Below are 72089 nucleotides of genomic sequence, written 5' to 3'. Positions count from 1 at the left end.
TGACAGATTGAATTGTTTCCATCTTTTGGCAATTGTGAATTATTCTGCTATGAATACCAGTGTGCAAATGTCTATTTCCCTGTTTTCAGATCATCTGGGTATATACTAAGCAGGGCCTGACTCAGCCACTTAGCTCTGGGACATTGGACTAGGCACTTAAGCTCTCAATTTTCTCATCAGCAAAATGGGGAGGAACCTCAAGGATCAGGACAGATGACATGAGTTACTGTATGTAAAAGATAAGCAGGCAAGCAAAAAAAAAATTTATTTTTGCTTTTCTGTTTAACCCAGATTACTTTTTGTTCTGCATGCATTTGCACTACCTTGCAGGAAGGACAGGGAAAAAGGGAAGAGCCCACATGTTGGATTACTTTTAGGAATTAAATTCACAACCGTGGTAAGCCAGATTCATAAGAAACCACCCATATTTTCTAGGTAAGTATAGCTTATATAATTAGTAACACTGCAGGCCAAGCTGGCCACAACTGCTGACCCAATGCAAAGGCTGCCATGTGGTCAAAGGCTCAGAAACTAGGGCAGGCAAAAGGTACTGGAGAAGCCTGAGGCCCTGCCTGTGCTTTTTACCTTGAACAGTTGGCAAAGGCAGTGCAGCATTGTGGAGATTCATATTCGTGCTTGTTGGATTTTTATCCAAAGCCAGAACTTGAGATAAGCCACATTAATATTTCAAAGATTAACTGTACCATTAGAGAAGGGTGGCCATTAATTAAGTCCTAGAGGCTGTCGGAATGAATTAGGGCTCCCATCAGAAGGGTGGGTGTGCTCTGCTCTTAAAGGAGATGGAGGGAGATTGGAATCAGATTCCAGGGAGCGCTTCACATCTTTATTGGACATGTCCTATATGCCCTGATTTAGAATAGATTTATTTTTTCTTAAAACGTTTTTTGTTTGAAAAGTCTATAAAAGCAATAAGATTTATTAATGGCTTAGGACGGTGATTCCTAAGCCAATACTTTAATTGCTTGGTATTTTGAAAAATCAAACACAAAAGAAATAGTATTTTGCTAAAAGACTCTCCTCTCCAAGTAGGTGATTTACATATAATATTTTATTTTTAGTGGGAAACCATAAGAATTCATTTAAAACTACGAAAAGGCTGTGGCCCCAGAGTAAAAGACACTGTGGCCAGAAGGGCCTCTGCAGGTGGCAATGCTGAATATCTCCAAGACCAAGTGGGGATGGTGCTTCATTAAAAATGCCCGATTCATCCCCAAAACCCTCAGAGGAGTCTGAGATTCTTCCAACTGAACTGGCATTTCCTTGTGTATATGCTATAGGTCAAGATTTGCAAACTTTTCCTGTAAAGGGCCAAGAGAGTTAATATTCTAAGCGTACAGGTCACATGGTCTGAGTCCCAACTCAACTCTGCTGTAACAGTGCAAAAGCAGCCACAGATGATTCTAGACAAGTAAGTGCAAATATCAAACTTTATATAAAATAACAGACGGTGGGTTGGATTTGGCCCATGTGCCATAGTGTGTGAACTATAGAGGGTGTAGCAGGAAGATTATAAACAAAAGACCTTTATTTAAACACCAATATTTTGATTGGGTTAAAAGCAATGACTTCAGTAACAACCAAGGTATCATAGCAATAAACTTTTAAAAACTACTCCTCTTTAGATAATAAAAGAATATACTTTTACTATTGACAAATAGGAAAACACACACACAAAAAGAAATGCAAAACACATATAACCGTTTTTCATAGACAAATTGGGCTGGCTACCTGGATACTCAACTCCCTTCTCCTTTGCCACTCTCTGTTATAGACTACAGCTTTCTGTAGTCAGAAAGGCTGTGCACTCATTTCCCCAGTTTGCTTATATAACCATGTAAACTCATAAATGGCCAATGATTTCATTGTAAGTCTACAATGGAGGGGTTGGGAGGATTGGGGAATATTGGGAGGCTTCCAGCATAGTTTCCCTTCATGATTAAAGGAAGGAGCAATTTCAGGAAATTTTTCTCCCTACTTGGAATATGGATGTGATGTCTGGAGCTATAGTAGTCAGTGGGCTAACTCTGGTGTTCTAGTTTGCTAGCTGATGGAATGCAACACACCAGGGATGGATTGGCTTTTAATAAAAGGGGATTTATTTTGTTAGTTCTTCAGAGGAAAGGCAGCCAACTTTCCATTGAAGTTCTTTCTTACGTGGGAAGGCATAGAATGGTCTCTGCTGGCCTTCTCTCTAGGCCTCTGGGTTCCAACAACTTTCCCCAGGGTGATTCCTTTCTGCACCTCCAAAGGCCTGGCTGAGCTGCAATTACTGAGATGAGGTATGCTGAGCTGCTCAGGCTGTGCTACGTTGTGCTTTCTCATTTAAGCACCAACCAATTAAGTCAAACGTCACTCATTGCAGCAGGCACGCCTCCTACCCGACTGCAGATGTAATTAGCAACAGATGAGGTTCATGTACCATTGGCTCATGTCCGCAGCAACAAAACTAGGTGCCTTCACCTGGCCAAGTTGACAACGGAATCTAACTACCACATCTGGCTAACAGGAAAGGGAGAAGGATTCTGTATGTATGTTAATGCCACTTACATGAGACACATGTCCTGGATTGCCTGTCACCTTGAAAGGTGTGTTACACAAAAAATAAAGCAAAAACAAAATCCTATTTGTTTAAGCCATTGCTAGCTGTTTTTTGTTGTTATTTTTGTTAAATGAAGCTAAATGCATCCTTAACTGATTTTCCATGAAATTATGAAAACTTTTGAATTAGGTCTAAACCTTTTTCCACCTGTGACGTCCAGATCCAATCTTAATATTCAATGCATGAGTAGGTCTTTCCTTTAAATACTCTAAAGTGTGTTTCTGTTTAATCTTATACTTTTAGTCCCAAATAAAGCTTCCTTCGCATTTGGAAAGATTCTGGTTGTAAATCTGCAAATGGGCTGAGTCCTTAGCATTTGTAATAACCTTGAGCATAGGTTGTTAAGAAAATTTATTACCTTTCCATACTGTTTCTATCACTATACAATTAGTTGCTCCTCCTATTAAATATATGGTTTCTAAATTTAAGTATCCTGACTTCTAGTAGCATACATTAGCTTTTCATAGTTTTGTTTTTCTTATAAATGGAACCATATCATTTATAACCTTGTGCCTAGTTTCTTTCACTAAATTTAAGGCTTGTGAGATTCATCCATATTGTGGTTATAGTAGTTGTAGATTGTAGCTTCATTGCTATAAAGCATTTCATTGTGTGAATATATCACACTTGATCTGCTTCTTCTAGATCTTGATTTTAAACATTTGTGTAAAATGGTAGGGAAGAAAATAGTATCTATTATGGGCCAAGTAACATGCTAGGTGCCTTCAAACATACCTTAGAATGGTTCCTACTTGTCACGCCAAGCCTGGAAGACTTTAATTATGTGTGATGATTGTAGGTGGTACATAGACAAATGCTTTTTTTTTTTTTTAATTTTCTGGTTTTATATGTTAATATGAGAGAAAATATTCCATAGTGGTTGAAAGAATGAAAGTCAGACTGCCTAGGTTTTCACCTTGAATTTGTCACTTACTAGCTGGGGGACCTTAACCTCTTTTGGCATCAGATATAAAATAATGATGTGATAATAATAGTTACCTCAAAAGTTCCTGTGGGTATAAATGAGTTAATGCATGTGAAATGCTTAAAATAATATTTATCACATAGGAATCTGTCCATCAGCATTAGCTACTATTTTTGTGGGAAATTTTCTTTTTTTTTCATTTATGATAGTTCTGAAATCCTTAACCATATGTTTATTACAGTAAAATAAAGTGAGTTGTCCATATTTTGAAACTGCAACTTCTATGTGAGACCAAAGGGAGAGATGTTTATTTGGTGCAAAATTAATATTTTGGGTAGCACATTACCAAACTTAACTTGTATGGTGAGTTCAACTGAACACCATAAGTACATGAATCTTGAATAGAGCATGAAATTTTGTTTTTTCCAGGTTAGTGTGATGTCCGAATACATCCCAGAGTAATTTGGGCAGTAGCCTTGATTCTTTTTTTTTTTTTTTTTTTTTTAGAGAGAGGGAGGAAGGGAAGGAAAGACAGAGAGAAGGAAGGAAGGATGGAAGGAAGGAAGGAAGAAAGGGAAACATCTTTAAACATTTTCTTGTTTTATTGTATTTTGTTTGTTTGTTTGTTTTTTTTTTTTTTTACATGGGCTGGGGCCGGGAATCGAACCGAGGTCCTCCGGCATGGCAGGCAAGCACTTTGCCCGCTGAGCCACCGCGGCCCGCCCTTTTTTTTTTTTTTTTTAACATATTTATTGTTAACAGCAGACAAACATACAAACATTCTTGACATGGTTACAATCAATGGCTCACAATATCATCACATAGTTGTGTATTATCACATAATATTTGCATCACTCCAGCAAAAGAAATAAAAAAGAAAAAACTCATACATGCCATTCCCCTTACCTCTCCCTCTCACTGACCACTAGTATGTCAACCTACTCAATTTATTTTAACCTTTGTTCTTCCATTATTTGTTTATTCCTTACCCATTTTTTTACTCATCTGTCCCTATTGTAAATAAAAGGAATCAGACACAATGTTTTCACAATCACACAGTCACACTGTAAAAGCTATATCATTGTATAGTCATCTTCAAGAAACATGGCTACTGGAAAACAACTCTACAGTTTCAGGTACTCCCCTTTAGCCACTCTAATACTCCATAAACTAAAAAAGGGGATATCTATATAATGCGTTAGAATAACCTCCAAGGTAACCTCTTGACTCTGTTTGAAATCTCTTAGCCACTGATACTTTATTTTATCTCATTTCTCTCTTCCCTGTTTTGGTGGAGAAGGTTTTCTCAGTCCCTTCATGCCAAGTCCCATCTCATCCTAGGATTTCTGTCCCATGTTGCCAGGGAGGTTCACACCCTGGGAGTCATGTCTGATGTAGAGGGGAGAGGGTAATGAGTTCACATGCCATGATGGCTGAGAGAGAGAGAGGCCATATCTGAGCAACAAAAGAGGTTCACTGAGGATGATTCTTAGGCCTAATTTTAAGTGGGCTTAGCCTATCCTTTGCAGGAATAAGTTTCATAGGGGCAAATCTCAAGATTGAGGGCTCGGCCTACTGATTTGGTTGTCCCCACTGCTTGTGAGAACATCAGGAATTCTCAAAATGGAGATGTTGAATTTTTCCTCCTCTCTCCCCATTCCCTGAAGGGGACTTTGCAAATACTTTTTGATTCACTGTTCAAATCACTCTGGGGTTTATTGGGGCATCATACTAACCTGGACAAACCTGCAAAATCTTATTCCCTATTCAAGGTTCTATGTACTTATGGTGTCCAATTAAACTGTCCATATACATTAATTTAGGAAATGCACTAGTCACAGTATAAATTTTGCACCAAATAAACAGTGCTTGCTTTAGTCTCACACATAAGTTGAAGTTTTATAATATGAATGACCATCTATTTTGAACACCCTGCAATATTAATATTCCTTTGTTTTTCCTCATGCAAAAACATTTTTTAATTTGTATATTTAGTCACTATCATTGTACACTCTAAGCATTCCTAGATTATACCATCTTAGTCTTTATCATCTATCTTTCCTTTTGGTTTCATATGTGTCCCCAGCCCTTTTCCCTTTATCTTTCTCACATTGAGCTTCATTCAGTGTAGTTACATTATTGTGCAACAATTAGGTAGTATTGTGCTATCCATTTCTGAATTTTTACAATCAGTCCTGTTGCATAATTTGTATCTCTTCAGCACCAATCCCAGTCTCTACCCTATTTCTATCTCCTAATAATCCGTGTCCTTATCTGAAGTTCTCCAAGTTCACTGATTAATATTTAGTTCATATCAGTGAGACCTTTGTCACTACAGTGTTTGCCCTTTTGTTTCTGGCTAAATATAACATAAGCTCAGTGTAACATCCTCAAGATCCATCCACATTGTTACATGCTTTATTCTGTTTTACAGCTGCATAACATTCGTTTGTATGTATATATTACAGCTTGTTTAGCCACTCATGTGTTGATGGACACTTGGGCTGTTTCCATCTCTTGGCAATTCTAAATAATGCTGCTATAAACATTGTTATGCAAATGTCTGTCTGTGTCCTTGCCCTATTGTCCTCTGAATGGATACCTAGCAATGCTATTGCCAGACCATATGGCAATTCTATACTTAGCTTCCTGAGGAACCGCCAAACTGCATTCCAGCATGGTTGTACCATTTTACATTCCCACCAACAGTGGATAAGTGTGCCTTTCTCCACATCCTCTCCAGTACTTGTCATTTTCTGTTTTTTTTTTTTTTTTATAATGGCCATTCTAGCGAGTGTCAGATGATATTTCATTGTGGTTTTGGTTTGCATTTCCCTAATAGCCAGTGAAGTTGAGCATCTTTTCATGTGTCTTTTAGCCATTTGCAGTTCCTCTTCTGAGAAGTGTCTGTTCATATCTTTTGCCCATCTTTTAATTGGGTTGTTTACCTTTTGTTGTTGAGTTGAAGAATCTCTTTATATATTCTGGATGCTAGACCCTTATCTGATATGTGGTTTCCCAATATCATCTCCCATGTGTACCAGTAGCCTTTTTTTGATTCTTGAAGACGATTCTATAATGATATAGCTTTTACAGTGTGACTGTGTGATCGTGAAAAAAAATTGTTTTGACTCCTCTAGGTCTCTTACTTTCTCATGTAAATTTTAGAATCAAATTGTCAATTTCTTTTATTTATTTATTTATTAAAAAAATTAACAACAAACAGACAAAAATATTGACATATCATTCCATTCTACATATACAATCAGCAATTCTCAATATCATCACGTAGTTGCATATTCATCATTTCTTAGAACATTTGCATCGATTTAGAAAAAGAAATATAAAGACAACAGAAAAAGAAATAAAATGATAACAGAAAAAAAAGATTATACATACCAGACCCCTTACCCCTCACTTTCATTTATCACTAGCATTTCAAACTAAATTTATTTTAACATTTGTACCCCCTATTATTTATTTTTATTCCATATGTTCTACTCTTCTGTTGATATGGTACATAAAAGGAGCATCAGACACAAGATTTTCACAACCACAGAGTCACATTGTGAAAGCTATATCATTGTTCAATCATCATCAAGAAACATGGCTATTGGAACACAGCTCTACATTTTTAGGCAGTTCCCTCCAGCCTCTCCACTACATCTTGAACAACAAGGCGATAGCTACTTAGTGCATAAGAATAACCTCCAGGTTAACCTCTCAACTCTGTTAGGAATCTCTCAGCCATTGACACTTAGTCTCATTTCACTCTTCCCCCTTTTGGTCGAGAAGGTTCTCTCAATCCCTTGATGTTAATTCTCAGCTCATTCTAGGGTTTTTCTCAGTCCCTTGATGCTGAGTCTCAGCTCATTCCAGGATCTCTGTCCCACATTGCCAGGAAGGTCCACACCCCTGGGAGTCATGTCCCACACAGAGAGGGGGAGGGTGGTGAGACTGCTCATCGTGTTGGCTGGAGAGAGAGGCCATATCTGAGCAACAAAAGAGGCTCTCTTGGGGGTGACTCTGAGGCCTAGATTTTAAGTAGACTTGACCTATCCTTTGTAGGGTTAAGTTTCATATGAACAAACCCCAAGACTGGAGGCTCAGCCTATAGTTTTGGTTGTCCACACTGCTTGTGAGAAAATCAAGAATTCAACTTGGGGAAGTTGAATTTCTCCCCATTCTTACCATTCCCCGAAGGGGGCTTTGCAACTACTTTTCCACTCACTGATCAAGGCACTCTGGAATTCATCGGGGCATCACTCTGGACAAACCAAAAAAATCTCATGTCTTACCTGAGATTCCAAGTACTTATGGCATTCAATCAAACTATCTACATAAGTTATATTAGGAAATGAAGGGATACAGACTGTGCAAATTGTCAATTTCTATCCCTCTAGAAGTCTGTTGGGATTTTGATTGAGAATAAATCTATACACTAGTATATAACTGACATTTTAACAATTATTGAGGCTTCTAATCAGATCATTGTATATGTCTCCACTTATTTAAGCTGTTTTTATGTTATCTCAGGAATATTTTGTAATTTTCAGAGTAAAATTTTGTCTATCTTCCCTTAAATATTTATGGTTTTCATGCTATTGTAAATGGAATTTTTAAGTATAATTTTCTTATTTTTTGATGTTACCATATAAAAATGATGATTGCATGTTGATCTTGTGTCTTGCAACTTTGCTCAATTCACTTGTTTTGTAGATTCTTGTTATGTATAAATTATCAGGTTGTCTGTGAATAAAGACAGTTTCATCTCTTTCTTTCCAAAAAAAGTAGCCATTCTAGTTAGTATGAAGCAGCATCAGATTGTGGTTTTGATTTGAATTTCCCTAATGACTAATGATGCTGAGCATCTTTTGATGTGGTTATTAGCCATTTGTATGTTTTCTTTGAACAAAATGCCTATTTAATTCCTTTCCCCAATTTTTAATTGAGTAAAGTTGTTTGTATTTTTGTTGTAGAGTTGTAAGAGTTTTTCTTCTAATATTAAGCTGTTATCATTTAAAAAATAAAGTGAGTTGATCTAATGAAAAACATGAGATAAATACCAGAAGAGATGGTATGGAGATATCTGCCACAGAGACTGGCAATAGTCACCAATACCTATGTTCACCTCTTCTTCCTGCACACGTAGCTGGATTATATTTCCCCATCTCCCTTGTTTGGTATGACAATATGACTGAGTGTTGGCCAATGGAATGTAAGTAGAAGTGATGTGCACCACCTCCAAGCCTCACCCACAAACACCCTCCTACTCGAGATCCCCCTCTCTTTCCCTATATAAATTGAATGGAGAGGCACCTGAGATCTTAGAGGAGGGCAGAGCACAGGATGGAAGGTGCTAGATGGATGAAAGACTGTGGAGCTGGAGCCCAGCATACATCCCTACCTCCGTTGACTCCTGACCCTCAATAGACATGAATGCATGGGAATTAGTTATATTGTATTAAGCCACTGGGATTTGGAGGTTATTTTAGTTTAATGTAGTTTATTTTAGTTAGTCTACCTTGACTAACTACATTAATTGTATAGGTGACCTGTGAGTGACTAAGGCTTAGGAAACACTATCTCATGGTATTAACTCCCTTCAAAAAGGAGAAAACTGACATTAAAAGAAGTGGGTGCTTTTCAGAAGAGATGGTAATAGAGCCAAGATCTCACTTTGAGCTTCATGGCCTGTACCACAGAAAGAAAACCTCATTGTTTCTTGAAGCAAAACCATTTCAGGTTCTTTCTGGGAAAGTAACTCAGGTTAAGTTGTGTCATTGAGACAGATTTCAGAAATCACTCTCCTCTCCAGAGCAAAAGCAGCTGAGATACCAGATTACTATTTGTTGCATTCTCTATTTGTTTTCAGAACCATTCCACACTCTCTAAAATAACCCCTTTCAAGAACAATCATGATACTGCCTATTTGGAATCTTTAAGTGTGGCTTTACTAAGCATTTAAAGCATAATATCTGAGAACAAAGACCAGTCATAGATGTTGATTTAGAATTCCAAAAAGGTGAAGTGTAAAGGAGGACTCTGGAAGGTAATTTCTGGTTGCATGCCTGCCATTGTTTCAGAATTTGAGTGATCCTAAATTTTTTATATGCAAAGAAACCCCCCCAAAAAAACAAAAACCTTTTAAGGCAAATCTTCACCTGAAAATGTGAAATTCTGAAGCACATGTCCATGATAATGTATGACTTAGTTTGAAAACTAAATAATTTTGAAGTCCATTTTTGAGTTTTAGATGAGATTTTATTTCCCATATGAAGCCAATGAAAATATTCATATATTTCCTGATCGCTTAGGACATAGGTCAGTAAACTATGATTCATGGGCCAAATTTGGCCCACCACCTTTTTTCCTTTAATAAATAAGGTTTTATTGGAAAATACCATGCCCATTTCTTTGTGTATTTCTATGGCTGCTTTTACACTACAACAGAAAAGCTGAGTAGCTAAGACAGAGTATATATAGCCTGAAAAACCTAAAATATTTACCTTTTATAGAAAAGTTTTTCCAGAACGTTCTTTTTTTCTTTTAAGATCAAATCCAGGATGCTATATTGCATTTAGTTGCCATGCCCTCTTATTCTCCTCTAGATTATAAAAAAATCTCAGTTTTTCTTTGTTCTTCATGACCTTGACGTTTATGAAGACTACCAGTCTTTTTTTTTAAGACTGTCAGTTTGAGTTTGTCTGGTATTTTCTCATAATCAGTTTGAAGTATTCATCTTGGCAAAAATACCACAGAAGTAATGTTGTGCCCTTTACCCTACATCTGCCAGGTATACATGTTGTCAATATGTTTTATTAGGAGATGCTAATCTTGATTCCTTATTTAAGGTGCTGTCTACCAGACTTCTCCATAAATACAGCAACATGTAAAGATGTGCAAATACTTTGATATAATTAGAACTTTACCTACTATAACTGTTCTAAATAACTATTTATATCAAATCAAGTTTATCTGTAGGTTTGAGTTGGACATTTTTTCTTTTTAAATTATTATTCATGATTCTAAATCCCCAGGTTAGATTTATTCACAGAAGTACTTGCAAGCTATTGCCATTTTTCCTTTGAACTTGATGTTAGAAAAGAAGATCTATTTTCTGTTTTTGCCATTCCATACTTCTTACCTCCAGTAAAAAGAAAAAGCAAAAGAAAGCGTTCCATTTGCAATCCACCCATATCTGAACATATTCTTTAGTGAAAGAGGTGTCATTTTTCTCCTTCTGTAAGAGCAACCCCCCACTTATGTGTTGGATCCCAGCCTTTCCTACCTCATTAGATTTAAAATGGTGTATCCTGAGTTCTGGGAAGAGGGTGGAACAGGATAGGTGGAGTCCACCCCTGCCCCAAGTAACAGCTAGAGAACTATCAGAACAACAACCGGGATAGCGATTCTAGGGTGTAAAAGACCCCTGGGAGGGTCTTCTACACCATATAGGGAGGTGCTGGTTAAAACAGCAGAGGAACTGAGACACAGATAGCTGGAGATCACCAAGCTAGTGCCAAAAGCCTAGCGCACCTCTTTCCAAATGGAGACCCAAAGCCCGCAGGAGTGGATGGACAGGGACTGGGAAGTAAGTCAAGCCATGTTCACTGAAAGCGCAAACAGCACACACACACTGCCCTCGCCCTGCCATCTGCCACACCCCCCACACCCCATGCACCTGAACCCAATCACCGGCTACATCACCACACTCCAAGCACTCCCACCTGGAAACCCCTCCCCACACACCCCATCCCACACCCCAGCCTCATGCATGTGCACATGTCTGTTTCAGCCCAACCCACCTCTCCTGTGCAAGTGCACAGTCTTGCTCTGCCCCTTCCTAGACCCGCAAACCTGCTACCCCTACCAGCAGGCGATTACTTGCAATCCGGGCTGCAGGCGGTCACCTTCATACCCTGGTCACACCTGCACCCAGGCCATATAGTTGCACAGCACCGCCCTGGGTTCCTGAGCGCTGTGCATGTGCACTTTGGCATCTGGCCCCTCTCCCCCGTAGACCCGTGCATGCACTGCACACACGCACACACACACACACACACACACACTCATGCCATGCCTCTTCAGCTTTGGGCAAGCACTGACCTGCACGTCCAGGCCACACTCGCTCTCACTTCACGAATTCCCTACCCTACTGCCCCTGAGCTCTGCGTAAGTGCATATCAGGGCCCTGCCACCCAGACCTGCACATGTGCACAGCCACATCCTCCCACCAGTCATCCACGTATCTGAGTGGTGACCCCTAACCCGACCCCTCACACGTGCACAACCTTATCCCACCCCCCAGCACAAGTGCCCTTCTCCCACATCTGGTAGGTGCTCTTGTGTGCATCTGTGCCACATAGTTCCCACACTGCACATGCATGCATCGCTGTCCACCCTTCACCCCACCGGTGCACCAGCAACAGGACCCCGCCTGCCCACCAACACCTACCTCAGACCCACCTCCAGCAACCTCTGTGACCTGTGTCCTACCTCTACCTCTACACACTCCTGCATCTGCATTCTGGGCCCCCTGGACCCCTCCTCATGCCATGCCCACCCTGTGCCCTGACTTCTGTGCCCTGTTCCTCACACCCTGACATCCACGACCTACACAATAAATGCACCCACCTACATCCCCCATGTACCAGCCCCAGCACATCTGCATGGCCCCCTGCTTCTGCCTTGGGCAGTACCCTACCTCTATGTCTATCCCCCAGGCCACACCGTGCTCCTGGGCTCCAAGCCTGCCTGAGCTGCACCTTATCCCCATGATCCCCACACCACAGGACCACAACCCAGTAACCTGCATCCCATGCTCACAGGCCCCCACAAAGTATTCCTGAACTATGTGTATACCTGTGCTGCAACCCATCACTGCACTGTTGTGCCCTTCCCCCTGCCCTGCATCCTGCTCCATAACTGTCCCACAAATACAAAGCTTAAGACTACTGAAGGGAATCAACTTTCAAAGTAACCCTATCAAGATGTTTACATACCACAAAGACAACAGATTACTAACCATATGAAGATGGAGACAGATGTAGCCCAGTCTAAAGACAAAACTAAAACACTGGAGGAGACACAGACTTTGGAAAACTAATCAAAGATGTACATTTAACTCTACTAAATAAAATTAGTGGGATGGCTAATGATATAAAGGAGATCAAGAAGACACTAGAAGAGCATAAAGAGGAATTTGAAAGAATAAATAGAAAAATAGCAGATATCATAGAGATTAAGACATTGTAGATCAAATAAAAAATATACTAGAGACACACAACAGCATATTTGAAGAGGCAAAAGAAAGAATAAGTGAACTAAAGGACAGGACAACTGATGTCAAACACACAAAAGAGCAAATGACAAAAAAGATGGAAAAATTTGAATTGGATCTCAGGGAAATGATGGACGAAACAAAGTATACAAATATAAGACTCATCAATGTTCCAAAAGGAGAAGACAAGAGTAAAGGGATAGGAAGATTAATGGAAGATATAATGGGGGAAAACTTTACATCCTTTAAAAAGGCATAAATATGCAAATCAAAGAAGCCTAATGAACTCCAAACAGAATAAATCCAAATAGGCCCTCCCCAAGACAAATACTAAACAGTCTGTCAAATGTTGAAGACAATCAAAATCCTGAATGTAGCAAGAGAAAATCAATCTACTATGTATAAGGGAAACTGCATAAGACTGAGTTCAGACCATTCAACTGGCACTATGGAGGCAAGAAGGCAGTGGTATGATATATTTAAGGTCTTGAAAGAGAAAGACTTCTAGCCAAAAATCCTTTACCCAGCGATTAAAATTTTCACAAACAAAAAATCCTGAAAGAATTTGTCAAAAGGAGAACAGTCCTATAAGAAATACTAAAGGGAGTTCTGCTAGCTAAAAAACAAACAAACAAAAAAGACAGGAGAGATGGTCTGGAGGAGGGCACAGAATTTTGAAGAGTACCAGTAAGGATAACTTAAAGGAGAAAAATAAAAAGTGGGAAAAGAAGATATAGATATGACAAATAAAATCCAAAGGATAAGATGGTGGATTCAAGAAATGCCTTTACAATAATAACCTTGAATGTTAATGGACTAAACTTACCAATTAAAAGATACAGATTGGCAGAATGGCTTAAGAAATGTAATCCATCTGTATGCTGCTTACAAGAGATTCTTCTTAGACACAAGGATACAAATAGATTGAAAGGGAAAGGATGGAAAAAGATATTCCACACAAGCTGTAACCAAAAGAAAGCAGGAGTAGCTACACTAATATCAGATAAAATAGATTTTAAATATAAAAACATCATAAAAGACATATTTCTTTGTCTTTTATATTAGTAAAAGGGACAATTAATCAAGACGAAATAACAATCTTAAATAGCTATACTCTCAATCAAGGCACTCCAAAGTACATGTGACAGACATTGGAAAAGCTGAAGGGAGCAATAGATGCCTTTTATAAAGGATGTAAAGTTTCCCTCCAATATATCCTCCACTAATCTTCCTATCCCTTTACTTTTATGTTCTCTTTTTGGAACATTGATGAGTCTTATATTTGTACACTTTGTTTTGTCCATCATTTCCCTGAGATCCAATTCAAATTTTTCCATCTTTTTTGTCATTTGCTATTTTGTGTGTTTGACATCAGTTGTCCTGTCTTCTAGTTCACTTATTCTTTCTTTTGCCTCTTCAAATCTGCTGTTGTGTGTCTCTAGTGTATTTTTTATTTGATCTACAATGTCTTAATCTCTGTGATATTGGCTATTTTTCTGTTTATCCTTTCAAATTCCTCTTTATGCTCTTCTAGCGTCTTCTTGATCTCCTTTATATCATTAACCACCCCACTGATTTTATTTAGTAGAGTTAAATGAACATCTTTGATTAGTTTTTCAAAGTCTGTGTCTCTTCTCTATAGATAGAACAACCAGAGGATCAACAAGGAAATTGAGAACTTAAACAATTTGATAAATGAATTACACCTAACAGACATATATAGGTCATTACACCCCAAAACACTAGGATATACATTCTTCTTTAGTGTTCGTGGAACATTCTCCAGGATAGATCATATGCTGGGGCACAACACAGCTCTTTATACATTTAGAAACATTGAAATTATTCAAAGCACTTTCTCTGATCACTATGGAATGAAGCTGGAAATCAATGACCACCAAAGAATGAGAACTTTGACAAATATATGGAGATTAAATAGCACACTCCTAAACAACCAATGGGTCAAAGAAGAAATTGCTAGAGAAATCAGTATCTCTCTGGAGATACAGGAAAATGAGACTACAACATATCAGAACTTATGGGATGTAGCAAAGGCTGTGCTGAGAGGGAAATTTATTGCCCTAAATGCTTATATTAAATAAGAAGAAAGCAGTGTCATGGTGGCTCTCATCTGCCATGCCAGAGACCCGGGTTTGATTCCCGGTGCCTGTCCATGCAAAAAATAAAAAAGTAAATTAAAAAATAAAAAAAGGAGAAAGAGCAAAAATCGAGGACTTAACAGCACACCTGGTGGAACTTGAGAGAGAACAGCAAACTAACCCCAAAGCAAATAGAAGAAGAGAAATAAAAAAGATTAGGGCAGAGTTAAATGAATGGGAGACAAAACCCAAAGTGGGTTCTTTGAGAAAATCAGTAAAATCGATGGGCCACTAGCAAGGATGACAAATTAGAAAAAAAGAGAGAGAGAGGATGAAAATAAACAAAATGAGAAGTGAGAGGAGGGTCATTACCACAGACCCTGAAGAAATAAAAAAAATCATAAGAGGATAATAAAAATGCCCACATATAGACAACTTAGATGACATAATGTATTCCTGGAAATACACGAACAAGCTACACTGACTCAAGAAGAGATAGAAGATCTGAACAAATCAACCACATATAAAGAGATTTAATCAGTCATCAAAAATCTTTCTACAAAGAAAAGCCCAGGGCCAAATGGCTTCACAGGGAAATTTATCAAACATTGCCAAAAGAAACATCAGCAATCCTGCTCAAACTTTTCCAAAAAATTGAGGAAAAAAGAACACTACTAACTCATTTTATGAAGCTAGCAGCAGTTTAATACCAAAACTGGTTAAAGATGCTACAAGAAAGGAAAATACAGACCAGTCTCCCAAATGAACATAGATGCAAAAATTCTCAACAAAATACTAACAAATTGAATACAACAACATGTTAAAAGAATTATACACCATGAACAAGTGGGGTTTATACTAGGAATGCAAGGATGGTTCAATCCAATGAAATCAATTAATGTAGTATAGTACATTAACAAATTGAAAGAGAAAATATGAAAAACCCATAGTGTAGTAATCAATGGTGAGAGATTGAAACCTTTTCCCAGAACATTGAGATGAGACAAGGATGCCCTCTGTCACTGCTATTATTCAATTTGTATTAGCTAGTGCAATCAGGCAGGAAAAAGAAATAAAAGGCATTCACATTTGAAAGGAAGAAGTAAAGCTTTCATTATTTGCAGATGACTTGACACTATACTTGGAAAATCCATGTATATCTACAACAAAGTTACTTGAGCCAATAAACAAATGCATCAAGGTGGCAGGTTATAAAATTAATATGCAAAAATCAGCAATGTTTCTGTACACAATGACCTAACTGAGGAGTCAATTAAGTAAAAAAATTCATACAAAATATAACCAAAAGAATCAAATATCTAGGAATGAACTTAACTACAGGTGTGCATAACTTGTACACAGAGCACTACATAACATTGCTAAAAGAAATCAAAGATCTAAATAGGTGGAAAGACATTCCCTGTTCATAGATAGGAAGGTTAAATGTGGTTAAGATGTCAATTCTCCCCAAGTTGGTCTACAGATTCAATGCAGTACCAACCAAAATCCCAATAACCTACTTTGAAGACTTAGAAAAAGTAGTTACTAAATTCATCTGTGCGGTTTGGCCCAACCGCTAAACTATCGGGGACCCTCTACTCCTCAGCTTCTCACTGCTTGCTAGACGACACTGCCGCACGCAGAAAAGGGGCTCGAGCCGGGGGTCTGGGTCCAAGGGGCGCGCGCAGGAGACCTCGCTGCGGGTCTAAAGGACTGGAGGCCGAGTCAATTAAGGCATGAAGTGAGGTAGCTTTATTGTTGGTAGACGCTTATGCCAGGGCCGCCAGAAGCTAAAGACCACGAGGCTTGACGAGCCCTGGATTATATACAGTTTGAGGAGAGGCGGAGTTAGGGCGTGGCCTCCAGGGGAAGGTAGCCAATCACACAGGGAGGACAGATGAGTGACTGTGACCATAGAGATGCTGTTCCTGAGTGTACCCATAGCAGAGGATGTTGGGTAGGTGGAGGACTAAGGAGAAGGCCAATAGGGTTAGAGAGACAAGGCTGCATCATCACTAGTCGCTGGTGAGGCTTGTAATTCAGAGGCTTAGAAGAACCGGACGTGCCAAAATGGTGAGGGAGGGAGAGAAAGAGACTAAGCCACCAGGCCAAGAATAAAATTATGCCACACATCTGGAAGGGAAAGAGACTCCAAATAGCTAAAAGCATACTAAAAAAGAAGAGCAAAGTGGGAGATTAAAACTTATTTTAATTTCCCAGATTTTAAAACTTATTTTAAAGCCACAATGGTCAAAACAGCAGGTTACTGACACAAAGATAGAAGTATTGACCAGTGGAATTTGAATACAACAGCAAATCTATGGTCAACTGATTTTTGACAAGGTTCCCAGAGCCACTGAACTGGGACAAAAAAATAGTCTTTTCAATAAATAGACATATGAGAACTGTTTATCGATAGCCAGAAGAATGAAGGAGTACCCTTACCTTACACCCTGTACAAAAATTAACTCAAAGTGGGTCAAACATCTAAATATAAGAAGCAGTACCACAAAATTCCTAGGGAAAAAATGTAGGGAAACAACTCTTACTAGTAATAGGAGGTAGCTTCCTAAACCTTACTCCAAAAGCACAAGCAACAAAAGAAAAAATAGATAAATAGGAACTCCTCAAAATCAAATGCTTTTGCCCCTCAAAAGACTTTGCCAAAAAGGTGAAGAGGCAGCCAAATAAATGGGAGAAAATATTTGGAAACCACACATTGGACAAAGATTTGATATCCTGTATACATAAAGAAATCATAGAACTCAACAACAAAAGAACAAACCATCCTATTATAAAATGGGCAAAAGACATGAATCGACATTCTTCTGAAGAGCAAATACAGATGGCTCAAAAGCACATGAAGCAATGCTCCTTCTTATTAGCTATAAGGGAAATGCACATCAAGACTACAATGAGATACCACCTCACACCTATAAGATTGGCTGCTATTCAACAATCAGGAAACTACAAATGTGCCAGAGGATGTGAAGAAATTGGGGACATTTACATGCTGCTGGTGGGAATGTAGAATGGTAAATCCACTATGGAAGAGAGTCTGGCCATTCCTCAGAAAACAAAATAGCGAGCTGCCCTATGACCCGGCAATACCTCTACTTGGTATATACCCAGGAAAGCTGAAAGCGATGACACAAACAGACATTTTCACACTGATACTCATCACAGCATTATTCACAATCACCAAAAATGGAAACAATCCAAGTGCCCATAACAGATGAGAGGATTAACAAAATGTGGTATATACATATGATGGAATATTATGCAGCAGTAAGATGAAATGACGGTCTGAAGCACATGGAAGATGGACGAGCCTTGAGGACATAATGCTGAGTGAAATAAGCCAGATACAAAAGGATAGATACCATATTATTCCATTTTTATGACCATGTAAAGGTAAAATCAGAAATTTATAATACAGAATATAAGGGGCTAGAGATATGCAGAAGCTTGAGATAAGTAAACAGTTGCTAATGCGGTTGAATTTAATTGTAAGGGAATAGATAGAAGAGAAGGTGGTTCACTAGTGTGTCTGTAAATAATATGACCATTGAAGATGAACATGATTGAAATGGGTTGTATAAACTCATGTGCCCCGCTGATTAACACTGCAAATATAAATTAGTTCTTGTAACCTACTGCAAAGGTATGAATCTTATACAAAAAGTGTGTAAGTTCAGGGTATAGGGGGAAAACTGCTATTACATGCTGTGCTAGTTTGAAAGGGTGTATGTACCCTAGAAAAGCCATGTTTTAATCCTAATCCCATTTTGTAAAATCAACCATTTCTTCCAATCCCTATTCAGTACTGTATGTTTGAAACTTTAATTAGATTATCTCCTGGAGATGTGACTCAATCAAGAGTGATTGTTAAATTGGATTAGGTGGAGACATGTCTCCACCCATTCTAGGTGGGTCTTGATTACTTTACTGGAATTCTATAACAGAGGAAACATTTTGGAGAAAGCAGGAGATTCTGAGAGAGCAGAGAAGAATGACAGAGCCATGAGAAAGCCACAACAGAGAACGCCACAGAACTACAAAGCAGAGAGCCCACTAGCCAACTTCATCTTTTGGAGATGAAGAAGGAAAACACCTCCCGGGGAGCTGGAGAAGAAGCTAGCAGAAGATTCCGTGCTTGCCATGTGCCCTTCCAGCCCAGAGAGAAACCCTGACTGTGTTCACCATGTGCCTTTCCACTTGCGACAGAAACCCTGAACTTCATCAGCCTTCTTGAATCAAGATATCTTTCCCTGGATGCCTTAGATCGGACATTTCCATAGACTTGCTTTAATTGGGGCATTTCCATGGCCTAAAAATCGTTAACTTAAAATTTATTAAATTCCCCTTCTTAAAAGCCATTCTATTTCTGGTATATTGCATTCTGGCAGCTAGCAAACTAGACCACATGCTATGGGCTATGTTTAACAGGAAAACATTAATAGTACCGCAACAATACCAGGGGTACATAATAGGGTGAGGGGTACGTGTTAGAGGGAGGTTTGGATTTTCTAATTGGCAAGGGTGTATTTATTGGTTATTTTTGTCTTGGGAACAATGAAATTATCTAAAATTGAGAGTGTTGAGGGACTGTTGACTTTGGGTTTTATATACAAGGCCCTGTAGATGGAGGTGGCTGAAAGATGCACTGACTGAGAAGTAGATTGATGAAAGATGGTGTAAACATATGAAGAACATTGTGCTGCTACAAAAGGAACCAAGTTGTGAGGCATGCAATGATGTGAATGAACCTATGGGATATTTGGTAAGACAAAATAAGCCAGAAACAAAAGAGAAAAATATTGTATGATCTTTCTGGAAAATTCTTATAAGAAAACTGTAAGTGCTTATAGAAGTCACATTTAGTCTGGAGCAGTAACTGTTATTTCTGGATTTTGAGAGGCTGTTTTATGTGTGCATAACCTGGTATTTAGAGTTAAGAATGAAGCCGATCAGGTTGGGATTAAGGTAATTCTGAATACAGGGGTAAAGACGACTTTGTCTCTATTTTACACCTTCATCTAGTCTTTGCTACCAAAGAATATTTTTTCCAGAACCTAAATTTTTTGTAGCACAAAATCTAACTCAGCCTGTCTGGATAGATCATTTAAACAATCCCATCACAGGGAGCCCAGAACAAGAATGAGAGCCTTTAATCCTGTATAGCTTAATATAATGCCTGGCTACATCCCAGAGTGTATTAAGCAGATAATCAAAAAGTCTTGGCAAAATCCCTTGAAGGATGGGAGGAAAATTTGGGAACTATTAGACTTTACCACTGGAGAAACTCCAGATACTGAGTCAAACATTAGGGACAACCAAATCAATAGGCCAAGCCCTTGATCTTGAGGTTTACTCTTTTTTTAGCTTATATAGGTAGCAAAAAATCTTAGCTTAGTATGCCCCAAAGTCACATGCAGAGAATCTCTTTTGTTACTCAGATATGGTCTGTCTCTCTCTAAGCCCAATTCTGCAAGTGAAACCATTGCCCTCCCCTTTACGTGACACATGACATCCAGGGGTGAAAGTATCCCTGGCAGTGTGGGAAATTACCCCCAGGGATGAGCCTGACCCTGTGGGATCAACAATGCCATTATGACCAAAAGGGGGAAAAGAAGTGTAACTAATAAAGTTATCAGTGGCTGAAAGAGTCCAAATAGAGTCAAGAGACTATACTGGAGGTCACTCTTTCGCAAGCCTCAGTTAGGCATTGCTACCTATCATAACTTGCCAAATACCAACCAAAACCATTCCTGCCAATCCTAAAGAATAGTTAGGGCATTATATAAGATTCTACAAGGGTTCCATGCACTAGGGTAACTTTATAGAAACCTACAACCTCCACATGTGTCGCTGGACGAGATAAGACCTGAAATGCAGAGGGGCCAGCCTCTCCAGAACATCAACCAGTTCCATCCTCCATCCCATATTATTGACAGCCTCTTCCAGCATGAAAAAGTTAGAATGGGCATAGCCTAGATACCCCTAAAGAGTGGGAGAAAGATCAAAGTTGATGGTGGTGTTATTCAGAGAAGGTAGTGTTTAACAAATGAGTATGATTGCTAAATCATTATATTGATATTTCTTTTAGTCTCCAGTACTTAGAGCATCTAGAAGTAAAAACTTAAAATTGTAGAATTGTAACCCATACTAAGTTCTGAAATCTGTTTTACAACTGATTGTTGTGATGTGTTTTGAAATTTATTGCTTTTTTTTTTGGCATGGGCAGGCTCCAGGAATTGAACCAGGAGAGAATTCTGCCACTGAGCCACTATTGCACTGCCCTACTTTTTTAAAATATATGTTAGTTATTACAAAAAGAAAAAAAGAGAGAAGGAGTATGACAGGGAAGATAGGACTTAACAAATGAGTATAACTGCTGAAACATTATATTGATATTTCTTTTGATCTCCAGTGTCTTGGAGCAGGTAGAAGAAAAAATGAAAAATCATGGAACTGTAACCCATACCAAATCTATTCTATAGACTTTAATTACTTGTTAAAATATACATGGAAATGTATTGCTCTTTTGCATATATGTTATATTTCATAATTTAAAAACTTTAAAAACAAAGCAAAAACAAACAAAAAATGGTGTCTCCTTAGGATGGAAAACTCTGCAGTTGATATACATTTGTAGTGAGACTGTTGATATGGGAAAATGTTCATAATGCATTCCCATGTGCTTATCATTTCTAGTGCATCTCTTTCCTTTGTGTAGAAAAATATTTCTATCTGGTATTATTTTCCTTTTGCCTAAGGGACTTTCTTTAACATTTCTTGTAGTACAGGTCTGCTATTGATGAATTCTTTCAGCTTTTGTAAATTTGCAAGAGTTTTTTTTTTTTTTTGCCTTTGTTTTTTAACAGCTTTATTGAGATCTATTCCACATCTTGCACACATCCATTATCCAATGAAAGTGTATAATTCAGTGGTTTATAATGTATTCATAGAGTTGTGTACCCATCACCACAACCTAAGTTTAGAACATTTTAATCACCCTGAAAAGAGAGAACATACCCATTAGAAATTCTCTCCTCCTCCCAATCCTCTCAGACATAGGAAACCACTGATCTACTTTCTGTCTCTGTAGATTTGTGTAGTCTGGGAATTTCATATAAATGCAATCATACAGTGACCATGTCTTTTATAGTCTTTTGTGACTAGCTTCTTTTTCTTAGCATAATGTTTTCAAGATTCATCCATGTTGTGGCATGTATCAGTACTTTATTCCATCTTATTGCCATATAATATTCTATTGAACTTGTACTTACCTTTATTTTATTTATTTATTTTTTTGTGCATAGTCCGAGAATGAAACCCCATCTCCCGCATGGAAGGTGAGCATTCTACCAGCGAATTTTTTACCTTTACTTTAGAAAGATATTTATAGTGGGGAAAGAATTCTAAGTTGCAACATTTTTTTCAAAATTTTACATATGTTGATGCACTTTCTTCTCACTTTCATTGTTTTTGAAGGTAAATTTGATGTCATCCTTTTCTTTGATTCTCTTTGTAAAGTGTCTTTTCCTGTTTTCTCTTTGCTACTGGCTTTGAGAAATTTGATTATGATATGTCTTGTTGTAGTTTTTTTTTTTCCATTTTTCCTGTGTTTAGGGTTCATTGAGCTTCTAGTATTTTTGTATTTATAGTTTTTATCATATTTTTGCTGATCATTTCTTCAAATGATTTTTCTGTCCTTTACCCCTCTCTCTCCTTCAAGAACTTTAAGTACTATATATTAGGGCACTTGAAGATTGTTGATGCTCTTTTCATTTTTTTTTTCTCTGAATGCATTTCAGTTTGGTTGGTTTTTATCACTATACTTCAAATTCACTAATATTTCTCTGCTCAGTGTATTTTTCATCTCAGACTTTGTAGTTTTCAACTGTAGAAGTTTGATTTGGGTTCTTTTTTTTAAATGCCTATCATACCCCTATTTAACTGTTTGAACATATGGAATGCAGTTACACACACTTCTCTAATGTCCCTTCTGCTAATTCTAACATCAATGTCAGTTCTAGTTTGCTTTTAATTGATATATTTTTCTCATTTTGTGTTGTATTTCTTTTCTTTGCATGCTTAGTCTTTGTTTTGATGCCAGATATCATGAATTTTACCTTGTTTGTTGCTCGATATTTTTGTATTCCTAGGAATATTCTTAAGCTTTGTTCTGGGAAATAGTCATTTGGAGAGATTTTAATCCTCTGATCTTACTTTTAAAATCTATTAGATATAAGGCAGTGCAATGGTGACTCAGTGGCAGAATTTTCGCTTGCCATGCCGGAGACCTAGGTTCGATTCCCAGTGCCTGCCCATACAAAATAAATAATAATAATAATAATAATAATAAAATCTATTAGGTGTGGTCAGGGTAAGATTTTGTCCAGGGATGATTATTCCTCAGTCTTCAGGCAATGGCCTTCTAAGTACTTTCCCCAATGCCCCATGAATTAACTTTTCCAGTTTGACTCGGGAGCAGACAATATCCCCTGCTCTGTGGGAGAACTATGTAATAGTCCCTCTAATGCTCTTGGATGGTTCTTTTCCTGGCTTCATATGATTTCCTCACATGTATACACCAGTATATTGCTCAGTACTTAAGGGGGACCCTCTGTAGATTGCCAGAGTTCTTTCTCTTTATAATACTTTCCTCTCTAGTACTCTCCTGTAACTCTAGCTTCTTTGGTCTCCATGGACTCTCAACTGTGTCTCTTCAGCTCACGAAATTCACTGGACTCTGTCTGGCTTACCCGTCCCTGCACCATCGCCTGGAAGTTATTTTAAGATAGTAAAGAAGGGAGGTCATATGGTTCACCTTGTTTGTTTTCTGTCTCTCAGAGGTCACTGTCCTTCATTGCCTGATGGTCAGGGTCTTGAAAAATCACTCTTTCATATATTTTGTCTGGTGATTTTTGGTTGTTTCAGACAGGAGGGTGCATCTAGTTCCTGTTACTCCATCTTGGGTCCAAGTGAAAATCCTCCAACATCCACTTTTAAAGCTAGAAAGAACCTCAGATCATTTGGGGACATTCTTTCTCTTTATGGATAAGAGCATGGAAGCTGAACAGGTTTCATGTGGTCTAGATTAGAAAGAACACTGAAATTGGTTGATATATTGTTTTCTAGCTTTGTTTCTGTTATTAACTAGTTGTGTGATTTTAAGTAATTTTCTCTAAAAATAAAGGATATACTCCTACTTCTCCTGTTCTCCTTCCTTTTCCTTCTCAGGCAATTGAAAACAGTTTTCCAAAGGCTGTTGCCTTTAATGTATCAGCAATTAGTTCCTTCTAGGTCATAGTTCACATCAAAATTAGAAACACAAGAGTAACTCTACTGAAGCTGCTTCACTAAAAAATGAGAGGTGACAGACAAAAGGAAACAGCCAAATTATCATTTAAGGTGACTCCTGAGTGCAGGGGCTGATGGTCTTCCACACCCCACTGAACTGCTAAGAGAGCAGGGAAGCATTCAAGATTTACTGAAAATTTCTATCCAGACTGCTAGCATTTTAACAGTAATCCAGGCCTCTCAAATTGTGGGAACTCCTGGTTATCAGAAATGTCAGTTAATGGTACTTCGCTGTATGTTTAGCCATGATAATCAATATTAGGTCTTCAGAGACCCCCTGTAAACACCACACACACCTCTGCCCAGTTACTTCCTGACACATTGCCTCATTTATTTTCTTCAGAACTTTTCTCACACTCCAAATTTACGTGTTTAACTCTTTCTTCATCTGTTTCTTCTTGTCCCCAGCTTGTCCCACTACAACCTTTCAGGATTGAGCGCTGCAAAGGGCCGGACCTTTTTCATGACTGTGTCTACTGTTTCACACAGGGCCTGACACACAGTGGGGCCTCAGAGGGGATTCGCTGCATTGATGAATGAAAGAATGAGCCGTTATATTAATTCAGTACAGCAGGATGAAGCAGGACATGAAAAATCTGAACTTGGTTTCAGGAACTTTAAAGTCCAGATCAGTCTGACATGAGCCATGTTCATTCATTTAACAAATATTTTCTGAGCACCGACTCTGCTGGAAGCTTTGCGCTATTTAACAGACCTTGGACAAGTCACTTAAACTACCTGGGCCTTGCTTTCTTCCTCTGTTGCATGGAGATTGAGAACTGCCTCACAGAATATAATATATATGAAAGCACTCTGTGAACTGCAGCACTGTACATAATTGAAAGATATTGTTGACTGATTTTATATGATTAAAAAAAATTCTAATCCTTCTGGAAGGAGTCTCATGATCTCAGTCTGGGAACACCTAGAAGGCTTCCTGTTTTCATTACATAAGTCTCTCTGCTGATGTAAACAACTCCAGCGATTTTTCTTTATCTTTCTTTTTTCCTTTGGTGGGAGCATCCTAAACCCTTGGGATTTTCTCATGGAATGATAAGATGCCTTCATCCTCTCTTTACACCTCTCCTTGAGACATAGGAGTGTAGGAGGCCTGTTTGGAAGATGGCCACTAGGGAGGAGGTTAGGAGAAAAGAGGAGTTGGTGTTTGCATGTTGTCTTGGTTACTACAGGCATCACCTCCCTTTTGGTTAAGGCCTGCCCTCCCTGAAAGCCTGGTTTTAATTTCCCCTTTGAAATGGGGTCTGGGCCTTGTTGCCAATTTAGATTTCACTGGTCAGCTGTTTGGCAGGTTCTCAGCCCTGAGGCCATTTCTTCTTGTTTAGGCTGCTCACTGGCCTTTTTGCAGCCACGTCTCCTTGGTCTAATGCTACTGATTTAGGTTAGGGTGGATGGCTTTATTACTGCTCTCCCCAGATCACCATGAAGAGAAGCACTGTGGCCCTGATCATGGGGTAGGGTGTTACCCCAGGAGACAAGAATATGATAAAACCTTACTCCAATGAATAAATACCCCATGATTTGATAAATGCATCCCATGACTGGCATGTCGCTAATATGCTTACATATGTCAATGGTGAAGTGGTGTGGGAAAGAGTGCAGGTATAGGTGTAGGAAGGTTCCAAAAGCTGGGGTTTATATTGTGGCAATGCTGTTTGTTTCATTGTATGATCTCTGTAAGTTTAACATCTGTAAAATGGAATTAACTACCCAGGTTCTGCCCATGAAGGTGTGGAGAGCTTGTGTATGGGGAAATATACTCAATGGGAGGTTTTGAGGCCAGGTTGAGATGGCAGGGAAGTAGCTAAAAACATGTGAATATAAAATCATCAAGCTAATGAGGAGAAATGAAGGTGTCAGCCAGGAAATAAACCTGTCCATCAAAACCTAGGGGAAAGTAAACCTTAAGGTTGAATTGATGGGCCTTAGGCAGAAAATAACTTGGGGCAAAATGAATAGCTGATATTGAAAAAGGGTAAAATAAAAGAATTAGGGACAAAATGTGGGATGGAAAGGGTGTTATATTAGTATCTGAATCCATGGATGCCAGACATCTACTGGGGCATTTCTTTGATGGGATTCCAGGAAAATCTTTCCTAAGTACCCGAGGGGTTGGAGGAATGAATTGCTCAGGCTGAGGAATCAGTTCAAACCATGGTATTTTGAAAACATTTGATATGTGACAGTGCTTTGTAAACTGTGAAGCAGTTTAAATGTTAGTGATTATTGCTCTTTTCTATATGATAATAACTAACATATGTATGGCTTCTCTTTGTTGGGCCCCTAGGAGAGTCTTTTCCATCCAGCTGACCTCAGTCCATTGTACTTCCATCCATCTGAGAGGTTCCTGCTGTTCAGAACTTCCAAAGAGAAGGGGCTAACCCCTCCAATCTTCTCTTCCTATGATTTCCTTTGTCCTGATGTAAAATGGAAAGGGGCTGGGGAGGAGTGTTCTTTCTCAAGCCAAAAAGCTGTCCAATTGAGCCTTTTCTCCATTTTAGAGCTACGTAATCAAAAGTACTTTTGGAGAATTCTTCCAAGAACAAAAATGATTTCCTAGAAAATCACTTGAAATCTTCCCTAACAGAAATAGAAGCAGATGGCAACGACATAGGAGGTTCCCTTATTAAAATGCAACTCACAAAGTACTGCACTCTGATACATATGCAAAGAGCCAAGCACTATCATCAGTGAAAATAAGGTAAAGTAATTCAGGCTCAGAGCTGTTGAGTAAGTTGTTCAAGGTCCCACAGCCAGCACAATGCAGAATAAGGTTTAGAAGCCAGACTGTGAGCTTCAGGCCCCATGCTGTTTCTTTGCCTCTTAAAGTGTCATATTACCTATGGGATATTATCTCTATATGCCCCCCAAACCTTGTCCTATTTCTGGAAGAAAGAGTATATCTTTAATGAACCAGGCTATTCAATGCTAAATAAAGCATTTTAAGTCTGGGCCATATTGTAAATAGTGTTTAACATTCTTGGACTTGAGTTCTGGCTACCTACTTCCTTTGATGGTAAAGTTAAATAGCAAGTTTGTAATAATAGAGTCTGCATGTCTCAACAAAGATAAAAGCTGAGTATTTTGCACGTGCACAGGAAGTTCTTTTAAAATAACCAAAAAATGGAGTTTGTTTTTCATTCTTAAAATAAGAAATGGACTTATCTTTAAAAGTGATTCTCCAGAGTTCTTCTTTACTGGGGGTGTTTTTCAGATGTTAATGTCACATTCAACCGACATGTATAAGACACAAACCCCATATTCAATAGTATATACAAACTATTTTCTTATACTCCTCCGCCACTTCACTTTTTTGTAATTTTTGTCACAAATTACATATCTATATATTATGAATCCCAAACCACTGACTTATCATTACATTTTATGCATTTTTTTAGATCCTGTAGGAAGTAAAAAGTGGAATTGCAAATCAAAATACTGAAATAACCAAAATATTGGTATTTATATTTACTCATGTCATCACCCTTACCAGAGATCTTTATTCCTCATGTGGCTTTGATCTCTTAACTATGTCTTTCCTCTCAACTTGCAAAATTCTTTCTAGCATCTCTTGGAGGCCCAATGTAGAGGTGATGAATTCCCTCAGCTTTTGTTTATATGGGAATGTCTTAATCTCTCCCTCTTTTTTTGAAAGACAGTTTTGCCAGATAATGAATTCTTAGTTGGTAATTTTTTACTATTAGCATTTAAAATATCATCCCACTGCCTTCTTGCCTCCATGGTTTTGGATGAGAAACTGTGCTTAATCTATTTGAGGGTCTCTTGCATGTAATATATTGCTTTTCTTTTGTGGGTTTCAGAATTCTCTCTTTATCTTTAGCATTCGACAGTTTGATTATAATATGCTGCAGTGAAACTCTATTTGGGTTTATGTACCCTAGTAAATTATGTTCTTAAAACTAATCCATTCTTATGGGTGTAAACCTATTGTAAGTAGGACCTTTTGATTAGGTTACTTCAGTTAAGGCTTGCCTACCATAAGTATTAATCCTCTTACTGGGGTCTTTTATAAAAGGGATGAATATATATATATATATATATACAGAGAGAGAGAGAGAGAGAAAGCCACAGAAGCAAGAAGCTAAAAGTAATGAAACATGGAAGAAAAGGGAGACTAGTAAATGCCGCCGTGTGTTTTGCGGTGTGACAAAGACAGTAGGATCACGGGAAGCTGGTCTTCAGGTAGAAGACCTAGATTTGGACATTTTCATGACTTCAAACCTGTAAGCTTGTAAGGTAATGAATTTCCATAGTTAAAGCCAACACATTAGATGGTAGCTGCTTTGAGCAGCTTAGCAAACTACAACAATTCTGTTCAGAGTTTATTGAGCATCTTGGAGGTAAATATTCATGTCTTTCATTAAATTTGGGAAAATTTCAGCCATTATTTCTTTGAATGCACTGTATGCCCTACAAGCCAACAATCCCTTGCCCCAGGTGACCATAACTTGACTGCTCTCCCTCAGCATTCTGTAGGACAGCTCTGTGAGCCACCTCCTACACACAAGACAAATTCCGGGATGGTGAGTCCATCAGGCCACCACCAGTCAGATTTCGCCAGACATACATGCATCCAGTATGTGCATGAGAGTCACTCTGTTTTCTCTGAACCTGGACCAGGAATCCCCACTGTGATGACTGGCTGGCTCTGTGTGGAGCTGATAAAGGGGTGGGAAAGGAGCTAGCCAGCACACCGTGTGATCCTTCTGCTTTTACTTAGCCTTTTTCTTGATTTGAGGCAACCTAACAATTTCTGCAACCCTTTAACCATTTCCTGGAACTTTAAAATGCTACCAGTTTTTGTTGGTTGTTTAAAGCTACTGTGGGATAATGGAGTCCTAAAGCGTCTCACTCCACCATCTTGATTGGGTTGGGTCCTAATATTGTTTTTACTCTACAAATTTGGTCTTCGTAATATTCCAGCAGTGCCTTGTTTAAAATTCAGTTTTGTGTAGGAAACCATATCTTTATCGTGATTAAAAAGTTACTAAAGCTGTGGGGAATATTTAAGTTTGATTGAAAATCAGTCTAACTGAGAAAACACAACCTCAAAGGATTGCTCCAAATCGTAGTTGAAAGTGTCTTAAATGAACTTTGCTAACCTAGCTTATGTTAAAAATTACTAAAGCATATTTCTTTAAAAGAAATAAGCAAATCACATTCCATGATTCAGAAACTGAAAGAAGAGGCTATGGTTAACTAGTCCTAGCCAACAGAGCTTCTGTTAGCTCCATGACCATGTGACCATAGCTCCTTGTTTAAGGACTTCATGCTCATCCACATTAATTACCAGATGTGACACTATCCATTTTCACCTTAGGGGCAGATGCATCAACTTGGAACCTTCTTTACTTTTCCCCACCATGCTCCTCCCAACCCTTAAATCATGGCTGTCAACAATTTTATAAAAGCTTCATCTTTGGGTGGCATCTTGGTTAGCAACCTCAGAACTGAAAAGACGGATGCTAAAGTGGTTGCTATTCACTTCACATTTGTCAGTGGAAGGCTCAGAAGCAAAACATTTAGAAAAGAAAAGAAGGTGCTTTGTAAGGGAGTGAGACTTTCAAAGGACAGCTCACCAAATAAAAAACACAAAAGGTATTGAGAAGGACAAAACCATAATATTGTCAAGGCTTCTGGTGTTCATGGTGAGAAAACAGCAGCAGTCTTTACACCATTACCATATGCTGAGAATTGCAAATCAGAATTTCAGCTATCAGAGCCCTAACAGTTTTTTCTAGGTGTTCATGCTTATGATGCTTACTTTCATTTATTTGGGGGACCAGTATCAGAGTGGCTCTATCATTTTTTATTAATTTTGGGGTGCAAAGTTTGAGTGCAGGTTTTTACCCCTTACTGGGGAATGCGATGTGCATGTTTATTCATGACAGTAATAGGGCAAATATGTCAGTTTTCTTTCCACATAAACTTCCTTAACCACAAAGTTTTTTTGCTCAAGATACAATTTTTTTTCCACTGTTCATAATGGGTTTTCTGTTCTTCTGATCATTGGCCACCGACATGAACAACAGTAGTTGTCATCCATTGAGTGCCGAGGAAATGCCATGGACCAATCTAGGCTTGTTATGTGATAGAAACTAATACTTACTGAGCATTATTCCATTACAAGCATTGTTCTAAGCACTTTAGATGTATAATCCCATTTGTTCTTACAACAACCCAAGAGGCAGGTGCCATTATAATCCCCACTTTCAGATGAGGAAACTGAGGCATGGGAGGGTAAGAAACTTGCTTAATGTAGGACAGCAAGTAGCAGAAATCAGGGGCTTGAACATAATTCCAAAGATGCCCTGGCTCTGTTATGCTCTGCTGCTCCTGCCACATTTGTGTATTAGTTCATTAAATCCTTGCAATAACTCTGCGAGGTGTTATTGCCTTACATGATGACCACCATGTTGTACCTGAGAGAGTTCAACTCACTTACTAAACTTATAAAAAAAGTGGCAGTGTGGGGATTTAATTCTGGAACTTTCTAGTACATGATTATGATGCCTGTAAGACACTGTGGTTCCTGGCTAGCCACTGTATGGTTTTGAACAGCTGACTGCTTGCCACCCTGATGTATGACTCACCTGGTCCCCCATTCTTTAGGGCTCAGACCCTTAACATGTACATCCATTATCTTTGAGCGTGTTGGGATAAAGGACGAAGAGATTCTCTTGCATTAAAAGTAATGTTTTTCTTCCAGTTATGAGTTATATATTTAAATTCAGTTAGGTCTTCACTGAGACTTCAGTATGCACAGTCTGGTTTTATAGGTGATATTTTGAGAGTTTAAGGCGAGGAAACAGAACTTGTCTAAGATGAAGCTTCTCCTTTCATTGAACTTATGATCTAATTGGGCAAATAACAATTGCAATAAGATACAGATGTAAATTGAGTGGTGCATTATTGACAAAGGATGTGTGAAATTTGGATATGAGCAGAAAGATATGTACAGAAAGACAGACGAGGAGGCCAGTGAGGAGATGGACTTTAGTGGAGAAAGAAGGGATCTGGCATTTGCTAAGCCCCTATATGCATTCCAGGAACTGTGTGAGGCACTCAGTATATATTATTTCAATGACTCTTTAAATTAGCTCTGCAAGATAGGTGGAATTATCCCCATTTTACAGATGAGGAAAGTGAAGCACCAAGAGGTTAAATAATTTGTCATTGGTCACAGTTTTTAAGTGGTAGAGTTGGGTTCAAACTCAGTCTTGCCCAGTATCCAAACTCATGCTCTTCTTATGTTCCTCCAATTTTAAAGGAGCTCCAACCTTCTAGCAATGGCACAAGGATCAACACAGGCAGCTTAACTCCTTTCTGAACTGAGAGCAAAGGACATTTCTTCCACCTTTTGATGAGGTACAAACGCTGGCCGCAGTGATTCAGCTATGTCCATTGGCAAAAGGAACTGTTGTTGTCCTGAAGGCTCCAGGATGTCAGGTAAAAGGTCTGGGCCCCAGAAGTTAAATATGCTGGATGGGGCAATGGCATGGTTTGGGCAAAAAATGGCAGGACCAGGAAGCAGAGACCTGAGCTACTAGGAGTTTGGATATAGGATGGTGTTTGAAGTTGGTGCTGCCTGGAAAATGCAGCTGACCCTTCAGCCAATCCCTCCAGTGGGCACAGACAATTTAATTCTACCAATTATGTTAGGGGAACAAAGATACTAACATGTATCATATGCAAATCTATTCCTCAATGGGCTTACAGTTTATCTTTTTTTAAAACATATTTTTATTATAAACAATGAACAAACATACAAACAATCTTGACATACAACATTCTTGACACCAAACATTCTTGACATGGTTACAATCAATGGCTCACAATATCATCACATAGTTGTGTATTCATTACCATGATCATTTTTTTTGAACATTTGCCTCCTCTCTTCAGCAAAAGAAAGAAACAAGAAAAACTCATACATGCCATACTACCACTCCCTTTCATTGACCATAGCATTTCAATCTGCTCAATTTATTTTAAGCTTTGTTCCCCTTATTATTTGTTTATTTCTTATCCATATTTTTTACACATCTTACAGTTTATCTTGCAAAGATCATGTCTTGTTTGCTAGAGCTGCTGTAACAAATATCACAGGCTAGTTCAATTAAACAACAGGAATTTATTTTGGAAGCTGTAAGAAGCATTCTCATGGTGACTTCCCAGCAATCCATAATTCAATCTCTGCCTCTGTCACATGACCTTCTTTCTATTCACTTCTCCTGTGTCCAAATTTCCTTTGCCTATAAAGACTCCAGTCATACTGGATTCAGGCTCATCCTGATTCAATTTGGCCTCATCCTAATAGTATCTTTAAAGATCCCATTTACAAATGAGTACAGGACTGGGGATGAGGACCTGAACATGTCCTTGTGGAGTCTATGATTCAATCCATAACACGTAAACAAACAGATAATTTCAATAAAACTTTATAAACGCTGTGATTGGTTAATTCCTTCTTTCAGCCAGCCTCCATGTGACATTTGGCAAACACAGACCTTTAGAAAGACCCATTGGTCAAAGCCTGCCTCACTGTGGACTCTGGCAGCTGTGAACCTCTGTAGGATCTATGATCCTGTGACCCTGCAGATTAACAAATAGTCTCGTCACTGTAATGGTCAGTTACACAAACTAATCACTTGAGTTTATTGTTCATACCTGAATGAAATCCACTTTCAAATAAAAGAAAGCATGCTGCATGTATCTTGGAGTGAAGACTCTCCTTTATGCACTTTATGTATTGAAATTCTTTCAATCTGCTGGGCCAAAATGTATATTTGTTATGTATTGTAGCAAAGTGCTGCAACAATAATTGATGGTTATAGTAGTCACTAATTTCAAATATAAAACAATGACTACCTTTCAAAGAGTTAAAAAATAAAGAGATAAGTAGCTAATAGAGATATTTTAAAGGAGTTGGTTAGCTAGATGATTTCAAGAAAAATCATTATTCCTGCCGAGCGAACAAATTTTTAAAAAGCTTAAATAATAATATAAGGAAATATAGTAGACATAATAGAGATTAGATTAAATTATAATGCTAACGCTCTTAGGATATTTGGTAGACTAGCATTTGTAACATGCTAAATAATTGTTACTTAACCTTTAAGAACTGTATTTAATTTTCAGGTATTTATTTCTTATTTAGGCCATGGGTCTTTCGAGAAAAAAGTCTGATTTGGACTGTTTTATCTTTTGTGACGATGAGTTAAAATCATAAAAATGCCAACTTAGCCATATCAGAAGGGAAAAAAAACTCCAAATTCATTTAATGCAACATCCATGATAAAGTATCTTCAATCTACATGTAAAGGATACTCAAAATATGAAGAAAATAAGAGAGTATAAGAGAAAAATATGGTACCAAAACTACATTTTATTCTAGTGACTCAAATAGTAATAAACAAACTTCTTACAAGGATCCGTTTTAGCTTTGAGCCAATGGAGGCTTTATTTTGGTCAGTTTCTCTCTCTTGGAGAAGGAGAACAATTCCCTAATATGGCAGCAATGGTACCAGCAGCCCCTATATTGGCACCATCAGCCAAAAATTATCTTGATCCTCTACTACCTCAGTTAAAGGTGTTCCAAATCTTCACCTTATAGTCATGGACAAAGCCAAGAAATTACTGGTCCAGCACTCTAACATCAAACTTTTAAAATTCAACTACTAAAAATTTAAATAATTAAATTATAATCTTAAGTCAATTTTTGATAAAATTTCAGATTTATTTTGTAACCCACTGTCTTAGTCTGCCAAGGCTACTAAAACAAATGCCATAGATTAGTTGGCTTAAACAACAGGAATTTATTGTCTTATAGTTTGGGAAGCTAAAAGTCTAAGGAATTCAGGAATCAGCAGGCTGTGCTTTCTCCAAAGTCTGTAGCATTCTGATGATGACTTGCTGGCAATTTGTAACTCAACCTCGGCCTCCATCACATAGCCATCTTTCTCCTTCTGTCCCTTATTCTTTCCGACTACTGTGTCCAAATTTCCTTTGCTTATAAATGCTCCAGCCATATTGGATTAAGGCCCACTCTAATAACGTTGTCAAAGGTCCTATTTACAAATGAATTCACTCCCACAGGACCCGGGGTTAAGACTTAAACTAGTATTTGTGGAGGACATGATTCAATCCATAACACCTGCTATATACCTCTCAATTCCTTCAAGGCTCATTTGTCTTTTTCTGTACCTCTGCAGGCACTAGCTCTGTGAGGTACTGACCAACTTCACGTGGGTGCCGTCCAACAGAACCTGCCCTCACATGCCCAAACATGAGCTTCTCACCTGCTTCCCTGGGCTTCCCTGCTGACATCAAGAAACCCCACTGGATGTCCATGCCTGAGCAACCCGAGTCTAATGGAGTAAATGACCCTTTCGGAGGCGGCACTGATGAACCGATGATGGGAGCTGGTGACTTCATTCTTCTTGCCACAAATAGTCCCGCGATGCAGTTTATAGGGTTCACAGGGGTGGTTTCACAGGACTGAAGAGCCTGTCACACTTGGCTCTTATCAGCTCAATAATGGATCCTCTGATTGGCGCTCCCTCTGTGGTGGTGTTGAAGCTAGGTCCACAAACTCTTTGATATTCCAGCCCAGAAGAGGTGGAGTCTGTTTCCCCTCCTTTTGCGAATGGGTTAGACTTAATGCCTCACTTCTAGAGAACTGAATGCAGCAGAAACAATGGGATGTCACTTCCAAAATTAGTTGTAAAAAGACTGCAGCTTCCTTTTTGCATTCTCTGAGATCACTCACTCTGGGTGACCTACCTTGACATTTGAGGTGTTCTATGAAGAGGCCCATGTGTCAAGGAACCAAAGTCTCCTGATAATAGCCACATGACTGAACTTGGAAGTCTAGGAACCCAGGTGATAACTTGTCTGCAACTTGATGAGACATCCTGGACCAGAAACCACTTAGCTAAGCCACCTTGGATTCCTGATCCTCAGAATTGTGTGAGATAATAAATGCTGTTTTAAATCACTGAGTGTTGGATAATTTGTTACACAGCAAATTGATAATTAAAGCACCCACCTTCCTTACCTTATTCCCCATGCTTTCACCCCATGCACTGTGGGTTATTCCTAATGATATTGTAATTCATATAAGCTCTCTTTTTCAGGCCTTGATTTTTGGAGAAATAGGCTAAGATCATCCCAAATTTCATTCCACGGTGGTCACAGTCTTGCCATGACTTTGATTTAGCATTGCTCTTTAACACTTAGCATTTGGTCGAATTGTGGATTCATTGTGTCTCTAAGTCATACCATGAAAGTGATATTTATCCAGCACCTATACTGGGCAGGGACTCTGCTGGGCCTGAGACATGATAGCAAAAGCATACCTGCTCCTTTCCTCATGGAGTGCTCAGTAATAGGGAACAGCCTTTAATTAAATATGACCCAGTCAGAGAGGATCCCTGAGGTTCCAGTCCTCTCCTAAGCCCACGGAGTACCTGGCAGGGTCTTCCCAAGCAGCTCAGGGGTGGTCTACCCTAGCAGCTCAGGGGCCTTTCCCTTTCAGCCTCTTTTGTGTAAAAGCTATTCATTGATAACATTCACGAGCTTAGATCCCTAAATGTGCAGTTCTAGGTGCCTTGTCCTCCTCTTCCTTCTTTCAGTAGGTGTGGCTGAGAGCTACTTTGTGGGAGGCCAAATGGCAGCAGTTATGGGCAGGGATACATGAGTCTGATGGCCAGGTTCAATCATAAGCCTACTTTACCAACTCAGTGACTTGGGCAAGGTAAGAGCCTTCTTGGGGTATTGATTTCTCCATCTATGAAATAAGAATAGTACCTACTGCAAAGGGTTTGTGATGAGCACTAACACGTAACATTTATGGTGCTCAGGATGGAGCCTGATACTTAATTGCCTAACAAATGTTAGCAATCATTATGTGCTAGGCAATGAGGAGGGAGCCAAACAAGACCCAAGCTCTAACTTCACAAAGTGAATGAACACAGAGGGCCCTTCAGTAAATAGGCTTAGCTATTTTTGAGCCCATGGAAATGGTCCCTAAGGCCTAGCACAAAGTGTGTAGGATTGGCTGAAATAAAGTGCAAACATGTCAGAGGAATAAATGAAGAGGGTCCAGGAACCCAGCTCCCTTAGGCTGAAAAGTTTTCTTTACACTTGGTTTATGGCTTTTTAGGGAGTTGGAAGGTAGTTAGTTAAAAAGATGCTTCCTGGCTTCAGGAAGGAATTCCAAAAGCCTGGATGCTGGGGGACCATAGAGTGGCCCCCAAGTCCTCTGGGTTCAGTTGGATCCTAGTTCTGCTTGAGGGTAAGCTTTTCCTCTTCGTTTTAACATTTTTTGCTGTGAAATATAAAATATATACAAAAAAGCAATAAATTTTACAGTACCTTTTAACAAGTAGTAATAGAGCAGATTTCAAAGTATGGTATGGGTTACAATTCCACATGTTCAGGTTTCTCCTTTAGCTCCTCCAAGACACTGGAGACTAAAAAGAATATCAATCTAATGATTCAGTAGTCATACTCATTTGTCAAATTCTAACTTCTTGGTTATAACTCTTCCTTCTCCTGAGATTTCTCCCAATATTTAGGGATATTTGGGATATGCCCATTCTAACTTTTTCATGTTGAAAAAGGGTGTTGACAGTATAAGACAAGGGGGTGGAACTGGTTGATGTTCTAGGAGACTGGCCACTCTGGCTTTGAGGCCTTATCTGTCCTAGGAACCATCTGAAGGTTTTAGGTTTCTGAAAAGTAAACAGTGTGTGAAACTTTTGTAGAATCTCAGATAGAGTCCTGGGTGTTCTTTAAGGTTAACAGGAATGATGTTGGTTGGAGTTTGGCAAACTGTGGCAATTAGCAATATCTAGCGTAAGCTTGCTTAAGAATAACTTCCAGAGTAGCCTCTCGATTCTGTTTGGACTCTCTAAGCCACTGATACCTTATTTTGTACATTTCTTTTCCCCCTTTCAGTCAAGAAGGAATTGCCAATCCTATGGTACCAGGGCCAGGCTCATCCCTGGGAATCATGTCCCTGAATACCATGTACCATATAAGGGTCAGGGTAATGATTTTACTTGCAGAGTTGGGCTGAGAGAGAGAGAGAGAGAGAGAGAGAGAGAGAGAGAGAGAGAGAGAGAGAGAGAGAGAGGCCACATCTGAGCAACAAAAGAGGTTTTCTGGAAGTAATTCATAGCCTTAATTATAGGTAGGCTTAACTTCCTACCTATACAGAAATAAGTTTCTTTACAGAAATAAGTTTCATAAGAGCAAGCCTCAAGATCAAGGGATTGGTCAATTAACTTGGAAGTCCCTAGTGTTTGAGAGAAGATCAGGGGTTTCTCAGGTGGAAAAGTTTAATAGTTCCATAATTTTTCTCCAGAACCTCAAGGGACTTTGGTAATACTTTTTGCCCAACATACTCTGGGCTGTATCCCAGCATTACATTAAGTTGTACTAAATTACAAGCCCTCTTCCCCATTCTAGGCTCTATGTGTTTGGGTTGTTGAAATGAACTATCCAGACAGGTTGTTAGATTGTATGCTACAGGAAATTTAGGCTTTGGGAAAAATAAGCTTTCTTCCATTGTAGGTGAAGTTCTAAAATTCAAACAAAATCATCCTTTACCCTGTGTTCTTATTCCCAGCCAGGTAAGTTTCCTTCTTTTCTTCTATTGAAGGTTGATCTCTTTTTTGGTTTTCTTAACAGTTGTTGTATGTAGCAATGATGACTTTCAGAGCTGCAGAACTCCAAATCTGAGCCTTACTGTCTCAGATAAGACTTTTGAAGAGACACTTGCTCAGCCCAGCCTGCAGAGGTTGGTCAGGTGGTCACCATCTTCTTCATGAGGTTTATCTCCTCATCTAGGTAATGGCTCTCCAGGGAGAAACAGAGATGATGGTCTATGTTGGCAGAACCCAGGGCATGCATATCCAAAAGGCCTGGTTCAGGCTTTTCTCTAGGGCCATGGTGGCTTCCATGGCATACAGGGTTTTACCTCCTTCATCTTGGGATGGCTTCTGGGCATCTTGGATCTTCAAGAGATGCTCGTTGCCCTCACACTTCTCTTTTGCCAGTTTGCAGAAGAAGTAGCTCATGCCCTTCAGGGCCACATGTTTATGACTGTCAGGGCCACACAGTTGTGGCTGAAAGGCCCAGAGGGGGTTAGGTAATAGGAGGCCCACAGATGCAGTTTAACCAGGTGGTTGAAGGAGGCCTCTGCTTTTATGAAATAATTTTGATGAATCTGGGAGCTCGTGGTTGTCAATAATGAGGAGCTAACCATAAAAAAGTGGTTCTGGTAGAAGAACCACTTCTTTCTGGAAGAAGAGCTTGTCTGAGAAGATGGTCTCAGAGGTTGCAACTGGAGAAGTTGGAGGTGATCCAAAACTGAAAGAGAGTGATAGTCCACAGGTGATAGTCCCTTTAAACACTGTTGAAGCAAGAGACAAATTTATGGAACTACTGGGCATGCTTTCAGGATCTAACTTTTGATGCTAGGTGTCACTCACCAGCTATGTGATCTCATGTTAATTCATAACCTTTCCAAGTCTCAGTTTCCCATTTGTAAGATGAGGATAGTAAAAGTAATTGTAATATTAATGGCAGTAATAATAAGTATCCATCACTTATTGAATGCCTACTACATGCTAGGACTTTTCTAAGCACATTATAGATATTATTTCATTGAGATTTCAAGGATGATCCTCTGGGATAGGTTCTAGTGTTGCCCTCATTTTAAAGATAACTAGCAGTATTTAACTTGGATGGTTTGGTTGGGAGAACTAAATAAGTTAAAATTAGCATACAGTAAGTACACATTAAATGACATCTATCATCATCATCATCATCACCATTTCCTCTGCTGTGAGCTAGGCTTATCCAGATTCTGCCATTTCTCCTGTGAAGAGTTTGAGCCCCCCAAAGGCTTTGGCAAAGGGACTACATGTTGCCCAATATTTTATAACCTTGGCTTACTTCTAGGTGTCTGCCTCAGCTCTGGGCACACAGCAGGAGCAGCAGCGGCACTTCAGGGCTGCCCTTCGGGTAGAGTGTATGTGGGCCCCTGGAGCGGTTTCTCACATGTTGCCTGCTTTCTGCCCCTCATATTGACCCACAAACCCCAAGGGCTCTTCTGAATGACAAAGGCAACAATTGAGTTTATTTTTCCTCCCAAGCTTAGCAAATGGCTTTTCAGTATGTCCGTCCCTGATGGCTGGGATGTCTAAAGTCATGTGATATCAACCAAGAAAATTGAAGCTGGCTGGTTTTATGATGAGCATTTGTTTTCCCTTGAGAGCCAAGCCCAACCACCTCACAGGAATGTGTGCCTTCCTGAGAGATGCTTGGCTCCAGCAATTTGAATCTCAATTTCTTCTAATTCAACAGTATAGCCCTTCCTTGGAAATAATGTTGAGTAAACAGCAAATGTAATGGGCTGGTAAGAACACTGACTTCTCATAAGTGTTTTGGTTTTCACTAGTATCTTCTGAATGGGTCCCAGATGGACCCCCCAGTGGCGCTGTCCCACAAAATCAGCAGAGCAGGCTTCACAATCTCAGATTGAGTTGCACTTTGAACATCCATCTCCCCAGGTTTCTGGGTGAAATAATTTTCAACCTAAAGTCTTACCAGTTAACCAGCCATGCACTGTCATACTTGATGGATAGGATGGTAGGAGAAAATCTTCCACCTCATTAAGGCCACAGGTTAACTGGGGGTGATTGATTTTCCATAGCTCTGAGAAAGCCTACAAATCCTTTGTATAAACACTAGTTTGACAGTGAAAACAGTTTCCCCCTCTTCTGTTGAAGGTGGCAGACAGAGTAAATGTTGACAAATGGACAGGTTTACTTTCCTAAGAGGCCCAAGGCAGGTGAATGGGGCAGGGGAGGAATGCTTTGGTGGGGACACTGTCAATAAAGAGAAAGCCATTTTCTTTGGATAATGTGTTTGGTGTGGTCTTCTGGTGCAACTGTGATTTTATGAGACTGAGGTAGCAAGTTGGAACTATGTAAGAAAGGGGAACTCAATCTTGGCTGGACAGCAAAATCATCTGGGCCTTGACCCCTTGGGAATTCTGATACAGAGGCCTGAGAGGGAGTGCTGGCATCTATCCATATATTTACAGTGCTTCCCAGTGGCTTTGATGTTAGTTAAGGTGGTGAGCCTCTCTTCATAGAAAAACATTTGAGCATAGCATGACCCCTGACCCCAAGCTATTTCCCAAATGTGCTCACTGGCCATGAGAGCTTGGGTACACTGTAAATGACTTGATGCAAAGACATTACTCTATGCTAAAGCTTTAAAATGTGCAACATTTTCATTATGGAAAGAAAGCCTCATTAGGTACAAAGACGGAGGCTCAATTTGACCATGTCAGTTTCTTGCTTCTAACCCATTAACAGATCCTGATAACCCTCACAATAAAATCCGACTCCTTCCCATGACCTACCAGGCCCTACTGATCTCATCTGATTCACTCTCCTTTGCTCACTGCATTTTAGATATGCTGCCTTGCTGCTCACACTTCAGAATTGAGCTCCTTTCTCTTTAAGCCCTTACCCTCCCACACGCTATTCCCTCTGTCTTAATTCTCTTTATCGTGCTCTTCAGATTCGCCTTCTCTGACCCCCTCTATTCTTCAAGATGCACTTTGTTATTTTCTTTTCCCCCACACAGTTTGTTTTCTTATTTATTTATATGGTGGGTTTCTTGCTTATGTTTGTCTTCCCCATCAGACTCTATGTTTCATGTGACCAGGGACATAGTCTCTTTCCTCCACTACTGTAACCACAGAGTGTGGTAGGATTCCTGACACACAGTATCTGCTCAATATGAGTGTACTCAGTGAGTGCATGAACCCACCTTGAGCTGAATGAACTCACCATCTGCGTCAAAGGGACTCTAGAGGCCACAGCCTGAAGTTCCAATAGTTGAAGTCGCTTTTCTAAGAAAGATAGATTTAGGGTCAGAGAAGCGAGGCAGCCATCCTTGCTTCTTTAGTAAATGGCCCTCAAAGTCTCCTGTCTTTCTTTTTCTTTTGTCATGCTCGCCTATTTCGTTCGGGGGTCTCATCCTCCTCTCCTTGCTTTCTTCTTGAGGAAAAATCAGAGGCCATTGGCAAAAACACTTTTAATACTCTTTCTCCTTTTCTTCTTTCCACTGAACACATCATTACTCATGCCCTTTCTTTCTCTACCCCATAGTCTTTTAGAGGGTAAGGGTCCCATGCTCAGGGTGGACACTAGGTCTGGGCAAAGAGCTAGAGGAGACGTTGGGTGTTGGAAACTTGGTAACAAAAAGGCAACCTCCAGGACTTCCATTGCCCTTTAGCAGTCTCAGCCTATTGGATCAGCCTTCATAGGAAGCTTGAGACCCATTCCGGGCAGGGGCCACCAGGGGCCATCTCTCACCAAATTACTCCTTAGCACACCTCACCACCAAGTCACAGAATAATGATAAAACAAAATTCACCTTCAACGTTATTTGATTTTAGCATCTCTTCTCAATCCAAACACACACACACAAACACACACACGTACACACAACTGGCAGGGATGGGAAACCAACTGGGGTGATTTTCATCTGTACTTTGATTAAAGGATTTAAAACATATTATATATATTAACATTTTAAATAAGTAGTTTATAGTTGCTGAGTTAGGTTAGCACAGTAGCATGGGATGGCAGGAAAGGCCAAAAGTAAGGGGTTTGGAATCAAACCTGATTTGCATTTTGCTTCTACTGTACAATAAAACTTTTAAGTCATTTAACTTTTGAAACTTAGTGGTGTAGTCTGAACAGTGATAAGTCTAATTTTGTGAGGATTAAATGATGTTCTTAAACTGAAATTTTCTGGTACATAACAAATATACAGGAATATCATTATATATCATTTATTGAGTGCTTAGTATATGCCAGAAAATTTATTAAATGTTGTGTCTCTGTGAACTCATATAATCCTCACAACAGCCCTCTAGATGTTATCCCCACTTTGCAGATGTAGAAACTGAGGTGCAGAGAAGTGCTTGTCAGCAAGTGGGGATCCAGGGTTTGTATATAGAGGCTTTAACTTAACTGCCATTCTATACTGCCTCTCTGTCAGTAAAGATCTTTCTCCTTATTCATCAGTTAGCTAGGAAAGAGATAAAAGTATCCTCAGTTTTTAATTCTCCAGCATGAAACCAGTAGGTGAAAGCAGAGGTGCAGTAACTGGACTGTAAAAATAAGTCCTTATGTTGGTCAAACACATCATGTTGTTCAAAACATTGGCCATGAGAATAAAGTATCTTTGAATTACAATGACTGTCATTTGTTGTTTAAGTTATCATTCCCACTTCCCTAATACAAAAGTTCTCTCTGATTTGACCTGTGATGAAAGCTTCTATAGGAGTGGGGCAGCCCAATCCAATTTTGTTTCCTTGTTTCCTTTTCACATGTGATCTCTGCTGGTGTCCTGGAGCCCTCGTCACTCAGGGGCTGCACCAGAAAAGACACTTTTTTTTTCACTTATCTTTTGCCTACAAGAGACCACCATGTCACATCGACCATCTTTTAGATATGTACTTGCTCATGCATTATCTCCATGCTTCCCAAACTTCACTCATTCATCAACTGTACAAATTTTACCACATTCCTGTACAATTTAGATGGTTCTTTGCATAATATTCTTCTTTAATAAATTCACTTATTTTCTTAAGTACATTGATTTTAAAAAGAAGCTCTATATTGCCTCCAACATTATGCATTTGTTGTAATTGTTGTGCATTTTTGTAAAAACATTTAAAGAAGACATACAGTGTTCATCTGTGCGTTATCTAAAATCATCTCTTATACCACCAAAGGTAACTACACCATAGTTTGAGGAATCGAATTATTTCATGTTTCTCCTATAAATTACTCTAAAGTAATTATGATCCCCATTTCCAGATACAAATTCTTAAATTGAATAATTTTCCTAAGCATATACTTCAGAAACAGTTGGAACTAAGACTGAAACTCAGATCTCTTGGCTCCAAGTCCAACAAACTAGAAGTTGAAAACCATTGGAAGATTGTGAAATGAATTGCATTTGTTACTATCAACATAAGAAAATTGAATAGAATATAATAAAGCATAGAATATATCTGCTTAGTAAAGTTAAGTATAGTTCATTTCACATGTGTATGTACTGTATCATCATGTAAAATAAAGGTTATGGTCAAAGAAGGTTGAAAGTCAATGTTCTGCCTTGCCATGATATATGAAAGCTGAATTACCTTGTTGGTACTCCTGGCTGGCAAGGACCACTGCATTGCACAACTCTGAAAGGCAACATTAAGATTATCATCAGATCTGGTCCACTTTTGTTTCCTTATCTCCTTTTCACATGTGATTTTGTGTTTGTGTTTTCTTGATCTTGTATTTCTGTAAGTAAAGCTTTATTGGAACACTACTATGTTCATATATATATATATATGTATTATTCATGGCTGCTTGGATTGCCAGATTTAGCAGGTAAAGATACAGGGTATCTTGTATATCTTACAATCCTAGCTACAAAAGCAGTGTTGAATAATTGTGACAGAGGCTATATGGCCTGCAAATCTAAAAATATTTATTATCTGGCCCTTTGCAGAAAAAGTTTGTCAATCCTTGCTCTCCATGAATGACATGCTTTTGAATGGTGCAGTGCTAAGCCTTGGCAGTTCTACACGGCAGCTCTGTAGCTGGCCAGTGGCTTTTTGGAAGCTGCTCTTCCTTCAGAGCTGCTATTCTTTCATTGCAATTTTTTTTTTTTTTTGCAAGGGCAGGCATCAGGAATCGAATACGGAAGCAAGAACTCTGCCTGCTGAGTCGCCATGGCCTGCCTTCCATTGCATTTTAATGTTTGCTTCTCTCCAAGGCTGTGAACCAAGACTGTGTGAACAGAGAGAGCTGAGCATTCCCTCCTAGGAGCTGTCCTGCTAATCACTCCCAGAATTGCCCTTTATCCCTGCTCTTGGCTGCCCCCATCACCACTGCTACTCTTCCCAAGTGTCTGTCCTCCCAGGACATATGAATGGAAGTCTTTTCTGCAATAAACCTTGAGCAACATCCTTAAACAGAGAAATGGGGTTTGGGAATAATGTGAAAAACTGTGAAATTCTCCCAGTGCAAGTGGCCCAGCCCAGTTTTTGACAGTGAGTCATGGCCTCCGCCAAGATGTACTCATTACGGTCTCTGCTGACCTCCTTGGAAGAGAGAAAGCTGTTGCCTGCAAAACAAAGGCAGCTTCTCAGTCATCTATGCTGCCTCCTCCTCCTCCACAGCCTTGCCTCACGCCCTGGTGGTCTTATTCTACACATCCCGTACATCTACCTGTCCATTTTCTTTCTGAGTCACTGCCTTATCTCCCTTATCGGGGACCTCAGTCCCAGCCTGAGGCCTGACCATGTACAATGACTAGAATGACAGAGTGATAAGTCAGCACCATGCTGATTGGTTCATGCCTGGAATGATGCATTTGCTTCTGGAGCCACATGTCAAGGTTAATACCAACAGCTGTAATGGTTCAGGAAAAAGGCCACAGTGTGGCCAAGTGCATGGACACTGTTTTTTTGTTTGTTCATTTGTTTTGTTTTGGAGGAAGCAGATAGGAAATTTATTAGATACATGTAAGAGGACTTACGGGCACTCTCACAAGAAGGGAAAGGTGAAAGGCAAGAGGCAATAAGCAATGTGGGTTCATTTTTTTTTTTTTTTTGGTCATGGGCAGTTACGGGGAATCGAACCCGGATCTCTGGCATGGCAGGTGAGAACTCTGCCTGCTGAGCCACCACTGCACTGCCTGGTCATTTGTTTTTATAGAGTAGCTGTTCTTACTCCTTCTCTCCTTTCCTTATTTGGGGCTTTCTTTTCCTCCTCCTTTTTTCCGGGGTGGTGTCTCATGGTGGTATATTTGGGTGGGTCAGTTCAGCTCCATCCTTCTCTGTAGATGACTCAATGAGGTGGGGGGCATTTGGCTCCAGGTGGGATGGCTGCTGCTGGGTGTTTCCCGCAAGTGGGTAGCTCCAGGCAGGTTGTCTGTCCAGGACATGAGCCTTCTTGATCTTGATTAACCATCCTCGCTTAAGGGCTCCTTCATGTTTTTCTTTTGTTTGTATTTTTTTTTCCCCCTCCCCTCTCTCCCTGCCTCAAATTCCCCCTTGGAGAGTTCTCACTCACCCCTTTCTCTTAAGGGTTGCTGAGAAATGAGGGTCTGTTTTCTGTAACAGGTTTCTTCTTGTCAGGGGTTGTGAGCCCTGCTTTGGGTGTAGAACTTCCTGGTTATCTCATTTAAGATGAGAGTGGAGGAGTCCAGAACGGTGGTTAGTACTGCTGAAAAGTCCTCACATCAGTATTGGTTTGGCGTGAATGGCTTCTAGTCTGGAAGAAATAAACTTGGTGAGAAGTTTAAAAACGCAAGGGCTGATTAATAGCAAGAGGAAGATAGAAGGGAATGGGCCTGGGAGAGGTATTAGCCAAGTGAGACTGGGGAAGAGGGAAGGGAAGGACCATTTTTCAGGTTTAAGGGTGAATTTTAGCTGGGTGGCTTGTTTCTGCTTCGCTGGGAAATAAAAGGGTACATGTGCCAAGTTAAGAGGTGCGGGAATGAGGTTTAGATCAGGCTGTGGCTTAGACTGCGGTGTTGGCCTGATTTCCTCAAGAGATGTCAGCATTATTTTTTGATGCCCAAGGCAACAGGATTTACAGCTCTTTTTGTAAGCAAGAGCATAGTATTTAAGAAATTTAGTATTTTTTGGTGTGTTTAATTGAGAAAGCCTCACTTTTTTTTTTTACATTGCTGCATGAGCATGCAGAACTAGGAAGGTATGGCTTTTTCTTTTTCTTAGTTCTAGAGCTTAGGTGAGGGCTCTTAGTTTTGCTTCCTGAGCTAAAGTCCCTGTTGGCAGGGCTTTTGAATTCACTATAGTTTGGCTGACTATCGCATACTTTGCTTTCTTTGTTTTTTTGGTTATTGAAGCTAGTTTTAGAAATAAAAATATTTGCAAATTGCAGCAGAAGTTTTGCCTAATTTTATTTTTACCACATTTACTAGAATTATATTAACAGGTACAGCATGATTTTTATACTTGCTTTGTTGCTTCTTTAAAGTCCTTTTTGTTGAAGATGAAGTTTAGACATAAAGCTTATCAACTGTACTTTTTAGAGACCCTTTAGAGAAAAGTAGTGTAACTGACAAGCACATTTGGTTGTTCTCATGATTTGCAACTTTTGACATTATACAGACCAGTATTCGGATAAAACATTGTTAAGTTTTTAGGAATTTTAAACAATTTCTAAGTATGTGAATAATATATGAGTAACATTTTATTTATATAAATTTAGCTAACAGAGGAAAAGAAAAAATTTTTAATTATTGTAATGCTTCATAAAACACTCTTTTGTACTATAACAAGCTGTTTTAGCACCTTATTTGTATAAGGTGAGAGGACAAATTATTTCTAACAGTTTTCCTTTAAGAGGGAGATTTGTTTTCTGAAATAAAGGATGATAAGGTTAACATAAACATTAACAAGGAGATTATTCTGATATGATCTAAAATCTTTATCTCTTAGACAGAGTACATAGAAGGTTAAGAAAAAATTTTTGTTAGCATTGAAAATGATAGACATAATTTACTCTTCTGATTTTTTTTTACAACTTATTGTAATCAGCAATGATTAAAATCTTACTTTCTTAAACTCTCCACAACTTTCATATCCATTCACGGCTTGTAGTCAATAATGTCTATAACAAATAAAATTTACTTTTATAATAGAAATATGTTAGTTTACACTTTGCAAGACTGTGCTTTGAGGCAGTTGGAAGTCAGCAAGGTCTGGTGATAAGGCTTTTTAAAGATATGGGGATTATTTTGAAACCCTTGGGGCAGCATTAAGTGAGTAGCATGCGAATTTAATCCTTAAATTTTGCTATTTAAAAGCAAACAGGTATTGAGAATTAGGGTGAAGAGGGATACAAAAGAAAGCGTTTTTAAAATCTAGGACTGAGAATCACGACACAGGAGTAGGAGTTGCTTTTCAAGAAATTTTTGTAATTGGCTGGAGGCTTTTTACTTTCCGGTTTAAAGTAATATTGGTCTTGATGGGGAAAGATGACTCCAGACTTGACCCGACCGTGGACTGGGGCTACTTAGCAGGCTCAACCCTGGATGCCTTCATCCCATACAGACAGGTCTCTTTACCTAAGGATTTCCTTGGGGATGCCAAGAGGACTTGATTTAGTAGAGGCCTGGGGCCATTGAGGAGTAAACACTTGTGAGGTGTAATAGTTTTACAGTGACCCCCAGGGAGTGAAGAAGATCCCTCACTTAGAAGGGGTTGGGTATTGTTTTGTTTGCTAAAGCTGCCAGAATGCAACACAACAGAGATGGGTGGGCTTTTTAATTTTTTTTCTTTCTGTTTTTTTTTTTTTCCTAGTTTTTTTGGATCAACTTTAAATAAGGGGATTTATTTAGTTAAAAATTCATAGTTCTTCAGTGGAAGGGCATCTGGCATTCATCTGAAGTTCTCTGTCACCTGGGAAGACACAGGGCAAAGTCTGTGGGCTTTCTCTCCTGGTTTCTGGGTTCAGACAACTTTTCCCAGGGTGATGCCCCTGGGCATATCCAAAGGTCTGAGATGAGATTTGAGTGCTGAGATGAGGCATACTGAGCTGCTGAGCATTTCTCTTTTAAACCTCCAGCTAATTAAATTAAACCTCACTCATTATGGAAGGCACATCCCTTAGCCAACCGAACATGTAATAAGCCATGGATGAATTTCACATAATGATGATTTAAGTTCACAGAAATAGAACAATGGGGCATCATCACCTGGTCAAGTTGACACCTGAATCTAACTAGCACAGGCATTCCAGGACAATGAGAAATAGAAGGGACACTAGAGTGTCTTTGAGTTTGCAAAGCAGATGGATAGGGAAGGTTTTTAGTTTTGACTTTACTGCCAACTCCCATAATTAGGCAAGTTTGAGTGGCTTTAGTGTTAATTAAGAAATTAATAACCTTAACTGTCACATCGAGTGTCAACCCAGGGCTTCTCAAAGTTGGTCAAATGTGATGTCAGCTATTCGTGGCCTTGGGCACCCTCAGTCTTGTTCTTGAGCAGGGCTCGAGGGGCTGTCCTGCCCCTACCCCCACCTTGGTCAAAAGACAGTGCAGTCCCTGGGTCTGAAGCCCATGTTGGTGGCATGTTGGGCAAGGGTCCAGTGGGTCCTGAGGTTGAGGGTCATCTCGCAGTTTCTGGCACTCTCTCTGCCAGTGGCCCTTTGACTTACAGCTGAAGCGAGGTCCTTGAGGCCAGGTGGCATGATTCGGGTGACCTCGAGAGAACAGGGTGCTTTGAACAGTGACTGAAGTAAGCTGAGCCTGCTCTCTGGTCTTTTGCTTATCTTACTTTGCCTTTTCCTCCTCCTCAGCCTTGTTTTGACTGTTAAAGACAGAAAAGGCAGCTTCTAATAAGTCATTAGTGGGACTTTGCAGCCCATGGAGAGCTTTTGCAACTTTTTTTGGATGTCAGGGGCAGATTGACTGATGAAATGGATGCCCAGCAAGATTAGATCTTCTCGGGAATCTGGGTTTACATTACTAACTTTTTGAAGGCTTCCACAAGTTTCTACTGGAACAGAAGTGGGTTTTCCTCTTTTTCCTGAGTGATTTCCCTTAGCGTATTACAATTAGCCAGCTTGGTGGTACATCTTCTCATGTTTTTTAGTAAACAACTATTTTTATTTTAATGGAAATTGAGACATGGGCATAACACAAGTGACAAATCTTTCTATTTTTTCAGATCCTTGTCTTGATAGAGAGCTACAGATATCTGGGCCTAGGGAATTTCTGACTACTTTCCCTGTGTTTTATAGACTCGGGGATGATGGCATTGTAATTGAGAGTCTCATTGGAGGCCTATGCTTACCGTCTTTTAGCTTGTATTGACTGCTGGTCTTTATATTCGGCTGCAATGGGTTTTAATAGAGACTAAATGAGGATTCTGTGAAGAGGGGCTATTTAAAAGAGGATTATTTAAAATATTTGCTTCCTTACATGAAGAATATTTATGAGGAAGAAGTTTTAGATAGTCTTCTTGGGCATAACATAATTTGTAAGAACCCTTCATGGGTTTGTCATTAAATAAGGCCATACAAGCTGTAGGGAGGAATTTCTTGCCACTTTCCCTCCCTTTCACAAAAGAGAACTGACTATCCCATTGATGGGCCAATGCTGGCCATCCTCCAGGCGATACTGTGGCCAGACAGTATTGGAGTAAAAAATAAGGACCACCCATTTCTAAGTAACAGACATAAGAAAAAAAGGTAGATTTCAGTATTGGTCCTGGATCAATGACCTGCTGTTCCCAGCACTGATCCCTTGGTGCCATGGGATCAGGTTCCTGTTCTCTAGCCTTCCACAGGGTCCTCAAAGATGCAGGAGATGAATTTACCATCCTGTACCATCCCTATGCACTTGTGTTCCTAGATGGGACATTGTCTTTTTAAAGAATGTTTGAATGAATCAGGGGCTATTGGATATTAATGCTGAATGGAATCTCAAGCCCATATCATATTTAGGTCCTCTATTTTATACTTGATACTAGAAGAGGTGAAGGAAGGCTGCCCAAATCATAGTGAAAAACGGACCATATGATGCACAGAGAAATTGGACATGATGGTAAGTAGTTTTTCCATGGGATGAAAATTAAAAACATTTATTTTTCTTTTCTAGCATCATCATTGCTGTCTTTGACATAATTATTGTCTTCAACAAAATTGTAGCCCTTGTAACTAATATCTACTAAGTGCTCAGTATGTACTAGGCACTGTGGTAAACATTTTACATATACTACCTTATTTAAACATCACAACAACCCTATGAGGTAGATTTTATTATCCTCATTTTATAGAGTGGAAACCATGGTACAAAGAACTTGAGTCACATAGTGTGCTGGTTTGAAGCTATCATGTACCCCAGAAAAGCCATGTCCTTTAACCTTCATTCAGTATTGCTGGGTGGGATCATTTTTATTGTTTCCATGGGGATGTGACCCATCCATTCAAGATGAAGTTGCTTACTGGAGCTCTTTAAGAGGGAACTATTTTGGAAGAAGCTCAGAACCAACACACCCCACATAGCCAGAGACCTTTGGAGCAGAAGGAAAATATCCCTGGGGATGCATTATGAAATGAGGAGAGAAAGCTAGCAGATGTCACTATGTACCCTTCCAGCTGAGAGAGAAACTCTGAACTTCATCAGCCCTTTCTTTGGAGTTAAGGTATCTTTCCCTCAATGCCTTAATTTGGACATTTCCATGGCCTTAGAACTTAAGCTTGCAACTTAATAAATTCCCTTTTTAAAAGCTGTTCTGGGGCAAGCCAGGGTGGTTCAGCAGGCAGAGTTCTCGCCTGCCATGCCGGAGACCCAGGTTCAATCCCTGGCGCCTACCCATGAGAAAAAAAAACACAAAAAAACTTAAAAATTTTTCTTTTTCTAGGTATATTGCATTCCGGCAGCATTTGCAAATTAGAGCACATAGCTAGTAATATCAGACCAGCCCAGAAAAACAGATCTGTCTGATTTTTATAACTGTTTTATCCATTGCTGGTTCATTTGCACCTGGAACTGTGCTTGGCATATAATAAGTTCTCAGAAAACATTTGTAAAGTGAATCAAGGAATGGGACCAAAGTTGGTACTCTTACTCATGTTGCTGATGGGTCTCAAACTCAAGTTTGGCTCATTATTACAATTACTTCAAGAGCTTTTCGGAATGCATATGCTACAATTACCCTCTCTGGTTATTCTGAGGTGAGACCCAGGAATCTGATCTTTAACAAGCTTCTCACCAGATTCTGATGAAGCTAGCTCAGCCCCAGGGTGCAGACCAGAATTTGGCATGCTCTGCTGCCACGCTGTACTGCCTCATGAAAATTTTGCAATTTTTTTTAAATACTTCTGCAGAACAAATAAAACCACAATTTATGTTTCATAATTCATGCAGCTGATCTCATGTTCTTTGACAGTTCTTTCACATTTCAGAATGAAACAAATTACTTTTGTTTCTGGGATATTACGACCTAATGTTGGATCCTGGGAGGCAATTAGCCTTCCCCAGAAGTTGCACAGATATTTCTTCTTCTCAATCTAATTCTCTCGACTCAGGTAATCTTTCACCTTGTCTATTCTTGAGAAAGTAAGACAGAGAGTAGTTCAGATTCCTTTAACTATAAGTGGACTCTTGAATAAGGGGGATTATAATTGCAGATAATATCTCAGGTAAACCTTAGACTAGGGCAATCTTATGTCCTGGTTTACCAGGAGAATTTCCTTTAAAACTTTTGTACTGGTGTAATTATTAATAGTGCCCCTATTTATTTTTAAACACGAATCTAGTTTGGATGATAAATTACATGGCCATTCCTCCTAAGACTAGAGAGATAAAAGCCATAAGAAGTCAGGTTCTGTTTAGTACAAGGAAGCAGTCTCCAAAAAACATTTAAAAAATTGCAATTAGGCTGTCAATGTAGGAAATAATTTTCCTGTTAATGGAGGTGTCCAAGCAGAAGGCATATGACTATTTGTTGGAGATGCTGGAAAGGAAATCAAACTTCAAGTGATTGACCTTGGTGGTCCCTTCTGAATAAGTTTCCAAAATTCCCAGGGACAGCAGATTCTGTGGTGCCCAAGCTGTGGAAGGGGCATGTGCTACACCCACTTGGAATGAAGCTGGAACCAGCAGAGGTTGCCTTTCCCTCTCTTGGGTGGAAGGCCATCCCATGGCCAGCAAACATAAGATGTTTTTCCCACTACTTACAGTTGGAGAAGGCTCAAGGTATTTAGGATTTGGCTCTCAATTTCACTCCTGAAATCCAGTGGTCTCTCTGAGAAGACTGCCCAAATCCTCAGGATGTGACTGCTTTAAGATGTGCTTCCTATCCTTAGGGCCAGAGCCACATCTGCAGTTTGTGAAAAGTGCACAAAGTTTAGGACAACCCTCTGCTCCCCACCCCTTCTGCTCCCAGGATATTGGACAGATGTCCATTTGCCCTTTGGTGGAGTCTGATCCCTGCATACACTGAGAATCTCAAGAGCTGTGCTAAGTGTTAGGGAGTTTCCCAACATTCTTCAGGAGAATTATCATTTGCAGACTTTCCTTACTCACTTACATACTTGGAAACTAAGGCACTGGCATCTGTGCATTTCCTAGGAACTGAAGTATCACAAGCCCCCCAAGTGGATTCAAAAGGTCAAAAGCAAAAAATTCAAAGTCCCATCATCTGGCCTCACAATTTAAGCTGGGACACTTTTCTTGTTGCAAAATTGAAGTTTCTGGTTCCCTTGGCTATACCTAGTTAAGAAAGAATGTGGAACAGATATTGTCAGAGTCTAGGTTTGGTTTTTGAATGTAAATCTAAATGATGATCTGATCATGTCTGTCAATCACATATACTATCTGGAGTTTTACTGTTCTCATTATTCAAAAGAGTAAAATTAGAATGGTCAAAGTGATACTAATTCCTAAGATTCAGAATTTTAGCATTGACCAAAGTCTTGGACATAATTGAGACTAATATCCCTCCTACTATAAGAAGGTCTTTTACTATCTCCATAACAAATTATAGAGCTATATTATTTATTTTCTTAAACTGTAATGAAATTTTAAAAATTGCATTATATTCTAGTTATAAAAGTATTATACACTCATTGCAGAAAAAAATATCAGGTAGGAAATTTCCATCCTGACCTGCCTTTTCTCCTCCTTTCCCTTACTTCGTCCTGCACAGCTTGAGAGTTGCTCAGAGACAGTGGCCTAGATCCCTCTGTCCCACTGGGAATGCAAATGATAACGTAGTGAGGTAGAACTCCACATATATCCAGGCACAGGGACCCAAGTCCACAAAGAGCCAGGGCAGAGCACAAGCCACTGAAGGAGCACTGCATACAAAAGGGACCCAAGGGGAGAAAAAAGAGACAGAGACCACGACAGAATGGTGATGGTCAGGTGGTACACTCACTCAATCCAGTTACTGTCAAGTGGACCACCTAAATGCAAAATGGACTTTTCTGGAGTGATGCACCTTTCTGTATTGACCCTGCCTGGCTCCCTGGGGCCGGAACCATAATGGGGAAGGAACCAGAGACAGAAAAGTCTCACAGAGTTAAAAATGGGGAGGTTTAAACTGAATTGCTGTAAGGCAGGACTGGTCCTAAAACTGAAGTGTTAGGAGAAAGGGGCACTGAGTGATGGGAAGAATTTCAACAAATCACAGGAGCTTGGGAGAAAATTCAGCACAAAAACAAACAGAACAGATCAATATTACTGGAGAAAAACAGAGGAAAAGAAGCTTGCTCCTGGAGGTGAAACACTTACACAAAAAGTGAAATCTTAAAAATTGTACTGCATATCCAGGGCATGAATCAGATAAAAAAGAGCTGAGAAAATCTGATCAGTTAAACTAGGACACTTCTAAAGGTCCAGAATACGGACCATGCATGAAAGAACAGCCTTTACACAAAGCAAACAATAAAACTGTAGATAAGAGGGAGAAAATGAACTTGAGAGTAACCTCATCAAGATAATCAGATGCACAGACATCAGCAAAAAAATACAAGTCATTCTAAGAAGGAGGAAGCTATGGCTCAGCCAAGGGAACAGATTGAAATGCCAAAGGAGATACAGAATTGGAGCAACTAATCAAAGAAGTTCAAACAAATCTCCTAAACCAATTCAAGTAGCTGAAGGAAAATATGAATGAAGAGCTAAAGGATATTAAGAAGACAATATGTGAGCATAAAGAAGAATTTGAAAGTGTAAAAAGAAAAATAACAGAAATTATGATGATGAAAGGCATAATGGTAGAGATCAAAAACTACACTAAAGGCTTACAGCAGCAGATTTAAACAGGCAGAGGAAAGAATTAGCAAACTAGAGGACAGGATAACCAAAATCATGCAAAAAAGAACAGAAAGAAAAGAACAGAAAAAATTAAAGAGTGTCTCAAGGATTTAAATGACAGTTTGGAGCACAAAAACCTCCCAACAAAGAAAAGTTCAGGACCAGACAGTTTCAAAAGTGAATTCTACCAATCATTCCAAGAAGAATTAGTACTAATCCTGCTCAAATTTTTCCAAAACAAAAAGTTGAAGAGGAGGGAAAGCTACCTAACTCATCATATGAGGTCACCATCACCCTAATATCAAAGCCAGATGTTAGATACCACAAGAAAAGAAAATTACAGACCAATTTTTCTTGTGAATATAAAAGCAGAAATCTTCAACAAAATACTTTACATAGACTCCAGCAGCATAATAAAAGAATTATAAACCATAATCAAGTAGGTTTTATCCCAGGAATGCAAAGGTGGTTTAAGATAAGAAAATCAATTAATGTAATACACCACATTAACAAAATGAAGAGAAAATACCATACGATCATCTTGATCGAAGCAGAAATGGAGTTTGACAAAGCCAGCATCTTTTCTTGATACAAACTCTAAGAAAGACAGAAATAAAAGGAGATTTCCTCAGCAGGACAAAGGGCATATATGAAGAACCCACAGCTGACATTGGTGCTCAATGGTGAAAGACTGAAAATTTTCCCTCTAAGATTTGGAACAAGACAAGAATGGCCACTGTCACCAATGTGATTCAAAATTGTACCAGAAATTCTAGCCAGAGCAGTTTTGGAAGAAAAAGAAATAAAAGGCATCAAAATTGGAAAGGAAGAAGTAAGACTTTCAAGATTTTAGGACAAATGACCCTATATATAGAAAGTCCTGAAAAATATACAACAAAGCTTTTAGAGCTTGTTAACAAACTCAGCAAGTAGCAGGGCACAAGATCAACATACAGAAGATGATGGCATAGAATGTAGTTAGCCCTCTAGAGCAGTTAGTATATGGGCAGGAACTGTTGGAACAACTGTTTGGGGGACTGGACATACATTGTATACAAGTCTGGAATGGCTGACATCACAACACAGAGCTGTGAGTAAACTTCCTAAACTGTAGAGGTTGGCACCCCTCCCCCACCAGCATGGCAGGCTGCTGAAGACACTTTCCTGTGGGAAAAAGAAGCAGTTCTCTACCAGGAGAAAGGGAAGGTAGCTCAACCAAGCTCCAATTGCAGTTTTAATTAACAAATTTGGACTGCTGAATACAAGCTCCAACATAGATAAACCCAGAGAAAGCAGGAAAGACCTCTCTGCCTGAGTTAGCTGGAAGTCTAACTGTTGATTCTTTGGAGATTATCATTAATTTTTTTCACTATTTTCCAATATTTCACAACAATGTGTTTACACATAGAGTTCTTTTTGTCAATCATGTTTGGTATTTTGGAGCCTTCTTGAATCTTTTTATTGGTATTTCACTAATTTTGAAAAATTCTTAGCCATAAATTCTTTGCACATTTCTTCCATCTTATTCACTCCCTTCTTCCATTTCTGGATTCCAATTAAACACGTTTGACCTTATCAGTATTCCCTCTGTTTCATATTCTCTTCTAGGTATTTTCAGTTTTTTTACCTATATGATTCAATCTGTATTGCGACTTTTGCCACTGCTCTCCCTGTCATACCTGTCTTACCTATGTTAATTGTGATATATATGTACCTTCTGAGAAGTATAAGTATACAAGTCCCTCTGTTTAACTTTACCCAATTGTTTCCTAAGAGTTTCAGCCTTTGATTGGATGTTAAAAACATTAAAAAGGAAGGTCTAATTTGGAGACAGGAGAAGGAGATGAGCATGAGGACAACAACCAGATATCTGTTTAATTAATCTATGGAAAGAAGAGGGAATCTTGTCCATTTTCTGATTAGGATGACTATGGATAGCAAGTAGATTTTAGCTTACATGTCAATTAGCTAATTGGGTGTGCTAGTCAGAGCACTGCTGACAAGGATTGAGACCATAGCTGAGCTCAGTGGGGAAGGATGTTAGGATAGAGCTTGGGAAGGAGAGGTGGTGACATTCATACCATACATTGGCCTTCTCTGATTCAGACCCTTACATTTCTTAACCAGAATCCAAAAGTGTGGGATGGACCAAGAGTCCTCCTGCACACATTCTAGTTGACATAGTATATGTGTTATTACTAATTTTGTTGTTGTTTTACTCTGCTTAATGGAAAATCTGCCCATTATGGTCGTATTACAATTTTCTTTCTTTCTTTTTTCTTTAACTTCACATACGTTTTAGTGAGGCTATATCAAAGCCTTGCTAGCTACATCAAGTATTATCTCAGAAACCCTGAAGTTACTGATGGGTAAAAGCATTGACCTGGAAACCAAGCCCATGGTTCTAGTTTTGGCAGTGTCACTTAATGGCTGTATGATTTTCCTAGTAGCTGGTCTGTGATCTTCCAGTGTTCTTTCCTTCTTATGGCAACATTGGGAGTGACAGATATTGACAAATCACACAGATTGGGGGGTGCTTAAAGTAATAAAACCTGGCATGGGATTAATATCTAGAATGCGTAAAAATGTCTCAGAAATCAAGGGGAAAAAAAAGAAATTCCAAATTTAAAAAGGGGCAAAGGATATAAGAATGAAACAGAAGAGGAAATCTAAAAAGTGATAAATAATATAAAGAGATGCTCAGATTTACTAGACATTAGAAAATGCAAAATTAACACAACAGTGATACCCATTTTACACTGATCAGATGGGCAAAATGACTGACTAGATGATAATGCCAAGTGTGGGAGCCATTACTGAAAGTAGGAAAGATGGAAAGAGAGAGAGAAAAGGAAAGAGGGTTCTGATCAGAGTGAATACCTTGGGGAAAATTTTTGTGTAGGAGGGATCTTGAAGAATGTGAGGGTTTAAATGATGGGTAAAATCCAGAGAGAAAAGGGAAACATGGTACAGTACAATGTTGGTGTAATAAATAGAGGAAATACTACTGTGGGCCTTGAAGGCCGTACTGAGGAAGTTGCTGTTTTTCTAAGTGCTATGGCAAAATTCTGAAAGGTTTTAATGAAGATGGCGAGCTTTTCTTTTTTTAGATTCACCTTTGAAAAGTGAAATAATCAGATTATAATTTTCTGTTAGTTGCCCCCCAAACCATTCTATCTGACCTAAAAGCCATGCCTGATTAGTGCTAGACTTCTCCAAAATGGCCTCACAGTTGTTTCATTGCATTAGCTCTTGCTCACATCTCAATTCACCTCAGCCTGGCTTTTGTTTTCAGCATTCACCCAAAATGTTTTCTCTAAGGTCTCCATTGTGCTCCACATTGCTCAATCCAATTGTTCCCATTTTACTTGAACCCCTAATAATATTCAACATTTCTCTGTATGCCCTTGGGAAAGTTATTTAACCTTTCTAGGCCTTGATTCACTAATCTTTAAAATAAGGTAATAATACATACCTCCTAGAATTGTAGTGAGGATTAAATAGAATCACATATATAAAGTGGATAGCAGAGTGCCTGACCTGAATCAAATGCTCATCAACTTTTAGCTGTTTATTAGTGCAAATCACTCTCTCCTTATTTAAACACTTCATTTTGGGGTGCAGGTATTAGAAATTGGAATACACAGTGGTTTAAGTGATAAAAGAAGTTTATCAGTTCATCTAAGTGAAGATCGCGTAGTTAATATGATGGGCTTGAGACAAGATTTGATCCATGGGTCAGCTAAGGTACCAAGCTCTAGTTCCTTTCATTTCTACCCACCTTCTTCTGTGGTGCCTGCTCTGTCCCATGGCTGGCCCCCCTTGTAAACCAAAGGAGCTAGTCGCTGTTTGAAGACCACAGCCATCCAACAGGAAGAGAGCTGGCTCTGTTAGTATTTCTTTTAAAAGAGCAAGATAGCTTCTGCCCTAGAAGCCACCAGAAACTTATTGACTTGAACTAAAATATATGCTCTGAGCCAATGATTCTGGTCAGAGAGATGATGGGATGTGGTGATTGTGTCAGTCAAGCAGGGCCCACCCCTGGGCTGGGGTGCAGCTAGCTGGGTGAAATGAATACTAAAGTAAAACTTGGAGTGATGTTATCAAAAGGAAGGGAAAGCGGATCTTTGTTGGCCAAAAGCAGCAAATATCCAGTATTCTTGGTTTACAGAGGGTTACACTCCCTTGATTTTCCTCCTAAGTCCTTTTATTCATTTATCTATTCATACTGACTCTGCTGTATGTTAAATTTTTGTTTCTCTATCTTTTTCTTCCCACTAGAGGGTGAGTTTTTTGAAAGTAGAATTCATGTCTTATTCACCTTTCTGTCCCCAGCCCCTAGTACAGAATTTGGCATTCAATAAGTGTGCATCAAATGTGTAAATACCACATAATTGAATGGGAATCACTTTCTTCTTGCTTAATGGAAAAGTCTATTCCCATAGCAGCAGGAATGGAATCCCAGCTAGAACTTAAAGTCAGTCTGTCTCTATAAATTCCAATCCCAGTGCCCAGGATTTCCACCCAACAGATGCTTTCTGCATTGTGAAACACTCCGGCATGTGGACTGCCTGATTTCACGTGGCTGCTCCATCCTTCATCACTCCATTTCCTCAGAAGGTGCAAGAGTCTGCAGGGCCCCATGCCAGTTGCACATGTTTTCCGTTTCATGTTTCAGCCAATAAATGAGAGGACTTTCTCACAGGCCACTTAACGTGTATTACAGACATTTCCTTGGATGAATGGTCTCTTCTCATTCCTTGGGGAACCCAAAACTTGGATGATATGCAGACCCGACAAGGAATGAGAGCTGGCTGGGCTTACAACACCCAGTGGCTGAAAAGGGAACATCTATTATTTAACCGTGTGATTAAAGGTGAGCAGCCTGCCATCATATACATCAGTGTCTCAGCACAGGTGAATCTGTTTTGGAACAGGTAAGGCTGTACCTCTGGAGGAGCTAACAATGTGGATGGCCGCACCCATGGACTGATGCTTTTATCACTTGGGACTGGAGCATTAGGATCATTTCTTTTCTTCCTACTCCTTTCATTTAATTTTTAAATTTTAGCTCTTTCTGAAAATCAACAAGGAGCAATTTTAGCAGGCACAGAACAGAGAAATGTTCCTGAGTCCTGTTTCATCTTCCAGACTCGTCATTACCAGCCAAAGTAATATGAAATTAAAACTGAGGCTTGGCTGTCTGTTGCAACAAGCAGAAATCTAAGACTGTAATACATAAAACACAACATCTTACAAAAATAAAAATGTGTGCAAAGCCACAGAGTTCAGAAATAGCGTTTGGTTGGTTGTTCTGCTAAACTACCATTTTTAATTCCGGCCAGGCCCAACCCTAGAGAAAACCAACTGCATTCCTGCCACCATCTCTCCAAATGAAAAAAAAAAAGAGGGCAGTGAAATAAAAAAAGTGGGACTGATGTTCTGAAATGGATAATATAAAGAATAATACTGGGGGAGAGGAATGCTTTATTTAGAAAGAAAGAACTAAAGAGGGAGAATCCTGTCAAAAAAAACCCAAAGCAATGACACCAGGATGGTTTATCTCAGAAACACTTGCTTCCAGACCTCAAAAGTAGCCACATTTTGCCCAGAAGTTCATTTCATTCTAAAATAAGACTTGTAAAGAGAAATTAGAAGTAACTGTGAGGTGGTGGTTTTCTAAACTCTCTTTTTTTTCCAACTGACAAATCTCAAACTCTTTGCTGTAAGCAAAAAAAAAAAAAAGGTTCAAATGTTTTGAGATGTTTGTAAAAGCCTCCAATTCCCCAATGTTTATAAAAATGGGTTGAGAATATCAAGAAATATTTTGTTTGTCTAGTGAAATTTGAACTTTTCTCTTTTGCTTAAAACTCTGTAACCAAAGGTCAGAGATATTACAGCATCAGTGAAGTAAGTTCATGTTGGAGCTCCCATCCCATTGGATAAAAGCTATTTTGGAGAGAAAGGTAGGGTTTCAAGTGCTTAAAAATGTCAGATGGGTCTGGGCTTCAGAAATGGTACCCTGGGTATTGAAAATACTGGTCAATTAGAACATATATCAAAGATTTGAGGAAATAAGAAATGTAAATTGTTTAGTAGCGCACATGGCAAGTAATAGGAATTCAATAAATATTTGCTATTGTTATTATTATTATTATTTAACTTCTTTATTGCATAGTATAACATATATACAAATCAAAGAAAGCAAAAGCAATAGTTTTCAAAGCACTCTTCAACAAGTAGTTACAGGACAGATTCCATAGTTTGTCATGGGTTACCATACAATCCTCTCAGATTTTTCCTTCTAGCTGTTCCAGAAAATAGTAGGCTAGAAGGTTTAAATATTTTTTAGCATCACAATTGATTATTTTTTTTCTTTTTTGTGAAAAATAGAGCATATACAAAAAAGCAATACATTTCAAAGCACAGCAACACAATTACTTGTAGAACATATTTCAGAGTTTGGCATGGGTTACAATTTCAGAACTTTAGATTTTTACTTCTAGCTGTTCTAAGATACTGGAGGCTAAAAGAGATATCAATCTAATAATTCAGCATTCATATTCATTTGTTAAATTGTATCTTCTCTGTGTAACTCCACCAACAACTTGGATCTTTCTATCCCTCTTTTTAGGGGAGTCTGGGCTATGGTCATTTTAACTTTTTCATGTTGGAAGGGTCTGTCACTAATATGAGGTAGGGAAATTGAACTAGCCAATGCCTGGAGAAGCTGGCCCCTCAGCATTTCAGGACTTATCTGGTCCAGGGACCCATCTGGGGGTTGTAGGTTTCTGGAAAGTTACCCTCATGCATGGAACTCTTGTGGAATCTTATATAATGCCCTAGGCTTTAGGATTGGCTGGAATGGTCCTGGTTGGGGGCTGGCAGGTTATGATAGGTACCAATGTCTAATTGAAGCTTGTGTAAGAGCAACCTCCAGAGTAGTCTCTCGACTCTATTTGAACTTTCTCTGCCATTGATACTTTACGAGTTACACTTCTTTCCCTCCTTTTGGTCAGTATAGAATTGTTGATCCCATGGTGCCAGGGCCGGACTCATCCCTGGGAATCATCTCCCGCATTGCCAGGGAGAATTTCACCCCTGGATGTCATGTTCCACATAGCAAGGAGGGCAATGATTTAACTTTCAGATCTGGGTTTAGAGAGAGTGAGGCCACATGTGAGAAACAAAAGAGGTTCTCCAGAAATGACTCTTAGGCATGCCTATAGGTAGTCTAAGTTCCTCCACTACCTACGTAAGCTTCACAAAGTTCCTCCACTACCTACATAAGCTTCACAAAAGCAAGCCCCAAGGTCAAGAGCATGGCCTATTGATTTGGGTGTCCCTAAACTTTGACACAGCATCAGGGTACACCCTGATGGTAAAGTTTAACAGTTCCATAGTTTTTCTCCCATCCCTCAAGGGACATTGCCAATACTTTTTTGTTACCTGCTTAGTATACTCTAGGATGTATCCAGGCATCACATTAATCTATACAGGATTAAAGGCCCTCTATCTTATTCTGGGCTCCCTGTGTTTCAATTGTTCAAATGAGCTGTACAGATAGGTTAAGTTAGATTATGCACTACAGAAAATTTCAGTTCCAGACCAAATAAACCTTGCTTCCTTTGGTGTCAAAGAGTTTGAGTGGTTTAAAAATATAGACAATGTCTTCCTTACCCCTGTGTTCTGAATTACTTTAACCCTGACCTGATTGGCTTCATCCTTATCTCTAAATATCAGGTTATATATATATGTATATATATATATAATAGCCTCTCGAAATCCAGAAATAATAATTACCACTATGGACTAGATGTTTCTGCTATAAAAGCTGACATTCCAGGCCCCTGTTTTCTTATAAGCAATTTCTAAAGGAGACTATACCATGATTGTTCTTTCGTTTCTGACTTATTTTGACTCACCAAATGTCCCACGCATTCATTCACATTGTTGCATGCCTCACGACTTCATTCCTTTTTGTAGCAACATAATATTCATTCATGTGTATACACGATCATTCATTCGCCAATCCAATACGTCTCAGTCAGTGCATCCTTCAGCCACCTGCATTCATCAGGCATCCTGGATAATGCCCAAAGTCCACAGTCCATCAACACTCAATTTTAGATAATTTCACTGTACCCAAGAGAAAGAAAACCAATAAACACACCCTCACCAAATAGGAAATATAAATCTCCTCTTCATTATTGTTCCTCCTCCCATTATTTACCTCTACTGTTGCTGTGGTAGTGCTGATGGTTTTCTTTTAAGCATAGCCCATAGCATGCAATTACAGTTTTCCTCTTGTACCCTGGACTTAAACACTCTTTGTACATGAATCATACCTTCGAAGTAGTTCTTACAAGAACTATTTTATATTTCTACTGTGAATCAAGTCTATATAACCCCTTTCAATTTTGTTCATCTTCAATATAGTAATATAACTTCTATATGCACTGGAGAGTCACCTTCACTTCTGTATCTTCCCTTACATTGGAGTTCAACCTCCTTAGCTAACAGCTCACCCATCTCCAGCTTTTATGTACCTCTAAATCCTCTATATTCTGTATTATAAACCTCTGATTTTACCTCTACCATGGTCATGAAAGTGGAATCATATAGTATCTATCCTTTTATCTATTTCACTCAGCATTATGTCCTCAATGCTCATCCATCTTGTCATATGCTTCAGGATGGCATTTTGTCTTACTACTGCATAATATTCCATCATAGGTACATAACACATTTTGTTAATCCACTCGTCTGTTGATGGGCATTTGGTTTGTTTCCATCTTTTGGCGATTGTGAATAATGCTGCTATGAACATTGGTGTGTTAATGTCTGTTTGTGTCATTGCTTTCAGCTCTTCTGGGTATATACCAAGTAGTGCTATTGCTGGTCATAGGGAAACTCAATATATAGTTTCCTAAGGAACCACCATACTGGCTTCCATAGTGGCTGCACCATTATTCATTCCCACCAGCAGTAAATAAGTCTCCCAATTTCTCCACATCCTCTCCAACATTTATCATTTCCTGTTTGTTTAATAGCAGCCATTCTTATAGGTGTGAGGTGGTATCTCATTGTAGTCTTGATCTGTATTTCCCTTATAACCAATGAAAACGAACATCTTTTCATGTGTTTTTTAGCCATCTGTATTTGCTCTTCAGAAAAATGCTTATTCATATCTCTACCCCTTGGTTTATTGGGTTGTTTGTTCTTTTGTTGTTGAGTTGTATAATTTCATTGTATATACAGGATATCAAACCTTTGTTCGATATATGATTTCCAAATATTTTCTCCCATTGAGTTGGCTGCCGCCTCACCTTTTTGACAAAGTCTTTTGTGGTGCAGAAGCATTTGATTTTGAGGAGTTCCCATTTATCTTTTGTGTGTGTGTGTGCTTGTGCTTGTGCTTTGGGTGTAAAGTTTAGGAAGCTACCTCCTATTACTAAGTCTTTCAGACGTTTCCCTACATTTTCTTCTAGAAGTTTTATGGTGCTAGTTCTTATATTTAGGTGTTTGATCCACTTTGAGTTAATTTTTTTGTAGGGTATAAGGTAGGGGTTCTCTCATTCTTTTGGCTACTAATATCCAGTTCTCCCATGCCCATTTATTGAAAAGACTGTTTTATCCCAGTTCAGAGGATTTGGGGACTTTGTAAAAAATCAGTTGACCATAGATTTGGTGGTCTGTTTCTACACTCTTGATTTTATTCTATTGGTCAAAACATCTGTCTTTTTGCCAGTACCATGCTGTTTTGGCCACTGTGGCTTTATAATAGGTTTTAAAGTCAGGGAGTATTAATCTTCCTACTTTGTTCTTCTTTTTTAGAATGCTTTTAGCTATTCAGGGTCTCTTTCCCTTCAGGATGAATTTGGTAACTAACTTTTCCACATTTGTTGGTATTTTACTTGGTACTGCATTGAATCTAGATCAATTTGGGGAGAATTGACATTTTAACTATATTTAACCTTCCTATCCATGAGCAGGAATGTCTTTCCACCTATTTAGATCTTCTTTGATTTCATTTAGCAATGTTATGTTGTTTTCTGTGTACAAGTCCTTTGCATCCTACTTCAGTTAAGCATGTGATTCTTTCAGTTGCTATGTTGAACGGAATTTTTTCCTTAGCTGACTCCTCAGCTAGGTAATTTCTTGAGTATAGAAATGTTATTGATTTTTGCACATTAATTTTATATCCATCCACCTTGCTGAGTTTGTTTATTAGCTCAAGCAACTTTGCTGTAAATTTCTCAGGATCTTCCACGTATAGTATCATATCATCTGCAAATAATGAGAGTTTTACTTCTCCCTTTCCAATTTGGATGTCCTTTATTTCTTTGTCCTGCCTGATTGCTCCAGCTAGAACTTCTAGTCCAATGTTGAAGATAGTGGTGACAATGGACATCCTTGTCTCATTCCTGATCTTAGGGGGAAAGCTTTCAGTCTCTCTCCATTGAGTATGATGCTAGCTATCAGTTTTTCATATATTCCCTTAATCATATTGAGATCATTACCTTTAATTCCAATCTTTTGGAGTGTTTTTATCAGAAAAGCTTCAATTGAGATGATCATGTGATTTTTCCCTTATGATTTGTTAATGTGCTGTATTACATTAATTGATTTTGTTGTGTTGATCCATCCTTGCATTCCTGGTATATACCCCACTTGGTCATGGTGTATAATTCTTTTAATGTGCTGTTGGATTCGATTTTCTAGTATTTTATGAAAATTTTTGTGTCTATGTTCATTGGGGAGATTGGCCTGTAGTTTTCCATTCTTATAGGAAAGTTTTGGTATAAAAATGATATTAACTTCATAAAATAAATTAGGTAGATTTACTTTTCCTGAATTTTTTGGAAAAGTTTGAGCAGGATTGGTGTTAGTTCTTTTTGGAATGTTTGATAAAATTCTCCTGTGAAGCCACCTGACCATGGGCTTTTCTTTGTTGGAAGATTTTTGGTGACTGCTTGAATCTCTTAACTTGTGATTGGTTTGTTGAGATCTTCCGTTTCTTCCTCAGTCAGTGTAACTCGTTTGTGTGTTTCGAGGAATTTGTCCATTTCATCTAAGTTGCCTAGTTTGTTGGCATATGGTTGTTTATAGTATCCTCTTCTGATTTTTAAAATTTCTTCAGGGTCTGTGGTAGCACATTCCTTCTCATTTCCGATTTTGTTTATTTGCAATCTCTCTCTCTTTTTCTTTGTCAGTCTTGCTAGTGTCCCATCAATTTTATTGATTTTTCTCAAAGAACCAACTTTTGGCTTTATTGATTCTCTCTCTTGTTCTTTTGTTCTTCCATTCCTTTAACTCTGCTTTGATCTTTGTTACTTCTCTTCTTCTATTTGCTTTGGGGTTAATTTGCTCTTCCTCCTCAAGTTCCTCCAGGTGAGCAGCTAAGTCCTCTATTTTCGCTCTTTCTTCTTTTTTAATATAGGCATTTAGGGCAATAAATTTCCCTCTCAGCACAGCCTTTGCTGCATCTGACATGTTCTGATAAGTTGTATTCTCATTTTCATTTATCTCCAGATAGCTACTGATTTCTCTAGCAATTTCTTCTATCACTCACTGGTTGTTTAAGAATGTGTTATTTAATCTTCATATACTTGTGAATTTTTTCACTGTTTGGTGATTTTTGAGATCCAGCTTCATTCCACTGTGATAAGAGAAAGTGCTTTAAATAATTTCTATGTTTTTAAATTTAGAAAGATCTGTTTTGTGCCCCAGCATATGATCCATCCTGCTGAATGTTCCATGAGCACTAGAAAAGAATGTATATCCTTGTGTTTTGGGGTGCAATGACCTATATATGTCTGTTAAGTTTAACTAATTTATCAAGTTGTTTAACTTCTTGTTTATCTTCTGGTTGTTCTATCTATAGGAGAGAGTGTAGTATTGAAGTCTCCTACTATTATTGTTGAAACAGCTATCATTCCCTGCAGTTTTGTCAATGCCTGTCTCATGTACTTTGGAGCTCCTTTATTGGTAGCATAAACATTTATGATTGTTATTTCTTCTTTGTGAATTGTCCCTTTAATTAATATATAGTGTCCTTCTTTGTCTAGTTCAATGTCTTTACATTTAAAGTTTATTTTGCCTGATATTAGTATTGCTACTCCTGCTTTCTTTTGGTTACAACTTGGTGGAAAACCTCTTTCCATCCTTTCACTTTCAATCTATTTGTATCTTTGTGTCTAAGATGAGTCTCTTGTAAGTAGGGTACAGCTGAATTAGATTTCTTTTTTTTAATTTTAAAAGTTCATATTTAAATTTTTTTTATTATTCAACATAAAACATATAAACATAAACATTCTCACCATATGATCATTCCATTCTTGATATATAATCAATAACTCACAATATCATCACATAGTTGCATATTCATATCATGATCATTTCTTAGAACACTTGCATCAATTCAGAAAAAGAAATAAAAAGAAAACAGAAAAAAAATTCATACATACCATACCCCTTACTCCTCCCTTTCATTGATCACTAGCATTTCAATCTTCTAAATTTATTTTAACATTTGACCCCCCTATTATTTATTTATTTTTAATCCATATGTTTTACTCATCTGTTGATAGGGTAGATAAAAAGGAGCATCAGACACAAGGTTTCTACAATCACATTGTCACACTGCGAAAGCTATATCATTATACAATCATCTTGAAGAAACATGGCTACTGGAACACAGCTCTACAGCTTCAGACAGTTTCCTCCAGCCTCTCCATTACACCTTAACTAAAAAAGGTAATATCTATATAATGCATAAGAATAATCTCCAGGATAACCTCTTGACTCTATTTGGAATCTCTAAGCCATTGTCACTTTATTTTGTCTTATTTCACTCTTCCTTCTTTTGGTCGAGGTTTTCTCAATCCCTTGGTGTTGAGTCTCAGCTCATTCTTAAGATTTCTGTCCCACATTGCAGGAAGGTTCACACCCCTGGGAGTCATGTCCCACATAGGGGGGGGGAGGGAAGTGAGTTTGCTTGTCATGTTGGCTGAGAGAGAGAGAGGCTGCATCTGAGCAACAAAAGAGGTTCTCTGGGAGTGACTTTTAAGACAGATTTTAAGTAGGCTTAGCGTATCCTTTGTGGAGTTAAGTTTCATATGACCAGCCCCCCAGATTGAGTGCTCCATTTGCTTTGGTTATCCCCACTGCTTGTGAGAATATCAAGAATTGTCCACTTAGGGAAGTTGAATTTTCCCCCTTTCTTGCCATTGCCCCAAGGGAACTTTGCAAATACTTTTTATTCACTGTTCAAATCACTCTGGGATTTATGAGGGCATCACTCTGGACAAACTTACAAAATTTCATTAGATTATATTTCTTAATCCATTCTGCAAATCTGTATCTTTTAATTGGTAAGTTTAGTCTATTAACATTCAAAGTTATTACTGAAAAGACATTTCCTGAATCCACCATCTTATCTTTTTAATTTTGTTTGTCAGATCTATATATTCTTTTCCCTCTCCCTCTTTTTATCCTTTAAGTTACCTTTACTGGTACTCTTCAATTCTGTGCCCTCTTCCAGACCTCCTTCTCCTGCCTTTTTTTTTTTCCAAGTAACAGGACTCACTTTTGTATTTCTTGTAGGACTGGTCTCTTGTTGACAAATTCTTTCAGGATTTTTTTTGTCTGCAAAAATTTAATCTCTCTCTCTCAGGTTTGAAGGACAATTTGGCTGGGTACAGAATTCTTGGCTGGAAGTCTTTCTCTTTCAGGATCTCAAATATATCATACCACTGCCTTCTCATTTCCATGGTGCCAGTGGAGTAGTCTGAGCTCAGTCTTATGTTGTTTCCCTTTAGGTAGTAGATTGTTTTTCTCTTGCTGCTTTCAGAATTTTCTGCTTCTCTTCAACCTTTGACAGACTGATTAGAATGTGTTTTGGGGAAGGCCTATTTGGATTTATTCTGTTTGGAGTTTGTTGAGCTTCTTTGACTTGAATATTTATGTCCTTTATAAGGATTGGGAAATTTTCCCCCATTATATCTTCAACTACTCTTCCTAGCCCTTTAGTCCTCTCTTCTCCTTCTGGGACACCAATGATTCTTACATTTGCATGCTTTGTTTTGTCCATAATATCCCTGATATCCACTCAAAACTTTCCATCTTTTTTGCCATTTAGTATTTTGAGTGTTCAAAATAAGTTATCCTGTCCTTTAGTTTGCTTATTCTTTCTTCTGTCTCTTCAAATCTGTTATTGCGTGTCTTTAGTATTTTTTTATTTGGTCTACAGAATTTCAATCTCTGTGATATCTGCAATTTTTCAATTTGTTCTTTCAAATTCCTCTTTATGCTTTTTTAGTGTCTTCTTGATGTCCTTTATGTCATCAGCCATCACTGATTTTATTTAGTAGAGTTACATGAACATCTTTGATTAGTTGTTCTAATGTCTGTGTTTCCTCTGGTGTTTTAATTTGGTCTTTAGTCTGGACTATACCTGTTTGCATTATGATATGCTTAGTGATCTTCTGTTGTTTCATCGCATGTAAATATCTTGATTGATTTACTTCGGGAGTTGATTTCCTTCAGCAGTTTAAAGCTTTGTATTAATGGAATGGATGTGGAGCAGGGCATGGGGGGTGGACACAACAGTGCAGTGATGCATTGCAGTGCAGGCATAGGTGCAGGTTGGGAATATACACTGGTGTCTGTGAATGTGGGTGTCCAGTGACCATGAGGATGTAGCTGTGTGGATGCACAGGTCTCAGTCATGGGGCCCTTTTTGTGCATGCGCAGAGCTACAGCAGCTGGTCAGCATTATGCCTGCGTGGGCTGGGGGACAGATGTGAACTGACTGTGGAACTCAGTGCTTTCCCAGAGCTGGGGGGCATGAGTGTGGACCGTGCACATACATGGGTCTAAGAGTGCCGTAAACTGATGCATTTGTGTGGAGAGTTGGGGGTTGGTGGAGGGTTGGGGGGGTTGTGTGACTTTATGGGCTTAGGATGGGTGCAGCTTGGCTATGGAGGTAAGTGCCTGCAGCCTTTACGCGCTGGCAACAGCCTGCAGGGAGCTAAGGGAGTTAGGCCTGGGAAGGGTGCAGGAGAGGAGGGTTGGGGTACTTCGGGTATGGATGTGGGGCAGGTACATGCGTGAGGGGTTGGTTGGGCAGAGAGAGTGGGGGGAGGTGACAGGGTTCAAGTGTGTGGGGTATGGGGTGGGTCGTGGATCGTGGGGCTGTGCTGGTGAGGGTAGTGTGTTCAAGGAACATGGCTTGGCTTACTTCCTAGTCCCATCTCCCCATATACTCCTGTGGGTTTCTAGTTAGGTCCCGGTTCTCTGCTTCTCAGTTCCTCGGCTTTTGCAACCAGGGCCACCCTATGTGGTGCAGAAGACACTCCCAGGTCAGTCGCACTCCGGAATTGCCATCTCAGTCACCCTCCCATCCCTTCTCTAACTTTTCCTTGGAGCAGGGCTAAACTCGATCTACCTTATTCCACCATCTTCTGGGAACTGTGGTATTATTTTTATAGTATGATTGTTACTCCATTGACTGAAAATACATGTAGCCTCTATGCATTATCATTTAACAGACCTTGTTTAATTGTTTTCTGTTTGTAGCATCTCTTTAGTCTCTGGCTTGCCTAATAATTCAACCATCCATATGGTTGCTCAAGTCAGTAATAATGATACTAGTAACATTTTTAGTTATTGTTATTACAGATAAGTAAATATTACATAGGACACAGAAGGAAATTAGGTATGGCCATTCATAAAGATGAATTAAAATATGAAAAAAATACTCATTGTCGCTAGTAATCAATAAAATGCAAATTAAGACAGGAAATGCTTTTTGCTTTACCAATATTTCTAAAGATTCAAGATGGTAATTTTTAATGTTCTCAAAACACTACTAGTAGTAGCATAATTTGGTATAATTGATTTTTGGAAGACAATATAGCAATATGAATTAAGTGCCATAAACACGTTTCTATCCTCTGATCCATATCTGAGAATTTATATGGAACTTCTAAGAGCAAAGTAGGTACCGTCAAAGACTTTGGTACAAAAATCCCCACTGCCATGTGCAGCTGTTAGGATCCTGTCAGGAAACAGCTAGCACATGCAAACTGCTTTTCAAGAAGCATTATAAGATGTTGCTTTCCAATATAATTTCAATGGAAAAGCAGAGCAGAAAATTATATATGACTCCAATAATGAAAAAAAAAATACACACATGACCCACTGGGGAAAAAAAAGACATTTTGGCTATTTCTGCTTTGGGTGATTATGGGTTTTGTTTTTCTTTTTTTTCTTTATCTGTATTTTCCAAATTTCACATGGGCATATATAATTTTTATGATCAGAAAAACATTGTTTTAAAAAACTGGTCTTTTGCATTTTGTAGCTCATAGTCTAGTGGGAGAGGAATTAATTTCTAGCTGATAAAAGCAAAATGTGGAAGAACAGAGGAAGAATTCATTAGTTTTAACTGGAAGGCAGAATCAGGAAAACTTCTGAAAGAGATGGTAATTAAACTGAGTCTCGAGAGAGAAGAAATATTTCTCTTGTTGAGAAGTGGGTTAGGAGAGAACGTGAGCCCAAGACTTGCAAGTTGCAAAAACATGAACATCTAAGGTACAGCAGTACATGCATGATTCTAAAGCAACACCAGCAAAATCAGAAGAACTTTTTATAACTTGCAAATTTCTGGGTGCCTTTCTAGATTTACCACATTACCATCTCTGATATGGAGCCCAAGGCAAGTATTTCAAAAATGCTTCCAAGTAATTCTGAGGCAGAGCCAAGGTTTAGAAGGCCTGGTGAGAGGGTGATGAACCCTGTGGAATGGTTGCGCAGCAATCCCCAGATGTTCCACTTCCCTGAGGGGGAGAGGGTCCAGCAGCCACTTTATAACATGCGGCCAAGCCCCCTCCAGAGATGATAAGGGGGGGCACAAAACTTTGGCCCTGAGGTGTAGGGCAGGATTTGTGGTGGGTCTCTTTCATCTGTGGCTTGGAGGAGCAAAGGGAGATGAAACACAGAGAAAGGGTGGATGAAGTTCATGAAAGAAAAGAGAAAGGATGGGAAACTGAGGATTCTGCCATCTTTGAAATCCTGGTTCCAGTACCTTCCTGATGTCCTGCTGTATCCCTGACCCTGGGTTTACTGAGACATCCTTTATCCTTATAATGGGGCCCAATTTTAATGCTAGCCTGGGTGGAAGTGGTTTCAGTTACGTACAGAGATAGGCAGAGTCAGCATTGTTTCCAGAGACATAGCAATATTGTGTACTACAGAGTCTCCACTGGAGTCTGGACAGTGCAGACTGCTACTAATTATCTAGTGCAGTCTTTCCAAACCCAGGTATATCAGAACAACAAGGTTTTTGATGTTATTAATGTGTATTGCAATACAAACAAATAAATAAAGGAGCTCTCTTTGCTCAAGTAAGTTCAGATATTCCTGGATTAACAAAGTTCAACTGGTTTCTTTACTAGAAAACCTCTTAGAACCATTATGTGCTCTAAGAGACTTGTGAATCTCCTAGAGAAAGTCTAGAAGGCAGTTCCCCAAATTTTACTGAGATACTGTTCTGTGTTTGTTCAAAAAGAATGTTTCTAGGCTGGTTCTTGAGACAAAAAGAGCCAATGCAGTCATTCATCTATTTCTTCATTTAATAAACATTTATTACAGTAGCAGAAATAAGGATTCTTTCTCAAAATGGCATGTTATTTTTATGAGAAGGTTAGAATGGACTTCTGGAAAGCCTACACAAGTGTGTGCATGCATGCATGTGTGTGTATGTGTGAGCACATGCGTGTGTGTGAGTATGTGTGCATGTATGTGAGATAAAGAGAGAAATAAAGAGAAAGAGGGCAAGATAGACAG

Source organism: Tamandua tetradactyla, chromosome 7 (assembly GCF_023851605.1).
Source record: "Tamandua tetradactyla isolate mTamTet1 chromosome 7, mTamTet1.pri, whole genome shotgun sequence".
In the NCBI taxonomy this organism is placed as follows: Eukaryota; Metazoa; Chordata; class Mammalia; order Pilosa; family Myrmecophagidae; genus Tamandua; species Tamandua tetradactyla.
Note: the sequence above shows the minus strand (reverse complement) of the source record.